This window comes from Centruroides vittatus, unplaced genomic scaffold (assembly GCF_030686945.1).
Source record: "Centruroides vittatus isolate TY-2023 unplaced genomic scaffold, ASM3068694v2 contig_717, whole genome shotgun sequence".
Lineage (NCBI taxonomy): Eukaryota > Metazoa > Arthropoda > Arachnida > Scorpiones > Buthidae > Centruroides > Centruroides vittatus.
The window spans coordinates 2103668-2175756 of record NW_027122456.1 but is presented as its reverse complement, the minus strand read 5'-3'; the positions used below and the strand labels follow the sequence as shown (position 1 = coordinate 2175756).

General features: G+C 29.7%; 1 protein-coding gene across 2 annotated transcripts; it reads right to left on the bottom strand.

Moving 5' to 3' along the window:
• Positions 1–49455: 49455 nt before the first annotated feature.
• LOC136980682 (neurogenin-3-like) lies at positions 49456–61470 on the bottom strand. Of its 2 annotated transcripts, none has more exons than XM_067276844.1 (2): positions 61022–61470; positions 49456–50832 (listed from the first exon to the last, which is right to left on the bottom strand). In XM_067276844.1, the coding sequence occupies exon 2, from the start codon at positions 50702–50704 to the stop codon at positions 50054–50056; it is 651 nt and encodes a 216-aa protein (XP_067132945.1). In that variant the 5' UTR covers positions 50705–50832; positions 61022–61470; the 3' UTR covers positions 49456–50053. The 2 variants fall into 2 exon arrangements, with proteins under 2 accessions (XP_067132945.1, XP_067132946.1); XM_067276845.1 differs by lacking the exon at positions 61022–61470 and adding an exon at positions 59704–60199.
• Between the last annotated feature and the right edge of the window lie 10619 nt (positions 61471–72089).

The window sequence follows — 72089 nt, the reverse complement described above, 5'->3', positions numbered from 1 at the left end:
AATATTTTTAAACTTATAATAAATAACCTTCAAAAAGATAATTTTGCCTGTTTGAATTTAAAAATTTATGGAAATTTTTCAAATTTGCGGTATTTTATAATCGAGTTTAATTCATTCAATTATATCTCCACACTGACATATTTGTATTTTATTTATTATTATTATTTTTTTAACTTTTTAAGCCTCTATCGTTTGATAAGAAAGTACAGTCGAACCTGCAATTACGGCCATCTTTTAACAACGACCACCTCTAAACAGCGGCCCTTATTTTTCAGGAACTCTTTTTGAACAAAAACGCGCACAAAATAACAATCTCCAAACATGTCTTATGTTCCCAGAATGGTCGTTGTTCGGAGGTTTTGACTAAATATTTGCGATAAAGAACAGAAAAAGAAATTTTAATTTTATTATTACAGACTACTTCGGTACACAATGTAGTCTATGTATTAAAATAAAGCAAGATCTATGTGTATTGTTGAACATATTAGGCTCAATATTAAACAAAAATCTTCTAAATAATCTCTGTTTATAAAGGGTTATTACACGTTCAAGCATAAACGAACTATTCATTCAATGTAAAATTCGACTGGTGCATTTTGTTTCTACGTATAAGGATGCTGTAGAAAAGTCTATTTTTGTCTTCCCCCTACCATTTTAAAATGACGGTCACTTAAAATATACGCCGTGTGATGCTTAGACATTTATAAACGAACAAACAGAAGATTGGAGGAATAAAATAATGAAAAGTATTCGTCCTTACTGCATCGGGGAGCATTAATTATTAAAAATTTTCAGTATCATTCAGTATCATTTACAAAATTATATTTCCTAATCTTAAATACTTATTTAATTTTTTTCCCCATAATTTTGAAGCCAAAAAAAGTTGTGGTTAAATCTTACGCGTCGCGTAGTCGCCTCGTCTGGCGTCCTCATTTGTTTAGTAAAACACGCGACGTCGCGTGATTTATAAACAAACGTGATTTAATAGAAAAGCTAACATAACTGGTAAAAATAATTAAATAATATATTTTTATTGATAAATCAAATAATATGTATATATTAACTACACATAAACGGTTTAATAAGTAAATAAAAAATGTAAATAACTGTATAAATTCTAGAAAACTTTGTTAAACAATATTATATTTCGATATATACATTAAAAGAGGGTTTCGTTTGTCTAACTTGAGTAAACGGCTGGAGCTAAAAATACGATTGAAGTATCAAATTAAAACTCTTATCGTGTAGATGCTGCCGCTGAAGAGAGATTTGAGAAAGGTGCAATAATTCAGGTGCGGTGGAGTAGCAAATGTACTGTACAGTACAATGTTAAATCTATGGGATAAACATGTTGGAGTTCCATCCCCTGTTAACTTTAATCCGAACAATCTTTTTGGGGATTTGCAGTTTTCTTATTCTTAATACTCGGATCAATAAATGTATTTACATTTTAGTTATTAAGACTATTGTTTTTATCACCCTATCCCAACTCAACCTTACCAATCCCTCACCCCCTCAAAAGACAGAGCAACGCTGGGTTATATTCAGCTAGTAAAAGCTAATTTGAAAGTATATAAATACAACATTATTTAAGTTTAAGGTTAAAATTTTCATTCTGTGATTTTAATCAGTCTATTTAAGCTCTTGCAGTAGGTCTATTAACATTAAAATTTTTGCAATTGTCTGCAAACTTTCTCTTTACTGATAAAATAGCCTATCAATCATTAATTGCACTTACACTAACAATAAAACATTGTTTTTAAAATGACTGATATAAAGGCCTACGAATTATCTCTAGAATCTCTAGATTTCGATCTTTCCATTAAGCGAGGATCATTTACCATTATAAAACAAGTTTAGAAATATAATTCATAGATAAGCGGCTTAGGTGAGAATTAACACTTGTATTTTACTCTTAAAAAAAGAATTTAATATGTTGTGTAAAAGAGTCATGCAAAATTATATAGTGAAACAGCGCTATTGTTTCTATAATAAAGGTTGTTAAGGATTGTGCTTTGTAATTTTCTTAATCATAACACTTTGTAATTTTAATATAATTATCTTCAACTATTTAATCATTTTTTAAAATCTTAAACATTACTAAAGCACAAAGAAAGAAATTCGACAAACTTCCTGAACAATTAAATTCGAATTAGAATCATTTTTTAATAAATTTTCTTGAATAAATTAATTATAAATTAATATTAAGAATTAACTGGATTACTATTTTAACGCAATTTTAACATTAAATTATCAATAACAATCCATTAAGTTCTCAAATCATTCGTCCTTGACCGAATTTGAAGTTCATGGGTGGCACGAAGATCAATGACAAATTCGAGATTAAATTACGATGCCGTTACTTTAAGTGTTTTCTCAATTACAAATTAACTCTATAATTACAATTAATATTTAAGCTTAATTAATTTTCAATCGAGTAAAATTATATAAAAAATAAAAAAATAAAAAAATCGTCCATAGAGAAAAGGCAATCTCTTTGAACACACCTCTCTTAAGGGAGACCTATCACTTGCCTATTGATTGTTTTCGTTTTAATTTGCATTTAATGAGACCCTTGGGATATAAGTTAACATGTTCCAATACAAAAATATTTTTCTCGTAACTAACGTGTATCATCTTTGAATAAGTTTGTTTAAATGTCGTGATGGCCGTACATAAATTTGAAAACAACCGTATATAAAGAGCGTGACTTAATTATTTTATGAATTATTAACTGGTATAATCAAAATGAAAATGATTAATTAATGAAAAAAATCAAAGAAGCTAATCAGAAAAATACATAAAATGGATGAAGTTTGTATTACAAAACATTACGATTCAAAAAAAAAAAAAAAACAAAGTATTAATTAACACTATTTAATATAAGTAACTACAAGTGTAACGAATTCCTATATATTTTTATATACTTCTAAATATTTCGAGAGTTTTATTATATTTTACAGCAAATTTAAATTAGACACAATTGATAGATGTGCAGATTTGTATACGAAACGAAACATGTATAAGATTAAGCAACTAAGTAAAAATAATCTGCTTCACATTCTCTAGTTCTTATGACATCTGCAATATTGACAAATTGTATCCATTATAGAGGAACTTTTCACTTTGACGAATCATCAGTAGTCAGCATAAACAATCTGAGAAACCACAGTAAAAGAAATAGAATTATGAGTCTAATTATCGTTATCTGGTTTAGATTTTCAACGTGTTTCAACTTAAACTGTATTCATTTACTTCCAAAAAACTTCATAAATAGCATTTTTTAGAAAAAAATACGTAAATAAAAATCTAAAGAAATAAATCAATAAACATTTCCGTATTTTTTCTCTACTTTAACTATTTAACTGTATATTAAAATCTATAATCATACAGAGAAATAAACTTTCTCGATTTATGTATCTATTTTATAATAAAGAGCTATTATAAGTATATAATTTAACATATTATAAATGGATGTTAATAAAAAATATTTAACGTCTATAAATCAATTTAAATGACTGAAGGCATTTTTTATTGATATGTTTAAAAAAAAGCATAAAATTTTCAGAACAAATCTGAAAAAATTAATCAATATGCAGACCTAAAAAATAGAAAAACGGTAAATTTATTACATATAATGTATAGAAGTCGCCATTATTATTAATGCAGGTTTTTTGTCTGAAATAGGATTTAATATAGGATATTTCATGCTCACCTTTGTCGGAGATCTTACAAAGATGATAAAATATTGTGTACTTAATAATTAAAAATTGTTTTTCTTATTCAAGAACTTGCTTAATTAGAAAATATAAACAATTTGCTTAAGGCGGGAGGTGTCTCCATCTCCAGTTAAAAAAGAAACAAGAAGAAAAAAACTGTGCCATTTCAGTTAACATTCTCTAATGTTTTTTTTTAATTTGCTATTTTATAATTTATAAGCAAAAATTATCATATAATTTAATATATAATTTGTAACTGTTGAAATAGCTATCTCATTTCAATTTATATAATTAGTTATTCGCATATAAATTCGTTATTAAGCTAAATTTTTAAATTTAGAGATGTATTTATATAATTTTACACGTACACATAAACTTAGATTATATTATAAACGGTTCAGTATAGCGTCTAAACTCCGACAGAATATATAATAGCCTATATTCTAATTCGCTGCAGTTAAAAAACGTCGTTCATGAATATGTTGAAAACGTTTTTAGAGAAACTTAAGCTGATCTCTATTAATATGCTAAATGTGAACACGTTGGTCATTTTAAATTTATTAACTTTAAATATTCAGAACGAGAATCTCGACGTTAAGCAGGGTAGAATCTTCGACGTTAACCAGAGTAGAAGGAGACTTGTAAACGATAAACGAAGCGTATCGAGATGCGAAAGGCACTATCAGAATCGAGGGGGGAATTTTTTGTTTTCCGGAATATAATAGAAGAACTGGCAAAGAAAATTCAGAGAATGAAAAGGCATTGCAGATTGAGGACGAGAAAACTTACTTAATTGGTACGAAGACCCCGGAGGCTTTGACTGGCGCCATTCCGGTGCCGAGTCAGGTCAACCCTTTAATACCAACCGGTGCAAGAGCTCTTTACGGCGCCTCTGCTACCGTAAGACAAAAAGAAAGTGCCCGACACAAAATCGTTCGTTCCCTACCGAGTATTTGAGAGAAAGACAAAAGATTGCACTCGTGTGCCCAAGCGAGAAAATTGTTTCTGTTGTTGGAGATCGCGTTAAACAGTTAGTGCCTATTGTTAGATGATCTGGCGCATTTTCTATAGTCTGTTGCGTAAAAGGACCATTCATTGTGTTTAGCGTAATTAGAAGGGTGTCGGACATTACCTACTGGATTCTTTTGTTGTGCTAATCTTTCGGTTTTGAATAGACGAAAGACGTTTGCCGGCATAGAAGCAAAACAAATGATAGAGTCATTATTTCTCTTATCTGGCCAAATATCAATCCAATTGGGCTTTTAACCAGAAGAGAACATAGTCCGTTACAAATGAAGATTACATTACCTATTTTGCAGTGGAACGAGTGTTACCACTTGGAATTAATTGAGATGCCGATTATAAGATAGGAAGTCGACATAGGAATGATTTACAATAAACTGCAATTTGAAGCTAGGTTTATAGAGCTTCGAAGTCGGCTTCTTTCATCTCGAATAAAGGTCGCCACATTGCTAGTATTTTGGTCACAGGAGATGATGTCAACGATAAGAAGAATAACAAGTTATTAAATTTGAAATCACTATAAGCCTAAGTGCTGTTGAAAATACTTAAGTTGAAGAATGTTAACATTTCTTTTGCTTCCATATCGTGTTGCTGATTGATATTTTAATGATAGGTCTATGTAAACGAAATTATGGGTTTTATTCCATGGCACATTTTTATTTAATTCTTGGGTGACATTGTTTGTGCTAATTAAAAGGCCGGAACGAGGTGTTACATCTACCAGGATGTTAACGATAAGTCTCGACCCTAAAGATGCGAACGAGCCTTAACGCATTGCTGATAGCTATCAAATATAACTCATGTTACAAATCACAATCAATCAACCTTTTTTCGTCTTAATTCTGTTTACTTATTCATTGCATTCGTACTATTCCCTCCCCAAAATAAAATATGTTCCTTTGCAGTTTAGAAGTCAAATAATGAAACTTTTTTTTATATTCGAGTTTATAACGTTCTATTAACATAAATTCGATTTATGAAGTTAGTTTCAAAGACCAAATTTCATAAACCACCTCTTAACATTAAAGATCATAATTTCGTTTTGTATAATATCATTTAATATGTATTATTACAAGTTCTGCTACGAATTTAAAATGGAATAGCGCATATCTTAGACGGGAACTCGTTTATAGAGAATACTAGTGCCGACATTTTAATAAATGTGTAAATGTATGCTCATTATTCTCCTTTCAACAACGGAATAACAACAGAGAGAAGATGAATAGCCAATCATTATCTCTGAAGAATGAAGGAAGTCTTATTTCTTAGAAAGAAAAATAATAAAACTTCCTACATACCACGAAGCAAGAAACTACCTAAAAGCTATTCGTAAACGAATTACAAAGTGGTGCTAAAATTTAAAATACGGCCACAAATTATATGCCAAAGGTAAAAATTAATCCATAAAAGTCTGTGATTTATTTATTAATAATTCAATTTTGATTCATTTTTTTGAAATTTAATTAATTAACTTCCAAACATGACTTTTATGACCTAATTACGAAGTTAAAAAATATCCATGGATCGGTAATACGGAAATGAATTTGCATACATCTCACGATTTATTAATCTCTGTTAATGCATTAATCATGAATTTGTTATCGGATTATTTTCTATAATAAAAATTTGTAATATTTTTGCTTCTGTAACCTATATTATTCTGTATAATGTCTGTAACTTTATTTAACTATAATGGAAACGACCTCAACTTTCCAAATGATCAAAATGTAAATAGTAAACAGGATTGTATACAATTTGTTTCGTAGATTTTACAGAATTTACCAACACTTTCAATGAATTCATTGCATTTTAGTAACGTAATTGTAAATTAAAATGAAAAGTATTTATTTTAAGACCTCATAAGCTTAGTTACAAGTGAACTAGCGTGCTATGAGATTAAAAATGTTGCATTTAATCCAGAATTTGTTTTGAGTATTCACATTTCAATGAGTTATTTTCAAAATGACCGATTTTCCTGTGATGAGTCACCGACCCAACTAAAATTTTGTAACAGAATTTTGAAATAAATTATTACTTCTATGAATCTAAATTATGGAATTTTCAGTTTAAGTAAATTTAATTAATTAATTAATTTACTATCTTTTAATGATATTTCACGTAAATATCGCTCTGATTAAGAAAAGTTTAATATATAGGGCCTAATCCAAAAGTTTTGTTATTCGATTATATTTTGATAAATTCTTAATATGGGCTACTTTGATGCTTTTAGAATGTAAAACTAATTAAATTTTATAGTAATTAATCTATATGTGTCAATATTTGAAAGGAACGCAAATTATTTGTTTTTATAGGCGTGAATTAGTGTATCCGAGTTGCTCATTTTAATTTAAAAAGCTATTTGTTTTTTTGGAAAAAATTTCAAAAAACAATTCTATTTATTTAATAAATGAAGATAATCGAAGATTTTCATGATTTTCTATATATATATAATTTTTTGTGTAAATGTTTCAAAAGCTGCATAAGAAACCGAAAGAAAGGAAGGGATGAAGCATAAAATTTGGAAAAATATAACAACAAAAGGATAAAAGTCGGATATTACACGCTTTTTTCACTTATAAATATAAGTGGCTTTCCACAAAACAGCTATAATTGAAAAAAAAGGATTCGCAGTTCGTCGATTCCTAAAATTATTGGAAGTCAACAATAGTTTTTTCAGAGATGACAAAACATCAATAGAATAGGTTAGCTACAAACAAGCAAAGGCTCATAAAAATCAAACAAGTTCATCAAGATTAAGCCATTTTTTATGGACAGCTACTTTAGTTAAAAAATTTTATTAAAGAGAAAGGTCCATCCCGGAAGGAGTCAGAGTCGACGCGTATATTAAGCGTAATTTCCGATAACGATTAAGCATTGTTTCCATATGTCCCGCACGTCGGTCACGGAACCTATTATCCATTGTTAAGCCTAGTTAGGGCCAAGGGAGTGGGTGCCGCCCAAGACAACATGTTTCTGTGGCAGCCCTGAGGCAGGGCACGTCCTACGATTGATATCCGAACTCGAGTCCAGCTCTGTAAATCATGATCCCAGTTATGTAATCCGTATTCGTGTCTTCGTACTGCTCCCAAAGAACCAAATGTGGTCTAATTGACTCTACTTACCAAACACTTAATCGGATGAGAGTCTTTGGAAATTACTTCCGTGCCTTTGCAATGATAAACGATTGCATTTAAATACGCCGGTAATGTAAGAAACAAAGGATTTAGATTGCCATCTAAATACATTTATGTTTCTCGTAGGTAAACGTTTTTTCCTTAGCAGCATTTGAAACGTATGTGTGTGCTTATACATCATGGGCTAAGAGATGAGCTTTGAATAATTAAAAATTTGCACGAGCTTTTCTTCACTCCTTTCGACCTCAGTTGACAAACTGGTTTTGTCTCCACATTTTGACAGCTAGTCCTAAAATGTTTTTTTTTTTTTTAAATTTTATCTTGGGTGTTCTGGAAATCATTACTAATTAAGCATTTTCAATATTTTAAGTACCAATATATAAAAAACTTTAAGAAACTTATCAGATAACACTGCTCATTTTAATTAACTTACAGGATAAGATAAGCTAATCTTAGGAATAAACATTCTCTATAGTTAGCGTACTTTAATAATTATTTTCTGTAGATCGTACAGCAGTACTGTATTTATAGGATCGACTAATTGCAATCTTTAATGAAATATTTTCGAATTTTTCCTCTAAATTTGAAAATCTATAAAAAAAATTGTATAAAGCAATTAATTAGAGAACAATATACTTAAATAAATAAGCCTATTATTTTGCTTTTAAAAGTTATATATTATTAGGACTACTTTTAAATTCCAATGAAAAAATGCCACCTGAATTTAAATGCAAGGTCCATAAATGAACTGTAAGTTTCTGGTTTAGGCTAAACGCTAATGTATCTTTTATAAGCTGAACAATATTAACTAGGAATTATTTCCATTTCATGGTTATTTAAATCAGATAGGTATATTCATTCGACCACAATGAAATTTCATTTATTAGATGGAATACATTAAAGAAAATAATTACTTAAAAGTATGGTCATTAAGTTCCTCTCTTCATCTATCAATTCTTTGCTGAAGGTTTAATAATTGCTTATACTTCTCTAATTATGGTATAGCATAGACTGATGATAAATTTCTTTCTTCAATCCATCCTCATAGAACACTCCAGATGTAATATTTTAATTAAATGGTCACATATCCTAAGTCTATATTTTACATAAAATTCTTCGGAATTCTACAGTTTACATTCATTTACGAAATGAAAAATTTCATTAATAATAATAATAGTAATTAGGCTTATTACTGTATAGCATTTTTCTCACATTCGTCGCAAAATTAATCGGTATAATAAATTATTTTTCCTTTCTTTTGGCATGTTTTATTGGTATTGATATTTAAAACAATTTAACACAGGCAACACAGGTAACATTCATAAGGATTCGATAAGAATGCAATGAATAAAAAACACGAAAATACTGAAAAGTAGACATTTTTCTTTGTGTTTCCATGTAGATAAACAAATGTTAGAAGAAAGAACTGAAAATAACTTTGAAGCAAACAGAAGAGAGTAGTATTACGCCAACGGGCCAATTACATATACACCCACATGGCACGCACCCAAGACAGTAAATATAGAGACGGTGGTTGGAGGAGACCCTGTGACGACCACCCCGAGAGGATCACGACCCTCGACGACATAATTCTCCGGTAGATCAGCATTTTAAACTTAACGGCTTGTCTGTAACCCTTTTCTTCCTCTCCTATATTGACAGTTTTCCTGGTTGGGAACTGCCATCCGTTGACTAACGACACAGTCGACTGCAGAGACGTGGACTGCGTCGTAATTGTCTCCCTCGATAAGGGGAATGGTCGCTTTTGATCGATTAGTAATTCCGAGATGCCACTTTCGCACTTTTTTCTTTGCCTTACCGCCTTCTTCCATTAAATTCTTACGTCCTGCCATTAAATGACGGCTTTTATCTTTCCTTATTTTCCATACTGTTCTTTGACGTAATTGACGGACAACTGTTTTATATTATGGTAATTAAATTATCATTCTCAAATCATGAAAGAGGAAATTTAATGATAGTAATTTTGGTATATGCGGTATACATATGTGATTTTTAGTAGTGGAGAGTATAAAAGTAAGCATTCATTTGACTCCAGAAAAAAAAAATGCAATTCGTAGCTTAAATTTTAAACCGTTTGTGATTTATTATCTCTTTTTTCATCTTAAAAATTTATATTAAATTGACAAATGATTTATTATGATTAACAAACACTTAACCATTAAATATGCAGTAACTAACATTTACTAACGTTTAACGTTTTTCGTCCTTTTGATTGACCTTCAGGAAATACATAAAATTAATTTTTTTTATGTATTTTAAATTAAGGATTTATTAAGAGTGCTTATCAAATGCGGATCTAATCCTCGATTTACTTCTATATCCATTCAAATAATCTTTGATAAATCAATATAAAATTCAAATTAATCAACATTGAAATACTCAAACATGCTAACTCTAAACTTATTTATAATTTTATTAATAAATATTTTAGAAATATTAAAATTTTATAAATACAAATTTTAATATTTTTAATTATTTCGTATATTTAAAAAGTTTTTAATTTTTTAAATCAAATGTAATTCGAACTTAATCAAACGATAAAACGTTATTTTCTTCAGAAGTAAAGTAATATTAAACCAAATATTAAATAAAATTTACACAAAATCCTTCTGTGAACAGGATTTTGGGTAAATTTTATTTAATTGTAGCATTAATCGAAGCAAAATTTTACTTAAAGTTGTTATTAATAGAAGCGCAGAGTAAGATTCTCTGATACAGAATTGAATAAGAGAATCTTATTCTGTGCTTGTATTTCGAAAATCCAATTGCGAAAATATTCTATTAACTCAATCGAGTTCACAAAAAGTAAACGAAAAAAGTTAAATTTCATGAACTTATACAGAAAAATCCATAAAAATTCCAAATAGAAGAATTAATAAACATAAATATCTTAAAAAGTTAAGTTCCGGCTTTTCTCGATATTTAATCCAAATTTATGTCTATCTTATTATAAAAGTAGGTTGAATTTTTCGAAAATATTAAAGACCTGTTATTTTAGCCTAAATATAATTAAAGATTTTGGCAATAATTCATATAATTTTCACATTTTTACTTTGTCAAATAATTAATTCCATTAAACGGAAAAGTGTTTTCACTTTCAATCATTTAAATTGGGTTATCTAAAAATTTATCTTATGATCATCATGAATAATTCTAATACGAAAACAGGTTATGCTGGATTATGAAAAAAGTAAAATATTTACGACTGCATATTCTCAAACGAGAAAATTTTTACATAAATTCCTTTTATGTTGACACAGAAATATACGAATAAGTGAAATTTATAAAATAGTTATATATATGTATAAAGTATGATTAATAGCCGTGGGTACTATATTAAGAAGAAGAATTCTATTTTAAAATCATTTTCTTGTAGCTCAAAGATTACAAAATTAATTTTACGATACTTTTTTAATCTCTTGAAAGAATTTAGATACTGTTTAGCAATGGAAAAATTCTGTCGTATTGCTAAATCTTTACATTGTTTTGCAAGTATCAATTGAAGTTACTACAGTAATTTGTAATTAGTTAGATCTAAAAATGCTCTTAAATTTATTTTACTCTATCTAAATTTCTTTTATTAGTATTATTAGAATATTTAATACATTGGTATTTTTTAAAAAACTCGTCTAAACAAGATACTTAAAGAAAACTATCGTCTCACGATGCCCGATAAGAATCCCGTTTGCAAATTCAAGCTATTCAATTGTAATTAAAAAACTAACTAAATACATAAAATTGTAATACTGTAAATAAACGGTTTTTAATGCATTTCTAATGATTGATCTGTAATTTCAATCGTAACCATTAATTTACAAAATTGGGGCTAGATCATTTTCAATTTGATTAACGAAACTCAAATTGGAAAATCCCAATTAAAAAAAAAAAAAAAATTAGAAAAACAAGAAATATTTTAATAAAGACAGCAAAAGACACTTATTGTGAACACAGGTGGTAAACTTTATATAAACTTCAGTTATTATTAAAGTGATTGATATAGAGTTTATGTTCCATTTCGTATCCTAATCACTCTAGAAATGATGTTTGATAATCATAGGTTCAAATACTTTCTGCAGGCAATCAATGCAAGATAATAGGTTAAAATTCTAGCTTCTTTAATATCCTTAAAAAAAGGCACTTTCCCAAACAGTTTGAAAGTTTCACAAAGGAGAAAAAAAAAATATGTACAAACTATAATTATAATAAAGCGAGCAGGTTGAGATAATTTTGTTTGGTACAATGATATATCAAATGATCGTAATGTGATAGCGCAGAAAAAAAGACGAAAAAAAAGGTTATTTTCTAATTAAGACTTTTAAAATATATGTATTTCCTAAAGATTTGTCTTAAATTCTATTTTCTTATTCGTTTGAAAATCATTTCATTTTAAAGTAATTCTTGTTTTTCTTGTCTCCGAAAAATATATCTGAGATGAATTTGATATTAGTCTACATACCTTAAACATCACAAAAACCAAATGTGGATAATAATCTAACAGACAAGTAAATTCAGTTTCGAAAGATATGTTTGTTATTTATAATGTTATCCTTACACGATGTTCTTCCATAACTTAGATAAAAGTCGGGACCGGTTTCTTATGTTGTTAATAAACAGATTCTACTCCAGTTTCATCCAGTAGGGTCTATTCTACTAGCTGATAAAATTCCCCTTTTCGATTTTATTAAAAAAACTATTAATAAACTACTAAATCTACATTTTTCGTTATTCCCATTTGATCTATTTACAATTTCTTAGTTAATTATTATAGAAAACGTATACATATTATTATATATTAAATATAAATTCAGCTATCAAAAGCTGAACTCTTTAAAAGCATTCCCATATGATTAATATCCAAAGTATGAAATATGAAAGTGGATTAATTATTCTAAATGTCTATTACCTTCGTAAACATAACAGACACTAATTACGATTCCTAAAGACTTAATAATGTAAATGATTGATATGTTAATCGTGTCTTAACTATATATTTAAGCATATATAATTTATTTATTTTGCTAATGGACTAATGGAGTAATTAAAATCACATTGTTGTAATGGAAGAGATGTAAAAAAAAGAAAATAATTAATGGCATCTTCATCTCAAAAACCTTTAGCAAAATTGTTCTCGGGGTATTAGACAGTCGCCCTTTGTTTGTCGTGTGGTTACAAACACGTGTCTGAAATACCCAAACCACATCCTAAAAATAGTAGACAAAGAAAAATTATGTTTATTTCCACACTGTGGAATCTAATTTTTACAAATTGAAGGCTCGGAAATGAAACGTTAGACGAGCACAAGCTAAGAAAATGTTACATTGATTGAGAATATGCAAAAGGGATTTTTATATTATATTTAAGCTTGTATAGCCTTAAATAAATCAATCAATTTTTTTTAGATATGAAAGAAGTGTGTTAAAAAGTTATAGATTAGACACGCAGTATACTATTTATGTACAAATGATATACCAAAGGTTGCCCCGAAGATTTTTTTTACAAGAAGAAAATTACGATTATCAGTAGCTCAGTATTACAATTTCTTTTTTCATAAACATATTCTTACTTATTTCAAAAGTTAGTTTCTTGTCCTTAATTTGTTTTAAAATATTCTTTGCCTACTTGGGCCTTTTTTAAATTAGGACTTATTATACTTGCAGTATGGAAGGAAGAAAACAATCTAGAAGTTTTTTCTTCCTACTATGCTACGAGTGTAACAAGTCCTAATGAAAAAAGGCAAATACTTTAAAATATTTTTGCTTGTTTAAGAATATGTTTTACATTAGAGGGGGGAAATGACTGATATATGAAGTGCGTTATTTAATTTTAACAAATGTTTTGATCTTATAATGAATTATACGTTGATTTATCTGTATTTTAAAGAAATATAATAATACACAATTTATAATTAGATCAAAAATTTTTAACAAATTTGAGTAAAGAAACTTTCCAACATTTCCTGATTTAAAATAATTTGAAAATAATTATAACTTAGAAAAACCCCGAAAAAAGTTGTTTTCTAAGAATTTATTTAGAAAAAAATGACTTTAACTCTTAGGAAAATTAATAAAATTTTTGTTTAAAACTTATTTTTTCGTAATAATAAAAAGAAAGTAGGACTATGTCCAAAATATGCAACGTAAAGAATATTTAATAGTCGTATGTTTTATTCTAATAAGATTATTAAAAAAATATAAATGAAAGCATTGTAGGTTATAACTATACAATTACAGATTAAGTTTCAGCTTTTGTAAGTAGATTATTAGAGCTTTTAACCTACTTAGATAAATTTTACTTTCATTATATTGATTTAAACTGAATAATAAGAAGAATACAGAAAACTAAAATTTGCATTTCAATCTTTTAAACTAATTTCGTCAATTGAAATTTGTTATTTAATTTCAAACTAAAGGTTTAGAAATTAAATAACAAATATTTCCGTTCTCATTTCATAAAAGTGATGAGTTTTTGATAATGAGCTTCAAATAATGAATTTCTATTATTCTTTCTAATAAAACTGATGTTAAAAAATCTTGTTTTCTTCAATAAAGAAACAATTGAGAAACACGAATGACTGACTGAACGGGGGCAAAATACCACAATACATTACGGGCTGCGGTGGTATGTAATCGTGTAATGTCATGAGTCATGAATGTCCTCCGTCTGGTGACAAGTGTCTATTGTTTGGGCTGTCACGTCTGACTGCATGATAAGCTCTGCATAAACCTTACATAAAACACCCATCACGTAATGTAATGTGCCTAAGGCTTCACCTCCAGCTTCACCTCATCACAACAACTCCCTTGTGTCCAGTCCGATGACCCGATGGAGATGCTATCGGACGTGGCATAAAGTGCAAACGTTCTACACAGTATTAAGCTTAACAGTCAAATATGCACGGATATCTCTTTCCTCTCATTAACTATCGTACGGTTAGTGAAGGAATGGTGTTTTGAGTAGATCATATGTGAATCTGTCTGAAGGAAAAAACTAGACACGTTTGTTACAGAAATTACCATAATGCGTTTGGACAAGTACTTCGAGCATAGCAGTAATATGTAATCTAAACATACTATATTTTCTTGTTTGACGAGGAATTAACATTTGGATCGTAAAAGTAGTTTGTTTCTTTATTTAAAACATGCAGACATTCTAAGAATTGCTTGAAACTTTATGCTACTGAACTTTGAAACATCAATAAAATAAGCTTCTTTTTGGGCTACCTATAGCCTACTATTATGTTTTTCCTCTAGAAAATTAATAATATAAAGCTAACTATAATAAATAAAAACGAAATTGTGAGTTGAAGTATTAAAATAGTCTGAAAAACACTTTGCTGAAAATAAATTATAGTAAACTGTGGTTTCATTCATTTTCATTTATTTTAGAAAAAAATTCTGATTTATTTCGAAGTAAATTATAGGTTTAGGTAAGATCATATTTTATTTGATTTTTTTAAAATATAATTTTATTTTATTTTATTGTAATTTATTACACTAATTCAATTTTTCAAATTTTTTAATTAAATTCTGTCGATGAAACATGAAAACGAAGATATCCATAATAAAAATTAAGCTTAAAAAATTAATTTATAGATGTATTCACACGTGTCATGCAGATAGACTTATTATCCACCTTCGCTCGTGCTTGCTTAAACCCTTCAGGTGCAATACAGTAGCCTGTGCCTACTTAACATTCAAGATGGCGGATGGCGTGACTAGAAATGCAAAGATAAAGCAGCATCATCAGCTAGAGACGACACACCTAAAGGTCCTATAAGACAATAGAGAGAAATTTATTAACAGCCTGAAATATCGGGGAAAATGGACTAGACGTGCCTGATTTCTGCCTCGGTTATCTTGCTTTGTTCTACCCAAACTTTTTGAAAGAATCTGATAATCACCTTTCTAACGTGCGATTCTGTGGCCTAAAAGAAGTTCAAGATGAAGTGGGTTGCATTGATACACGCTTAGTCTAGAAAAGACCTCTCTAATGCTGGCAGCTATTGTGTGCTCTTTATGGAAAACGAGGTCATTTTCCCACGAAAATTGTCTAAAAATATATTATTATATGTTCAACTATATGATATTATCTGTATTTAAACCAAAAATGAGCAGTATTAAAGAAATCAAAGAAATCTCTATTAAAGTCTGCACGCATACAAGTACAGTACATTATAAATTCTCAAAAATTTTACATTTAATTTATTAATATTTATTAAACACATAGGAAATATCTAGTTAGGAATAAAAACCAAGGGGAGAAAATCAAGGAAAGAAAGATTCATTGTCTGAATGCAGACCCTAATGAGAAACCGATTGTCGAAAAAAAAAAATAAACTATGCAGCCTATTAGCAAACACAAAGTTTTTGTAAATTGATCTTATCAGCTATTAAGCCTACGTTTGAGTTCTCACAAACTTTCAGAAGTGTTCTACATAACATATTCTATCTCCTTTTTTTGGTTTTTCTTTTATTTTAATGAATAATTTAAAGTTCAGAATAGTTTTAAATTAATGAGTGTCTTAAGATAAAAAAAAACACTCTATAGCCTATAATGAATGACGAAATTTAGTTTTTGCTGTATTTATATTTAACTACTTGAATATCTATGTTTATATACTTGAATAGTTGGGGCGAATTAGCTGTCGGATAGATACATTTTTTATGAAGATCAAGTAGGCTATATTGCCTAAACTTGAAGTAAAAATGTATAAAAATATATGTATTATATATAATCAGTAGTTATTTAATTTTTAGATATTTATCTGAACATTATTTTGAATTTGTTATGCATGACATAGTATATAATAAATCCAATACATTGCTAAGTACAGATAATGGTTACAGTGCATGTAGGTTTCAATTTTGTTATGTAAAACTTGTTACTCGTTTATGTTGCATATTGTTATGTACAACTTGAGTGAGGAAATAGAGCCCCGATACGAATTATTTATGACAAATTACAATAATCAAGCTGAAATTCATGTTAAATCCAGATCTTACGTAGCAAGAAGACTATTAGCCATTTCAAGACATTATAAAATTTCAAAATGGAGAGGAAAAAATTAATGAAATATGTAAAATATTTTAGTTTTATACATTTTAAACAAACGTAAATTCAAATGACATTAAAAATATTTGAATAACCCGTAGTGAAATTCACTTATTTACTTTATGACATTAAGTGAATTTGTCTGCTCATTATTAATTAAATTAACATTGAGTATAAATTTAAATATATTAAAATTACGTTAAAGTACACTACAATTATCATTACATCTATATAAAGCTTTCGTTGTATTATTTCACGGAATAAAAGTATGAATAATAATTAAGATTTATGTCTTTATAGAATTATTCATGATTGAGTAGTTAAATTTTAATAGTAACTTAATTTCCGGTAGATGTATTTGACAAAAATGATGTACTTAACTTAATGGTAAATTATTTTGTTAAAATTAAAATTGATTAATTTGAAATTAAACTAACGTCAAACTCATCCATCTTCGAGTGATGTTTCCTTTATTTATTTATGATTTGATGGTTATTATTTTTCAACTATTAGCCCATTATTAAAATATCCATTTGACTAATAATTTGATTGATTGATTTCTTAACAAAGGCACCAGCGCATATGCGCTACACGACTGGTCTCAATTACGCCATTAGAGGCGGATCTAATTCGCATTAGGGTCGACAGCATGGTGACAACAATTCGAGCTATACTAATCATAAATTGGATTAATGAATACAATGAAAATGCTTATTTGTCAAAAGATATAAAGCATCAGTAACCACAAACTTGACATTTTCGTTATAAATCTAAGAATTTTAAAGGATTTAAACATGTTTACATAAATACACATTAAATAATAAATTTAATAGTAACAATAAACAGTATATTCATAATAATGATAATAAAACATTTGATTATAAACGTATCAGTATTTTTATTTCATTCCAAAAACGATTCTACAAGCAGTTATTTTGCATTATCTGCGAAGATTCAGCAATGAATTATATCATTTAATATGTCCTCTGCATGTTCATCTCAAATTTCTTGATCACGTTGCACATTATAACTCTCACCAATGTACACAAGCTTCAAAAAACTTGTTAGTGGAGTTTTTGAAAAATATACTCATTATTTTTATTAAAATAAAAAAAAATTATCCTAAAATGTTCATATAAGTTTCCTTGAACTTGCTATTAATAAAGAAAATAATAGGAAAAAATATCAGATAAATTAGAAATAGTGTCACCTATAAATTATAATAATAATTTTTAAAAATGAAATAATGATTAAATTGATGAGTGTTACGTTATTATAGATTTATATGCGTAATTCATCAAAATTATAGATCATAAAAAAAGGTTACTTATGTTATTAATAGCTAAAATGTATGATTTAGCTATTAATAATAGACAAGTGTATATATAACAATAGGACAATAGGAATAATTTTAAAAATAAGAAAAATTTCCAGGAATTATGCTTTATACATGATCGTGAAACATGGCTTTCAATGATATGATGTAAGTGTCAATGACTGAACAACAGTGTTTATGACAGAGTGTAGACCTATTATTGATACGGTACTATTTTACGATCACGAACAGATTCGGGAACCTTTATTTATTATCGGAGATCGATGCCAAGACCAGTTTTGAAATCGATCAACCTTGGCAATGCGTGTGTCACGAACCAAAGACAAGATTAATTCGTTATTTATTCCGATTAAGAAATTTTTTTTCTTTACAATATTCAAATTATAAGTAAAAGATAAACAAATTATTTACATAATTTACTATTCAAATTACAAAATACACATTTCAATGAATGTAAATAAACAGTAGTAAGTTGATTTTTAAATTATATAATAATTAAATTTAACCACGTTTTCGAGAATTTTGCTCTATACTATATATATTATTGTAATTTCCTATGAAAAATACAAAACTTTTATAGAAATTCTTTAAAAATCTAAATTTATATGCAGCATTATTGAATTCAAAATGATTTTTCAAAATTTTCTAATCATTATGTCGCAAGGTTTCATTCTTGTAATATATAAAATAATGTATATACGTAATATATTGTAAAATAGATCTATACAATATCAAAATAAGTTAGTAAAAATGATTTCATTTCAGCTTTCAAGGATTATTTTTCAAGTTTCATTCGCACAAATTGATTAAAATTATTTGTAATATAAGCATTTTGTTTTACTTATTTCTATATATCATTAGAAAAAGTTTATATAACTAAGATTAACGGAATATTTTTTATATAAAACATAAATTAGCATAAATTTTAAATCGTTATCGACTCTTTTTTTAATACGGTTTTACATATTGCACGAGTTTATCGAGTAAAAGCGGTGTACAACTTGAAAACATTCCTATTATAAATTAAATTGTTTATATTAAATTAAATTTAATTAATTAATTTTACAAAAGTTAGAATATTATATTAGAAAATACACACACAACATAGGCTATATACGGTATATGTTTGCATTTGTTAGTTTGTTTTGGTTTTCACTTATAAATTATATTCAGTAATTTAGTCCTATGTTAAAATTACATGTCTGTGGTAATATTCTGAAGCTGTGGCTGATTCTTTAATATAACTTATTATTTAGGAAAGAATATTAAAAGTTGTAATCTCAATTTTTTGAGTTGGCAATTAGCTGTATGGTAATTCTTGTAAAACAGGAAGATATTTGATTCGAATTCCATCTTCCCGTCGTGATTTACAAACGCGGTTCGTATCGGCCAACATAAGGTAAACGTTTGAATCATCGGTTTGATTTAGTTTGATGAGGCAACGTAACACAAGCCAAAGGGACTGACTGCCTGGCGGGAAAACTTATGAGGAACTGACCGATATTTAGTGTTAGACACGTGAAGAAAACTAGAAAATTCCATGTGGCCAGCTTGTCAGGCGCAAATCTGAGATCAACTATCAGTGTTCTACGGCTTTATCCATTCCGCCACTGGTGGGCGCCAATCGAATCAAGCTATCCCCGCGCTGCCCAGACTCATTGGTAATTGATAGAATTGAAACTAGCTATATAGTCCATTAAGGTTTGATATTTCACTTGAAAAAATGCGATCTGCGACTCCTTTAGGATCACACGAACTCGATTATTATTACCAGGGTATTTGATATTTTTACATGACTTATGAAATTCAAACACTTATTTTTCCGTATCAGAAATTGTTTAGCGTAATGATAGTAAATTTCAGTAATTTTTGCAAGTTTTCTTACTCTCATAATATGTAATTTCAATGTATCAATATCTTATATAGCCTACATAGTTTTTACTTTGCTAATTACATCAAAATTGTTAATTATAAAGGCATATTAATAAAATAATGTTAATATATTCGTCAAATATTTTCATTAAAGATGTTTAACTTTTTGAATGAGAAACCTTTAATCCTAAAAAAATATAATTTTACATCTGAATTTTTGAATAACTTTTTATCTTTTATATAGGCTAAATTTTTCACTATAATTGCATTGACTTTTTATTAATTAATTTTCTTAAATATTTGCTTTAACAAAGTTACAATGCGGCATAAAAAGAGTTAAATTCCTGCATAAAATCTAGATAAGAAGACAGACAGGGCGTTTGATCGTGACTGAATATCAAAGATATTCGAGACTTGAAAAGCATTAATAACTTCATTAATGTAAGATGTATGCGCTTGTATTAAATGATTTGGGAAATGAAAAGTTATGATTATTTTAGACAATTGATGTAAGGCAAAATATGGGTAGACTGCAATTAAGAGGGAAATGAAATCATCTTAAACAATATGACAATTCTCTTTCAGTTATAACTCAACATATAGTCTCTATATCAAACATATAGACCTATAAAGCTTTTTCTAAATCTTCATATTAAACAAAAACATCATTATTTTTTAAACTGAAGTATATTTAACGATCTAGAGACGAAAAGAATATAAACACGTATATCACGACTGCATTATAATACACAGCTTATTTCATTTTAGATTGGTTGGTTTGGTTTGGTGGGATACAGCAAAGCAGCACATGAACGGTCTGCCAGAAACTTTCCCGAGAATTTCTGTGGGAAACTGGCCCTATTTAGGTGTTAGACATGTGACGAAACGAGGAAAACTTCCACGTGGCCAACCCGTTAGTGAGGCGCCAACTACCAGAGTTCAGTAGTTTATCCACTCGGCCACTGATGGACTTTAGAAAATACTTTTCTGTTTTATAATAACACTTTTAATCATGTAATATAAAAACTTTCATTACCACGTTTATATTATAATTAAATTATCTTAAATAATACGAGTGTTTAATTCAATATATTACATTTTCTTTCATAATTTAATCATTCGCCTTTTGAAGCGAATTGCAAATAGAAAATGAAATAAAACGAGAGTTTTCTCATCAAAACAAGCAATTTATTTATAGTGTACTTATATATAAGTTATTTAAGACACGATAGAGTGGAAAGTCTAACCAACGATAATTTTCATATCATTACTTTTAAACCCGTTTTATAGAACACTATTTACATATATAATGTTTTTAATCACTTAGAATTGATCCAGTGGATATTATTTTGTCTATAGAGACGATATGTTATTAACCTTAGGTAATTTCACCATTATTTAATACGGCACCACTATTTTGAAAATAAAATTTCATATGCACATAAACTCGCAGGTCTGCATAACATTTGAGTAGAATAAAAAAGCCCACGGCATCATACTGGCTTTTTTATGGGGGATACAGTTCAATAACATTCGCAGTTCATTTTTTTTTTGTGCATAGCATCTTTCTCCCTACACGCACAACTTTCTCTCATCTCAACTTCGATCTCTAAGAATTTCAAGTTGTTCAGTGCTTCTTATATTTTTTTATTCCCAAATCAATCCTGCAGGGCTTACTATTTATCACGATGTTATGTTAACAAATGTCAAGCATTCTTCTCCAAATTTAAATTTGTATGACAAAATGAAGGCGTTTAAAATGTATCATTGTCGAAAGGAAATGTCTAAAAGATTTTAAGATAAATTGTTCTTTTTTTTACGTTTTTCGCTTTCATTTGTAATATTTTATATGCACATAAATTTATTTTTTATTCTAAAATAATATATTAAATAGATTTAATGGATGGGCATATCTAGGTATTGATTAATTACATTTTGACAAATTTGAATAGCTGCATTTTGAAAAATATAGAGTGAACGTTAATTCTGAAGCTTATATATCATACTTTCACATACAGAGAACATAAATTTTGTATTTTATCTGAAAATCTTTACTCTTCACAGTCGCAAATTCATTAAGTACGAATAAAAGCGAGAGATTTATTCGTGTTTACGACTTTAAGCAATTCATTTACAGAACTGAAGTGGAATAGCCACTTAGAGGTTAAGGACTTCTATTATAAATCATAACCTCGGTAGATTTAATTATAAAATATATACTCTACCCTTGTTTCGTCTGTAAATCAACTCTCTCATAGATTTCTATTAAGCATTTTATGGGCCTAGGCGCGTATATTCTTATCAAAAACTACATTGAATCAGAATAATAACAACGAAATAAAGTCGCGACACTAATTTAAAAAGAAATTACGAATTATGAGAGAAGAGAAAACAGAAATGGAATCATTTCTCTTGAATGAAAAATGAACAATAATACGGTTAGGAAGTTTAAAGGAGAAAATTTTCATCCAAAGAGAGATTTTCCGATGTCACGTTTACCCTGCAGGAGACGTGTACCTCTGTCATTCAGCAAACGTCCAAGCAATGCAATAAATTACAACGCCGTCGGTATTGTAATTCTGCTGGGAAGGCGAATGAGTCTGTTACAGTGGATGTCAGGTTATCACAATCAGGCTGTGGTAGAAAAACCATTCGCGACTCGGTTATACTTATCCCCTATAGAAGAGCATTAACACCTCGGGCCGTAAAGTATCATTGACAGAAATGGTTCACGTTCACTGATCATCCTAAAAAAGAAAAAGACTAGTTCTTGCATTTCGCATGTTTTCGTTTCGACGCGTTACGCCGAGCGCGCTCGTTAAATGGTGGTCACGTTTGATGCCATAGGCCAATCTAGAAACACAAATCGCACTTTTGCAATCATGATTGACAAACAGATTTCAAATATGATAATCACTTATAATAGAATGTGTTTTGTTGCCGTCGGGCTTAACAAAATGACGAGAAATGGACCTTAACTTCTTTAAGTTTTTAGGCGAATCCAAACCACTTTTTGTCAAATTTAAGTCGAGGAAAATATTTTATTTTAAAAAAATTGCTGTTTCCAAGAATAAAAATAAGAAAACGATAATAAAAAAGAGTTAATCTTAAGGAAGAGAGTTATAAAAATAAGTAGAAGCTATAATCAAAACGATTATCACTTTTCGGATCCGTTGGTCAGGCATGATTGCTTAAGTAAAATACTATCGTGTTTTTGTTTTTAACTTTCGGTATTTTATACGCTCGATTGAACTTGTAGACAAACCTGTAACGTAAACATTACAAGCTTAAAACACGAATTACATTATAAAACCTTAATACTGATTTATTGATAAAATTTCTCTTTAAAAACACATAAAACTTAATAATATTACCAAAGTAGAAGGGCTATATCTGTTTTAAAATATATATATATATATACAGAGCCTCTATTTCTTCGATAGCATCGCCTTGGAGCATAAACAAAAGTATATCCTTTCATAAGTAATAAAAATATATTTTGAAAGTGTTCAGAAATCAAGTAAAGTAACGAGTAAAGCGTAGTGCATACAAATCATTGCGCATCAAAAGTTGTAGACGCTATTATGTTGAAATGTTCTTTAAGATTTGTGGTTGCGAAGTGAGGGTGGAGGGTGGAGCAGGCGTAACTCTGCCGGTCAGAAAGCGTTCTAGGGTGGAGCGTTATTGTCAAAAACGTCAACCTCACGCAGGTTAACCCCGTTACATATTCGCAGGGTGCTAAGAATGATTACCGAATCCATTATTGAAAAGAGTCTGCTATGCAGTAAGACCTTGAAACCTTTCAGGAAAACAAACTTCATTGAAAGAGATGTTTATCTTTTAAATAAAGTAATATGTAAATCATAGAATAATAAATCTAAGACTATGATAGACATAAAAATTACTACCGACTGAATCAAGTATCAAGAAAAATAAAATGGCTTAACAATGTTAGTAAAATTTTAATATTATGCCATAATTATAGAGCATATGTTGAATAATAACAAACATACAGATTTTAAAAGTGAAATATTCGTCTACAATTAGCTCCAATTTTATAGGATAATGGATATTTTAAACAAACAAAAATGTGCTCTATTCACTCGAATTGAGTAAACAAATTCGGATAATTTTTTTTAACAAAAAAAAGGTGTTAAATAGTAATTTCCCCCTTTTTATAAATATAAATAAGAAGAATATTAAAAAACATATTTGATATTTTGTATTTACCGTAGCATACTGTTAGTCATAAAAAACATTTTATGCATTATGTATTACTGTACTTATATAATATTGCAAATTGTGGTTAATAATATAGAGATTCCGCTATTTGAAATGAATAGAAACGTGTTTTGAAGTTAATTATGTAAATTATATAATTAATTAAACGCACTTACAACATAATATTTAAACAAGTCACTAAAGACTCTTCTATTTTTGTTACGGAAATAAAGAAATAGGTCAGTAGCACCTTTGCCTCGACCCTCGTTAACCCGCGACCTTTGACTGTAGGCTGCAGCAATTTGATTTTTTTTTATTTTTTACATTGTAAACATTATTTTAAATATTATCTAAAATTGAATATAATGATGGTAGGAGATTCTTCTCACAAGTTAGAATTTTGTAAGCGAGTTAATAAGCATCCCGGCCAGTAAATTGTTTGTTAGGGTAAAAATACAAAGAGGTAACCACCGGTTTGATATCTTCGAAGGCGCTTTTAATAAAGGATGTGGTCTCGGAACCGGGTTGTATCGAAAGGGTGCCAGATTAGAGCCAGAATGGTGACATCAACGCTTAGAGTCTAAGCAGGTTATCTCACAACGGGGAAAAGGAGCGTGGCAATGTCGGATTAACCTTCGACCTCTGGCCGCACCTACTATCCCTCCCGCTCTAAATAGAGAATGTAGGACCCGTCGGGTCGGGGTCGATGGTAAGAGAAGCCGTGGGAACAATAAATTCCCTTGTGTTGCCGACTTTACAATGGAAGAATAGAGTCGGAAGAAGTGGTCGCACGTGGCCGTTTTCTTTCCCAAAATAATAGCCACGTCGTGACTGCTGTAAAAAACAACCAGTTATTTACATTGTTTCCGCTGGGTTTACATAGCGAGGTTAATAAGCTGCTCGCAGACACTATTCGGATGATCATGAACACTATGTAACCCTCGGGAATAGTTTTAGGGTTTCGATTGAACCCTTTGGTATGCGGAAGAATAATTCTGCGGTTTTGAATCACCTAACTTATTTATAAAAATGACGATCAACGTTAATCTGGTTATCGTTTGCCTTATAGGCCTACTGCACAAAAATAGATTTACAGCTTGGGGTTCGGAATTTTTAACCCATTGTTTTTAAATTTTAATTATGTGTTTTTTAATAATCTTAAAATAAATAGAAAGTTTATTTATTTTTAAGAAATATTCATCCTTCTTTGTCTTTTAGCATACAAAACAATTACCTTGTTATTTCCAAAAAGAAGAATATTTTGAATATAAACAATGTATAAACTTTACTAAAAGAATACATAAAACGATTCTTAAAGATGGTAATTTAACATCATTACCCAAGACTTTAACTTATTTATACTTGAGACTTTTCATTGTTTATTTATATAAGTAGGGGCGCGGCCAAATTATTATTTAGTTCAAGAAATGCCATAAAAGTATGAATTGTAATATTCTGTGGTTACAGCAAATTTAACACACATTATTATACTCGTTTAACTTATTATACAGGTTTTTAAAAAAGATTTTGTGTTGCAGGAAAATTTGAATAACCGAATTATGTAAAATTTGTTACATTTGTTTGGTATTTTATTTGCAAATTTATTATACATAAAGTAGGTCTACTTAACTTAAATAATGCAGCCTAATTTTATTCTTATGCGGCAATATTTTTTACTTTTATTCATTTGTTTATAATGTTTAATTACGTATAGATTAAACAAGGTGAAAAATAAAAATACGTTAAAGTTTATGCTGTTACATGATTTTTTACAAAGTAAATCAGAATTCTTATGTGGTAAGAGTAAAGACAGGCTATTGTATGGTTGAAGCATGCGAATCAAACGGAGGTAAACTTTAGTGAATGATATTTGTACAGATTACAGATTAAAATATAGATGTTTACTCGAAATTCGGATAATAAAATAACCAATAAGTTAATGTTGTTAGTTTTTTTTAATCAAAGACACTAGTCACGTGGCAATTTTTTTTATCTCTGGGCTAAAATTTACATCTGTTTCAGTCCGTTAAGCATTAGATTTTCCAAGTGATTGATTCCAGAAAAAAAAATCATCCTCGATCCTTTTTAAGCTTATAATAAACATTTTTTCCCCCTTAAATAAATTGTAATCTTGTAATTAAAACTAGCATCTTTTAAAAAAATAAATATAAACTGAACGTAAAATAAATGTAACATAAATTGTATAAGTTTTATTAACATGATTACATAGTCTAGTTATTCAATAATAATAGGTTGTGTTTTAATAATGGGTTGAGATTTATTCAAATTACAAAACCGTTAATAAATTCCTGTGTGACTTTGATCGGAATAAGATAACTCATTTGTTTAGCTTATCGTGATTGGAATAAAACGAATTAACGTGTATTTTATTTTTATTTTTAGCCATTTTTTTTATCGTGATGTAATGTGCCAAAAGAATGATAAATTATAATTTGATTCGAAATTTTAATGATCTTTCAAATATAAAATTTTATATTTTTATTGTAAGTTTATTAAATTTTATATTCTATTTTAACATTACTATATTGTACTACATATTTAATAACGATTAAATATATTGCTAAAATAGAATATAAAATATCTAAATATTTTACAATTTATTTAAATAATTTATTATTATTATTTATAAAAAAAAGTAGTAATGAATTTCCAATAAATAACTTAGAAAAATGTTAATAGTAATTTAAAAAATTTAACAAAATACGATATTAAAATTATTTGTAATTTAAACAATAACAGGAAGAAGAAAAATTGATGCATAATTAATAAAAGAAAAGTATAAAATTAATTCAGAATAGTTTAAAATAGTTAAGAAGACATCTTAGGAAATTCAAGTGAATATTTCGAAGCAAGTTTATAAAAACAAAATGTTACTCTATCAGATTCTTATCAAAAATGATTTCTTTAACGTGGGCCTAATCCTTTTATTTTCTCCTCACTGTTATTTACATTACTTTCTCTTTTACTTGTACTTTTTCCTCGAATCATATGACTTTTATCAGCAGTTGATGTCGAGCATTATCCCAAGAAACCTATTATCTCCTAACCTTTCCTCGCGATTTTATCACTTTCCTAGCGAAAAACCAGATTCGCACCTTACTATTCATTTTTATATGTGAACACTAAATCCTACTTTAAAATTCTTTGAATAATGTTTGAACAGAGCTATTGTGTGAGCTTTTGTAGCATTGTAAATATGCAATTTTTCACGTTATAATCTCTTCAATTTTGATCTATTGGACTATACTTTAATATTTATCTTAAATCTCGTCCTTGTATTTCAAGAAAATAAGCATAAAATTTTTAAATTTATTCATCCGATAATTCGTATATTTTTTTTCCTATATTTTCATATAATTTAATAGGCAAATTATTGTTAAACTTTTTAAACGTAATTTAAATTTAAAAGTTATAGGCTTATATAAATTATTATAAACTTACATTTGAAGTCGCGTGAAATTAAATTTAATTAAGGACAAATATTCATGTAAATCTCTACGATAATAAAAAATTAAATAAATTTTGTTTTAAATATTTTAAAATTAATACAAAAATAGTAAAATAATCTTTCTTCCCCCCTAAAGTTTGGAAAAATTAAAGAAGTTTTAACATTTATAACTTTAAAATTTCATTAATTTAAAATAATGCAATTAAGATTAAAACACATTATTTTCCTGATTTTGATATTTATAATCTGTTAAGTAAATCCTAGTTTACACTTCCACAAGCATATGGAAAATCTGAAATAATATAAAAATAATAAAATTTTATTAGATTTTAATACATTTATAATGTTAACAGACAGAAATCTCAAGTAGTTTTAGTATTTGTAAGTATTTAATCCAATTAAAATCAGTTTTCGGTATTAAATTATTTAATAAAAGAGATAAACGATTAAAATTAAACGTCCGAATAACTAAAATTAAAATTTCTCTTTTAGAAAAATTTAAATAATATTTAAAGTTTTAATTGATTAAATAAATAATATTTCCCAAAGTAATGAGCATGCTTCACCTCATAAGTTTATGATCTTCCATGATACAATCCTAGTTTTTAATGTGTTTACATCTTGATATTAAAAAGAAAAAGTGATGAAATCTAACAGAACAAGTGTAACAAACGTGTTTTTCCAGATGAGAATTTTAATATCAATTTTAATATTTCTCAACGTTAAACTTAATCTTTTAATCTTGAAAAATAGTTTTAATAATATAAGTCCTCATTTGTTACAATTTAAATTAATTTAAAGGAAATTCATTTACAGTTTTTTTACGAATTTATAGAATTTTACAGTTTTTATTCGTTGAAAAGAATTTAACTTATAGTATATAATTGAATTTTTTTTTTTTTTAACTCGAATTAAAATTCGTCTTCCTTATACTTTCAAGCAAAGATAATGTCACATCTTGTCTGTTAACTCGTTGTCTTTTCGTGATAACTTTTAACGTGCTTAACTAAAATAACCTAGTAATCATTTTACATTTACTCTTATATAATTAAAATTGAGAAAAATTGGAAGGATTTTTATTACAATTTCCTACTTTTTTATGAATTGATAACAATTACAATCCTCAATTCTACTTAATTTTAGAATTTTATTATTTGTAGATACTAAATAAAACGTTAATTATTATTAATTTTTTAACAAAAAAAAAAGAACCCCAAATTATTTGATTTTAATGCTTTAAATTGATTTAAGTTTAAAAGTTAAAATTAGAAATTGTTTTTCTATTTAAGTTAATAAGAAACTGTTATGAAATCTCATAATTAATATAAACATTATTAAAATTCCATCAAAAAATTATTATAAATTTAATAAAATTTATAATGAATTTTAAGAAGACCTCCAGATTTTAAGGTTAGAAATTTTTACTTTTGATTTCTTATAATTTCTCCAACATTAATAAAATTATTAATCCTCCGTGGCGTATAGATTAATATATTATTTATATAATTTCCTTACTGTCAGTCTATTATATTTCGTCTTAAAAGTTATGAATAATACATCTATAATAATTACTAAATGACGTTGACAGGCTAAAGATATTGTGTATTGTAAGTCTTAATTAGCATTATTATTCAAACAAATAAAATTATATGTTTATACTTAAGAAATTTGAAACTGTGTATTAGTCAAGCGAGAGAAATTTATATTCCTCGAATTACTCTCTCGTCATAAATTAATATAATGATGTAGAATTTGTGTGTCCCTGTTGAAAATGTCCCTATAAGTAGGGGCAGTGGGTCAAGCTGTCACTAGGTGAGAATAGGTCGTGGGAAGGCTGCTTTTGGTCCTCCTGCTGAGTGATAACATACTTCCATTGTTATGTCCGATATAAAAGCTTGAATAATGGTATTTCGATCTTTGATTATCAACATTTAAAAGGTATTGTTCTTGTTCGAACAATTACGTAAATGATTTATTAGGAAAATTGTAAAGATAACATAATTTATTGACTAGTGGACCTATTTTAAAGCATAAGTAAAACTCGCGTAATTTAAATCGTGAAAGGAATTAGATTTTTATAAAGATACAAACAAATATTTTTTAGTGTACAACAAGAATAAAATTTTAAAATTATTTAATTCTAAAAAATATTGGAATTATGTGATGACAAACCTGTTTGGAGGAAGATTAGATCAAACTATGCCACCCTTTCCTGAAGATATGATACATCTGTCACCCTTTCCTGAAGTTGAAACTCCTAAACCAATCTTCTTAAAAGATAAAAATCCATTTAATTCATTTTAAATTCTCCTCTGCAGAAAAGAAAACATCAGAAATAAATTATAAATTAAAATTTAATGCACCTACTTATATTTACATGATCATACAGTATATATAAAGTGTATACATATATATTTATTTATTTGTAATTTTCTAACGATTGTATTCAGCGTCGAGTAAAACAATATATTACTTATTAGCCTTAGGTAATTCTAAACCTAAATATTCCATTCTAGAAACCCATATCTATAGGGCCAAAATCAAAAAAGTTAGAGTTTTAAAAAGTCCATTAAAATTATAGCGGTAATAAAAATGTTATTAAGTAAAATATATTCATATAATAATATTAGAAATTATTTATATAGTAATTATGTCATAAATAAACCAGAATATTATAATGTATACAAAATGATAATTTTAATATATATTAAAAAAAATTGTCTCGACATCATTTACTAAACGGTTAACAAATTAATCTATGAGGTTGATATTATAGTCGTATAGCAAGGGGGTGTACACCCATGCGAGGTCGTAGATCACAGTCATACGTTGACTATTATCACAGATTATTCAACTAACCGCAACCTACTATTAGGTCTTTGGATTGATGCGACATAGTGATGTTTAATACGCATTAATTCCACACCAGGGGACCAATGTCTGGGTGTAATTACGGATGTCCCATTACAGTCTTTCATTAAGGACGAAAACACTTTTGACCCGAGTAGGTACCCCCTTTCGCGTCCAATACTTCATCTGGGGCGAGGAGAACTGGCGCCACTTTCAGCCGGTTGCTTGGCAACATACGTGTCACTTGTCTCACGTAAGTACAACTACAAGACTGCATCACCACTCTAACCGCCAATTTCTCCCAGGCGTATGGCCGAACCTACGACCACTACATTGTTATACAAAAAGTCCAGTTCGTTACTTAAGTTTTACACTGCTTAATTAAATGTATTCGCTCTTCTTCTCTGTCTATTGATTAAGATAACTTCTACATTCGTTTTTTCCCCTCTCTCTCTTTCTTTATCCCTTGATTAATATCAGATTTATTGATTATTATTACCACGTCTCCTTCGTGTTTCGTTATGCATTAGGGTGAACGGAAATGAAGCGAAGGAGAGGAAAAAAATGGATGTCGTGAAACAGATAATAAAGTTTTTCGCTTATACTTTTTTTTTCTTTTTTGCTGTAACCACTTAGATAACACTGACGTGAAAAGTGATACCAAATGTTTTATTCTGTGTTCTCTTCTTTTCGTACATGTAAATGATATGGAGTTAACGATAGGTAGCATTTTTAGACTTACATTTGATTTTTTTTTATATATTAACATTTTTATGCTTTTTATTTATGTACCAAAATAAGATTTAACAAGCTAAACGACAAACCAAAATAGATATTTTTCGACAAAAAAAAGAATAGAGATATAAAAATTATATTGGCCAAATTGCAGTTAGGATAAATTATGATTAGTCTCAATAAAATGAATTTTATTTTATTTTTTTGAGAATGTCACATAGAGGAAGTAAAAGAAGGAAGCACGGGGAAAGGGGTATTTAGGGTGGTATTTGTTCTGTATGTGAGATACTATCTTTGCACCTATTTTTCTCGTTGTCGTGCATTTTTATATTGGCACCCATGTCTTGAAATGGGTTAATGGCATCTCGGCAGGTAGAGGAAATGTGGTTTGTAAACTTGTAGATTATCAATGAATCGCCGATCAATGCATTAACACAGATAGGCCTACTTTGTAATTGAAAAATTAGCTGCACAATTGACCCCAAATTATAATTGATTGTGCATAATGTTTATCCTTTTCGGTGCTGAACGTTATACTCCTACGTGTCTAGCCTATATTATACGTTGTGCATCGTATTAATATTTTCATATAAAATATGTTTTAATTACTAGTATTTAATTATAGATTTTTTACTATGAAAAAATTTTTATTTATCTCTACAAATTTCCCTAGAAGTTAAAAGTAACCTCTAGCTAAATCAGCAGTAGACACGTCGAACAGTTCTTTAAAAAAGCTATCCTCACGATTAGGCAAAAACTTGATCAATTTTCCACAGAAACAATCGTGAGAAATCACCTCGAATGCGTCCAAGTCCTCGTTCTATTAATTAGTTTTCACATTATCGAAAGATATATTCTATTGTTTACTCTTGGATAATTTGAGGATATTTTTTCAAAATAAATAACACGAAGGTGAAAAATTCTCTCGCCAATTGCTATATTCTTCGCATTTAGAAAACTTCAGCTATTAATTTGAATCTAAGAATTGATTCTTTTGATTTTTTTTCGTGGTGATTAGATAAGTTTTTCTATCTATTTTAACCATATAAATTCGAGTTTACTTCTAAACCGCTTACAAGTACTTTTTTAAATGAATGAATTTTAACAAAATGAAATTTATGTTTTTCTAAACTAAAAGCATTCACTTTCACTCCATTTTATCCATTTGGTAATCTTTGAACAGACTTGATATTCTCATCACAGTTTGCCATAGGGACACGCCAGCGTTAGATTGGAAATCAAATCAAATACTTTGGGCTATCTGAAACTGTATCCATCGAAAGAGGCAGATATTTCATTAAGACGATAAGTCATTTCATTAACAGGGTCATTGAAAAGCGCAGTTAGTAGTCGACAAGATATTCAATCTATGGCTGTATGATGAACGTCGCATACAAATCACGTTTTAGGCATTTTGATGGCTTATATTTAATTTTTATAAATATTTTGTAACAGAATTTTTATTTTACTTGTGTTTTGTCTTACAAATCGCGAATAAAAGAAATAATTTAATAAGCAAAGTTATTTTAAAACTTACTTTGCTTTTATACATCGTCTTCTTAATATTTAATTCTTAAATATTTTTACATTAGTTTCTGTACAAGACTACTCGCGTAAATACGGCATTTTAAATAAAACCTTTCAAGCTTTTATATAGAATCTAATTAAATTTTTTTTCTATTTCAGGTATATAATTTTCTATCTTAAAATTATATCTAAAGATAGGCCTGTAGCACCTAGAACAATAAAGCTTAAATATTTTCTTCAGTTCCCAAGGAAACGAATAACATATCAATACACCTTAACAGATTAATGTCACGTTTTCGAGTTTTTTTTCGTTCATTTTATGCATCTAATGGTGGCTACTGTAATAATATTAATAGAATACCGCTTTTTTTAGATATATACCTAATTATCAAGTCTCGACTTTTGAACATGAACGTTCTTTTCAACTATTCATTCGAGATTTCAAGCACATCTTTCTCGATAATAACGCTTGCCAACTACTTCAATTCCATTTTTATCAGGGAGAACATTTTTAAATAAATAAATTATAGAAGTGACACGAACATTAATTAATATTATCGTTAACATCAATATACCGATCGCTCTAAATAATGCGTATAACAAACAGTCATTTATCATGTGTTGTATGCTTGTCATTGTTTCTCTCTGATCTGTTTGTTCTGCATGGCGTTGTCATTTACCCAACCACAACAACCACTATCGCTTCCTGACTATTTTGCCACATCATCCATTCATCATTTATACGAAAACTACACAAAAGACCGCCGATGATTGTTATTTTCGGGTACCGAGACTTAATATTCATACCGAATATATTAGTCTCCCTACGACAAAACTTTAAATTTAACCAAACATTAATCATAGATATAGGTTAGATTACAAATTGTATTATAATGAGATTAATATAGGTCTCGAAGAGATTAATTCCCCATCTGCATCATTGGAAATTTTAACAATACTAACAGATTCTAGATCGTTTTTTCTTTAAATTTAATGCTTTATCCTTGTATTAAATATGTTTTTACATGATATAATCATGCTGAAATTTCATGAATTGAATGCAAATTTATGTTTATTAGAATTACGACAAGTCTTACAAGGATTTTTTTGACCTCTTTGCCTCTCCCATATTAGGCCTATTGACCAGTAGGCCTAAAATTAATGTCGAAGAGATGTCTTGCTTTATTCAGATATAGGACAGATTAAGACGTATAATTGCAAGCATAGAGTTTTAGTACTTGGCTTTTCTTTCAGCAACACTGCAAGTACTGTAATTAGCAAATAAACGAATCGATACTTTGATATTTATAAAATTGGTTTACGATGTCGAAAGTCTTACCTAAACACAAACAATTTTTAAATTTTATATTTAATTACAAACAATGTCAATAATAGAAATAATAGAAAATAATTTTCTTCTGTTTTATTTTTATTTTGCAATTCAGAAATTCTCAATTCAAATTACACATATAGAAATTATTCTCTCGCTCCTATTTTTATATTTAGAAAAGAAAAACCTTATTTTTTAAAAAGTTCATCGACAATTTCAAATTTTTTAATAACTGAAACTAATTTCTTTATAAATTAAAACAATTCCGACTTTGTAATTGCAGTGGTTTTAATCTGCCATGAGATCGTAATAGCGGCTCGCACCACTTTGTAAGTGTAATTCGCAAATTAGGAGTGGCTAGAGAGAGAAGTGCTATTTGCAAAGTTATTTTCGGCATATTTGTTTAGAGAGGTGTATATTTTTAGAAGTTTACGTAGATACAGATAGATCCCCTGGTGGCACCCCATAGGACAGAGCCGCGGTGACACAAGCGACGACAGGTCTGAGCCTGCGGGTAAAGGGTGGAGAGAATTCAATCACTCGCACACGGACACGCAACATACCCTCCCTCTGGTAGACAATTGTTTGGAATTCATTAATCGATTTCTCGTCTGTCATATATGTCCCGAAGGAACCGAACAAGCCTGGAGGAGTCGGCAAAGGGCAGAGAGAATGTCACTAGAGGCACCGCACCAGTCGCGTGTTTGCATGGCACACTCATTTAAGGCGCACTCTCGTTTTGTGGGATTGTCGCCGAATCATCCGAGTTGCCTACATCCACCGTGATTAATGGAGAGTTTCCCATCACGGGTTATCTTATCTACGCGGACAATCTATTAATCAGAGGGTCGAAAAAATTAACGCCGTTTTTTTCCTTACTATCGAAACTTCGGTACTTCTTGACTGCGACCAGCCAGATTTACTACGTTAAATAAATGGACATGGACAACCTAGTAATAACATATAATCACTTCGGAGAGCTATGTGGTTTTGACGGAACGGTTTATGGGGCCTCAATGGTCTGGATGGGCGATTGATTGAGAAGAAATGGTCGAAGGTGAGCGAAATAACCGCTATTTTCCACTCGGAATTTCTCATAAGATTGCGCCAATTATGCACTAAAATCTGAACAAATCGATAAAGTCTCTTCCTTCAATTACCAGGCAATTTAATAGAAATTGTTTCAAATAGGCAAATCTCATAAATTATATCACAGTGAATTACACTCTAGCAGTAAAAAAATTACTCTTATTTCATTTCATGTAAAATTAAGTCACACGGAAAAGCGATTAGATTTTTACAATTTTTAGACATTTTTCATAAAAAAAAATGGTTTACAATAAAATGTAAATATGTTTATCATCATTATAAATCTTTCAAATTTCTTATAAATAAAATGTATTCAATTTCTATTGAAATATTTTCGTACATTTTATATTTAATGAAGAACAACTGCGGCGACGTAAACAATAATTACTACGAAATCATGCGTGACGTTAAGACAACTTTCTCCAGATAATGACAAAAACATGATAATTAAAATTCATTAAAACACACTTATTTAATTTTTATGATACTGATTTATGATGCCAATAAAATTAAAGAATACGTTTAATTAAATAAAATGGAAATTAACCTGTGTGAAACGAAATAGCACGGTCCGAAATTAAATTAAATGCAAAAATTACAATAATTTATACAGTTTATAACTACTTTTAATAGGTTTATTGAAATAGGATTATTTGCAATTTTTTAAAATTCATTAAATTGAAATTTATTAAATTATTATTTTCTCTGGTAATTAAATACGAACTCGATCTGAACATTTTAATTCATTGCAACTAGCTATAATTAATGTAGAGTTCGTGTCAAAAAAGATTTTCACTTGTTTTAAATATAATCATTTTCAAATAATAATGAGTTTTGAAAAAAATACAAAATATTATAATTAACTAATTTATTATTTGTTAAAATTAATGTATGAAACGAATACATTATTAGAACATTAGAACGTGAGACGAATATCGTATTATATCATTAGAAGCAACACCGGAAAAGCAAATTTATTTTTATTAAATAATTAATTTTCTTAATTTTTATCAATTTATATAAATTTTACATACATTTAAAGATTAAAAAATTGATAAATTCGCTGTTTTTTAAATGATTTTAGGAGTGTTTCAAATCTTTTTTTACGTGCATTAATGATAGAATATGACTTTTAAATAAATATATTTCATTTAAAAACAAATTTTTAAGGCACATTTCAGTCGAATTTTATCAATAGATTACATTCTTTTAATAAGTGAATTTAGAATTCGTAATGTAGTTTTTACAGTGCAAATTAATTTCAGTTATAAAAAATGTTAAGGCTTTTATGTTAGGCATATCTACGAGTAACGTAAATTGAAGATCGTGTAATTCGAAATTCAAATTCTCCGATAAAACTATTATCATATACTACATCTTTGATATCTGATAAGGCAATGTCAATAACTCAATAATGATAGGAAATTGATAAAAAATGTTCTTTTCTAATCAAAAACTATAAATAGTATAATTAAAAATCAAATTTTGTTAAAAAATTATGACTCATTATTCAACGGTAAATTAAAATATCTACTATCATTCATTATGAGAATATTTATTCATATCATAAAAGGAAGAGGGGGGAAAACAGATGATCATCTTCCTCCACCGGTTTTATTAGAAAATTAAACACGATATTATGCTATCAAAAAGATATAAACTTTCATCACATATTATACATTCTGAGGACGAAGTCTCGATCCGTTCTTAATTTATTATTTCGTTTTTTTTTCAAGTGAATTTTATAGTTTTAAATCTGATGAAAAGCTCTTTTTGTTCAATTTAATTGGAAGTTCATTTAAAGCTTTGAATCTTCTTTCAGTTTTTCTATTAGGCTGAGGTTTTACACGAAAGCAATCCGGACGGACTGTAAAAGATACGATCGTCTTACTGGCGCCGCACTCGGATAAGGTTGTTGGAACAATCGAAATTTATCACTGACTATCTACGAGTAGGCTCGACATGTACTTTTATTTTTGGTGGGCGTGTTTGTATGTAAATGGCCACATATTAGTCCCTAATAGAACTGGTCAAGCTGTGACAGATAAAGAAAAATCAGGCTTAAAATGTACTAGCCGTACTCCGAAACTTGCAATTACGACTAGTCTTTTCTTCACCCCTGTAAATATTATCGGATCTATCGATAATAAATTCACTTGTTATTTTTTCTGTAGTAAATTAATGCATAATCACAACTGATTAAGAACATACTAGGTTAATATCTGGGAAAGGATTCCAGAACAGTATTCCATGCTAAAAAATAAATGAAGAATTTCAAATTTGTCTAGTGCAAGCAGCATGAACTATTTATTAAAAAAATATCGATATAATTGTGGGAAATTTTATAAGCTATTAAAATAATTAGATAAAAATCTTGAACCTTAATCTTAAATAAGATAAGAAAGAATATAGGGTGTAATCTCGCCTATGAAAGCTATACAAGTTTTACATATTTTCTACAAAAACTGTGATGACGTGTCTATAATTATATATCTGTACCGCATTTTTAAATATGAAGCCACAAATATAATTAATTATGAGAAATATCAAGAAAATAAATCTAGCTCAAAATTTGCATATTATTCTACAATATTATTCTTCTGTACTAAATATCACATTACATTATAAGCATTATTGAAAAATAAGATAAAACATGTTAAGTTTAGGTTAACGTTGAAATCTGTAAGAAAAAAAGGAGAGGCAACTCAAATTTAATTTAATTTTTTTAAATGCGGGAATTCCCTTTTACAAAACCGGAATTACTTTTTAATGGTTTACTTTCCATTATAAAATATGCAAATTTCGTTTCGATAAAGATGCTGTAACAAATGTTACTCATCTACAAACAACAGAAGGTAGGATAATTCGTGTAGTTCTTAATTTAATAAGTGTAATAACTTAATCTATATAACTGTTTCAGTTATGAATAAGAATATATTTACATTATCGTTATTTTTTATCCACATTAAAAAATCAAAATGCGCCTGTGAAAGGTTGACCCTTTACTAGTAACCGGATTTTCCATATTCAAAGGTTGAGCGTTGAGTCTAAACATGAATCAATTTAAAAGATACATTCTATCCGGATTTGAAATTAAACATAAATCTTTGCTCTTTTATCTTTCTTACCATTGATTTCGTACGCCCTGATGTATTGCTTCATAGATTATTTTCTGCATTTAGCATTCATTTTGTTATTCCATTTCCTTATGTTCTTATTCACTCGTACGAAAACTAATAACAGTTTATCTTCATCCTTAAATGGCTCTTTAAAAAGTCTTCTCTTTAATAATATCCTTTTTATTCGTAATTAATGTCCTATTTTATAATTACTTCATTCCTACCGACGTTAAGAGTCTTAATTATGATGATCATATTTTCACAACAGCTAAGCTAGATCTCGCAACTGACCTTTTAACTACATAGGTTATGAAAAAAATGTCCCACGATTAGATATGGTTTGATATAAAGGCGTATTAAAAACTCTTTCTTTTCCATTCTTTTTATTTCTTGTTGATTACGACATCGTATAAGATAACAGGGGTTCTGCTGTCGATGTCCTAATCGTCTCACTTATAAAAATGCGTTAAATGGGTGCTTAAGGCTAAGAAGCAACACGAAAATAGCTCTTTTTCTCGATAATGCCGTATAAATTATTTAAGTACAAAGCATTTTTATATGTAAATCTAAAGAGTTTAATGTCTTTATAAATCTATATAATAACTATTGAATTCTTAAAGAAAAACAAAGAAATGTTTAAGTTAATTCAATTTGTTTGGGAAACTCGTCCTTTTTATGACGATCTCATACCACTTTATAACGATTTTCTCTCATTTCTATAATATTTCCATTGGCAATTTATGCTTTGTTGTATTCTTTATTTTAAATTATCTTTTCAAATTTTATTTTAAAACAAATAAATGTCTGTCATCAAAGTTTTACATATAAGTTTATTAAGATTACAGACTTAAATTTTGTTTTCAAACTTAATTTTTCTCCTATAATTAATTCAATACCAAACGTTTTTATCGAAAATTCAGATATATTTTGTTGATAAATTGATGACATATTTCCTATTATTTTATAATATTAAACTAATAAATATTAATATCATTTATACTACACGCATTTTATACTTTTCCATTCTTTCTAACATACGATATTAAAGAAAACAAGAATGATATCTCTATATTTCCAGTATAAAAAAATAAATTTGCATGACTTCGTATTTTGTAAAAAATGCGGAAGAGTTTTACTAAATGTATGCAGGAAAAATGTTATAATTTAAAGCGGCGCGATATAAAATTACCAAGCATGCTTTCAGAATGAAAAATGTTTTTATGAAAACATTAATTAAACGTGCCATGACATTCCTTAAAACGACACCAGGAAAAGCGAACGACAATATAAATCATCAACGACAAACATCATCAAAAATTCTGTCCAAAAATGAATATAGGGATGATGCATCGGTAATAACCCGTTACAACACTTAATTTTAATCAAAGAGTTAATTTAACGAGTAATTACTATGGAAATATCGCATGATGACCAGTTAAAGGCGAATGACATTAGACTAGTTTCAGAACTTTTAATAGGCATATATAAAGAACCACAAATAAGTTCGTTCAAGAGACATCTTAATGGAGTTTTATCCCCACTGGTCCCCTCAAAATTTGTGAGTCGGTTGATTCTCCATCATCTTGTCCTCTATGAACAGAGTGGAAGGACATATCAAGCAACACGCGATGCAGCAACTGATAAATAGTTGATTATTAAACTGTGCAGTATCTATCTTGTAAGACCCGTTTCTCAATTACATAACCGTTTGGACTCCCTCTACTTCCACGACCCTTTAGTCACTGAACCAAGAGATTTTTTGAGCTTTTAAAAACTATCTATTTTCATGCAAATGAATTTCAAGATAGTCATCATTAGCATTAAGAGTAAAATGTCTAAGACTTTTGACCCAAAGGTGACTCATATTGTGTTATATGAAAAGAAATATAAGCATTATAAGCATAGTAACTCATCTAAAAGTGTTGAATGGCTTGATCTCATTAGTTGATTTTTTACATGGACATATTTAATAAGATCATGCCACGTTTTTGTTTTGATTTTTCACATAATGCATCGGTTGAGTAGACGTATAAAGTAATGATACAGTCTGTAGATGACATTAATAAGCGGCATTCAACTTTTTCATTATTAAACATGACATTTTTCTTGTATGTAACATTAGTTATCAGCTGAAGTGATCTGGATCTCATCCGTGGGTTGACGATACGATCATCAATGTTGAGGTATTATTAAGCGGTGTGAAAAGATTGAGGAAGTCATAATGTTATAGTCATTGAAGCCATGAGATAGTCTTATCTTTGTTGAATGAGCGACAGCCCAAAGAACATTAATCATTCTCCAACTTATGTTTTCTTTTCTATTGTATTTTTTGATAATATGTATGAATTGCTCAATTTGGAGCGAACATTGTACCTATCAATGGTCTTCAATTAAAAAGATAATATTCCAAACAGAAAGAGATAGTTTCGAATAAAAGAGTGTCGATATCATTATATGGCTGTAATCTATAGCTTACGATCTCGTATTAACCAATTTGAATGATAGTATAATTTATTTTTTAATTATTGATTTTTTATCAAGATAGCCATTTTTAGTTGTAATAATTAGTCTACTACACCTGTTTGTGACTTATCTATGAAATTAATCTAAAAATATTTATCCCTATAAAGTTAAAACACTGTGTTTATAGCAATAAAATACCGTGTGTAGGAGTAAAATACTGTAACTTATATGCGAATAATAACATAGCCTATCGATACAATTCAAATATTAAATGAATTAAAGTTATTTCTATTTTTAACACGAATTCTTTCTTCCGAGCCTTGTTTACAGGTCTTTTGATTCATGTAACTGAAAATATAGTTTTGAAACAATGTTAATTTCTCTGTGTTTACTTCAACGAATCATACGTGCAATTAAGATTTATTTATTTACTTTTATAGAGGAGAGGCTATTAAAAATAATACATTTTTGTAAAACTATCTAATTATTTAAGAAATTACCGGTTGTTTTTAATCTTGTTTTGAACCAAAACTCGTCTTGAACATGCTGCACCTTAAACTGCATAAGGGATATTTACATTTACTTTCAGGAACTACGTGTAATTTTCTACAATTAATAAAATATAAAAAATTAAGTTTTTCTTGTAAGGTAATTAGCGTTAAATTTTAAATTAGATTCACTTAATTAAAAGATATTTTTAAATTCGTATATTCTAATTTATAATTTCCTCATAAAGTTCGCTCGACAGAATAACTGATGCGACAAAAATTAAATCGAAAATTATAATGTTTAGCTTTGAATTAGTTTTTACTATATTTATAATGTGTTCAATGCATCATGCATTATCATTTATTACTTTGCTAAGATTTATTATTAAAAAAAACTATAATTACACTAAAGAAAAGAATAACAACGTTAGGTACTTCATATCAATTCAAAAAGGTTCCGCTGCCTTAAAGTTTTTTCATACTCCGAGCAGGCTAAAACAAAGAAGTATATTGTCTTTTCAAATGACTCACCTAACAGGTTATTCTCTATAAACTTACAAAGACATTAAATAAAGGACCTTTATAAAAATCACCCAAACCCCTGTAGTTTTTTCAATAACTACCACGCTGACAGCCTAACTTTACAATAGTTTCAATAAACGTCTCTTCTCCAATAGTATGTCCGAGATAGTACCAGGTAACGCCCAAGCTGAAAGGCTTTCATCTAAACTAAACCCCCGCTGCTATTGGATGTTGTTCGATTCCGACACAAAATGGCCATTCACTTTTGTTGGCTTTTAATGTAACACCTGCCAGGCCGGACGATGTCCCGGTTACAACGAGCAGATAGGATATCAAATATAAAGCTCCACGTTCACCTAATTTTCTTTTTGAAATGACATTTTCGATAGCTACGTTATGGATAATCCCTTGTATAATTCGCATGCCATTGCCTAAACTGCATAAAATATAGTCTCTAAAATGGGATGCGTTTACGGAATAAATCACTGATAAAAAAAACAAGATTTAATATTTTAAATAAACAATTTTTCTAAAAGTATCGAAAGGAATTATGTAATTCGCATTAGTTCGTAGCGTGGAAACATCATGTACTGGTAAAAACTGACCTTACACCATTAAGTTAAGAATTATGCTACATGATAGTGCACCCTGGCTATCAAATGTAATTTTCCCAAACTTAAAGGTAGTCATTATAAAATTGGCGAATTTATAAATTTAGCGCTTATCCAAGAAGAATAAAATAGGGATGACTACACTGTAGAAAAAATAGTATAAAAGTCGTACTAATGGAAAAAGAATTTTAACCCGGAGTTGTTTTTAAGTAATAAATTACAAGCGAACTTGTTTTACTAATTAAGTTTACTTCTGCAAAATAGCATTTCAACATTACCATTTTTTTTTATTGCATTGCAATGATTTGCAATCAACGAAACCTGCTTTACCAGTTAATGCAATTGAAATTATATCCTATTAACACAAACCATATTTACCAAACGTATAGTTTAGACCTCCTACAAATGCAAATGTAACAAACCATGTTGCTACTTTAATGTCTAAGACATTTAATAGGCAAATAGTTCTCTTCATTTTATAGATATGTGGAGTGTGAAAAGAGAAAAGGTGAAACACGAGCCGATAGTTTTTAATATAACTTAACTATCGTATTCTTTAACGTATCGGTGAAGTGCATCGGAATTCCTGCTGCGAAGTCAACGACTGCATATATCTATGGTTGCAGTCCTAGTTAAAGCACTAAGTCTTCTGTCGGGTGAACAAGCAGCGATTGTCGATCACGGAGACAGAATTTGGGTCGATAGCTGACAGCGCCCAAAGTAGTTTTTCATACGTTGCACAACAATATCTTGTTTTTTTTTCTTTGTTATCCGATAGAAGAAAAAAAAATCAGGGCCTATCACACTTGGGTGTCAGCTTATAAATTGGGTGTCCGTCTAGTTCCTGGTTATTGTTAAACGTGGCTAACCTAAGTTTAGCTTGTCTCAATATAGGCTATGTCACACCAGTGTAATATTCTTCCGCTATTTTTCATTTACTAGATCCGATATCGTAATATTTTTACCGAGTAAAAAATTTCCTCTTAATAATTATTATCTATAATCCGCTTTTGTCAATACTTAATGAAGGGGTTAATGCAGAAATTCCCGTCAAGTGAAGAGAAAATAACAATATTTACATGTTAAAGTGTCCCGATTAAACGTTCTCTAGCCTAAATACTGCATTAAATAGAAAAAAAATCTAGTTAATCGATACGTATTTTGACACGAACTATTGCAATGTTATATTCTCTAACACAATTAATGTTATTAATTCTATCCGAAAACAAAATTAATGCTTATTATTTATATTTTAATAATAACTTATTAATCAAGTTTGCAACAACAAAACATTTAGGTCTCTGTAACACTGACGTAACAATATATTTTGATTAACAATTATTAATTGTTATTATTACGTATCGCTAACAAGTAAAAACATTTACATAATTTTTCGAACTTGTTTTTTTTTTGTGATTCGACTAATTGAATTATATACATCCAGTTAAATATATAAGCCGACGACTGTACTAAAAATAGAGTACTAAATATAAATTTATAAACATAGTTTTTACTCGATAGGTGTTAGATTGATTATTAGATATCGATGCTAAAATAAGTCTTATAGTTGCGTGTTGGAAAAGATCTTTTCCAGGATAAGTCGTAATTTTAGTGAAATTAATTGTTAATATTTCTTTTATAAAGAAAAATCCTGAAGTTATTAGTAATTAAAGTTATTCAATTTAAATTAAATGCTCAATAAATCAATGGGATATTTGCGGATGTTTATCTTAAAATGGACCGAATCATCTTATCGAATATCGTGAGGGAGATGATTGATGGAAAATGCCATTTAATTGCACAAATTAACGAAAAAGTTTCGAAAATATTTTTGACATTGCTCGCATTAAGTAAAGCATCTTTTGACTTTAAAGAGATTATCGGAATTACCACGAAATCGCTCGATGGGTGGGCTAAATACGATAATTAGATAATTCCACACCAATTAATTGGCTATACACGATCGGCCGTGGAAAACGTGACCGAAAATCGCCTCACTCCATCTTCATATAATCTTTGGAAGAAATCTTGGAAATCCACAATTTTTCTTTTTCCCTTCTCGATATTTTTTCGATATCGAAAAGCATCGCTGAAAAACCTCACGAATAATGCCCTCGAGTGTTATAGATAATACAAGTGACGACAGAGGGCTATTAGTCATCATTATTGTTGAAAAATCGAAGATCTCTGCTCCAGTTAAGACGGAGAAGAGGATTTGTTCTGGCTGTTGTCACGTATCACGTGACAGGCACTCGGTAATGGGCCGCTCACGCACCAACGCCCAAGCGAACAATGCAGCAATTTCGGACAGTCCTCACTATTCAATGCTAGACAGAATAATCATGTTGTACTAATTACGTCTTTAAGCTTAAGTGCCGCAACGATTTGTTTCGGTCGTGATGCAATAATAACAACATTCGCTCTCTTAAATTCTAATTTGTATCAAATAAATGCTTTTTCGGATTTGTTATAAATGGTTTGAGAGTTTACAGGATGATTTATTAACAAAATTACCTTAAAATTAAATTCTTTCTCGGCTGGTTAATTAAAATTAAACATCTCCCGTTACGTTTTTTTTGGTTGGGTTTTTTTTTATAAGTTACTCGCTAAATGTGCACCTGCAACTGTTATTTTGCCTTCCGAATATTCTAAGTTCTTATGTAAGGCGTAAAAAAATTCCAAAATGCAAATTATACGGCGCAGATGATGAAATATTACAGTAATGCTAATTGAAATTATGCAAATGTCAATTAATGGACATTAAAATTCAACGAGCTTAATGCTTATTAATTAATCTTGGCATCATCTTTAGGGATGAGTAACATGTTAAGAAGAGGTTAATGTAATCTCCATCATCCATTTATGTACAGCCGGATCGGATATAATATCCAAACTCAATTTCCGCATTGTACGCGAATCTGTATTCCTGAAAACGAGTTCTTTCTGGCTACTTGGTACCATGTTTGTTTGGGGGTGTTGAAAGCATCTTATGTACACAGTTCTATGTGACCACCCGTAGTCTACATACCAACATTACGATCTCTTGACCTGCCACCGGAAAGAGAGGGAGGTTTAGGTTAACAGATAAAAGAATACCAAAGATGTTGAACCTCCCATCCACCTGTGTCTACACTAACGGTTGATATAGGGTGAGTTAAAGTCTTTATTTAGCGCATTTAATGTCGTCAGAACGTTTTACAGTTAGGATTAAAACCCTCTTATAAGTAACATACAAATATAATTTACGTCGTTTTTGTTGACAAACTGATAAAAATCTGGTAAAAACTCTCAGATTTAAGTGAAATAGCATTTAACGTGCAAGCATCTTCAATAAAATAACACCTGTTCGTGTATTAAGAACGGCAACGATGTAGACCAAGGATTCTTAATCTGTGAAAAGTGTATGCAGAGACAGCGTATAAGATTAATAGCAGAATATTATACGAAGAAGTTATAACTAAATTATAATATCACGTAACACTTCTTACAAGTCCAATAACTTTCTCTCCGAGTCAACATTTCGTAGAGAGAACCAACATACTGACAAATAAATAAAAGCAAGCGATAAATTATCACAATTTGGAAGAAAATTGTACATTGATAAATCTTTAGGGATGATCTCTCGTAATATATCTAGTCGTAGTTAGTTCGTGTTGAAGAGAAAAATTGCTGCGCAATTGCTGGAGGGAATCTTAGTTTTATTTACACCAATATTGAAACTCAGCATGGATCCAGTCCCACCGGGGGTTAACGCAGTTCCTCTTGAAATACTGCACCCTTTAGATATCTCTAAGAACTAATTAACGTCACTTTTACTATTTCCTCGGTAAGTTTAATTGCTTTCAATTTCCTTGACTTATTCATTCTGCTCTTCACTTTTTCCTCGCTGGAAGGATCTATTCTTTGTTCTATCTTTTCCAGGATCTACGAGATCGTATATCCTGTCTAACAGGCGAGAAACATAGCGCAGTGGATAGAACTTAACAAGGTGATGGCCGAGCAACACGCAGTTTTCTATCCTATTTGACAGAAACAGGCAAACATTTATTATTCCGAACGTTTTAAATTTATGATGACTTAGATAGAAGTTAACATTAATAATATTTTCCACCAGTATAACAGTTTCTTAGTATTGCATATACCCAAAATCGATTATCATTTTTAATTTTTATCGGAAGAAAACTGGTTATATTATTAAATTCAATTTTTCTTTTCGATTTTTTTTTCTTGTTCGTGTTTAACAAATAATTTTTGACGAGTATGGCTCCTCGGCGTCCACTCCAGATAGAGAATATGTCGTCAGAAATTTCACGGTCCATCCGTCAACGAGGATTGCTTGACAGAGTCATCTTAACACGTTACGACACAGCTAAGATATTCTGACAACTCATCTGTCACCTTGTCACTTGTCACCGCCATCTTGATAACATTTATGGCATTATGTCTTTTCCGCCGGAAAATATAACCAACAAATATAGAGATAACATTTAAATAAAAATGATTCAGCTACTCGTGAAGAATAATTGCGAATTGTTGTTTGAATAATTCCACAATTCACTAGTTTTTTCAATGTAGTGATTAAGTATGCCCTTAAAAATGAACGTAGTTATGCGTATTATAATAACTAAGGTGTCGATAAATTATCTTAACGACGAATTGTTTTAAAATGACCAATAAATAACTATTTTGTGTCTTCTCCGTTCGCACTTCTGGAACATAATTTTCACACGTTAACTGTTTTTTTTATGAGAAACAATCTTAGCGACAGTTCTTTACTAGATAATTAGCCCATTAATTAAAGTTTTTAAGTCGCTATAAAATTCAAATTTTATTAAATTTTTGGGACTCGCTGGTCTTTTAACGACTTTCCGAATCGATTAAAAGATTTAATGGAGGCTTCCTTTTAAAGATCTATTAAATTTATCGAAACACGATTTGAATATTTCAAAATACAACTTTAAAAATCCACAAATTATAGCTGTACTTTTTAAAGATTTCCTATTTAATAACACGTACGATGGACTCGTCCAAGTAGAAGTTTGGCACGACTCATACTGTAGACAAGGAAAGTAGTTCAGATCATCGCGTGTGGGCCACTATCAAGCGATCCACTCCACCCTTCCCTGATGGACGCGGGCGTCACCTTTGACCTCGACGTCTGTCTCGACGTCCGATCGAAGAGACGGGTTTGGTCGACTCACTCAACTGACGTTACGAAATCCAAGTCCTGAGGTAGGGTCACCGTCCCGACATAAAGGTGTCTTTTGCTGTCGCCTTTGGCACGCCCCAGGCTCAGGAGGTTCTCGGTATCTTTTCTATTAAGTTGGAAAGATGATTAGATTAGCGAATTGTGAGCCTTTGACATTTAAATGACGGAAGGTGTTTCCCTTTCCACCATTCTATTTAGGTCTGTTTTAAGTGCTCTTTTTGATTTCTAAATAAACCACGCTTCCAATATTCGGTGTTAAAATTAGGTTAATTGAGTGTCGAGCAATAAAAACGCTCTAGAAAATGAATCGATTCAACTTTTCGTAAGGAGAAAAAAAAATTATCTTAGCTGTCGACGTTATGCAACATGTTTTTGAGAAAATCTAGTTTTACAATGAATTTACGGAAATATTTTTTCCTACTGTTAACATCTTAAAATATTTCAGTCTTTTTTATGCTGTTAGATGTTAAAAATTTATTACATTTTAATGTAAACTTTATTATAATATAAAATTAAGGTCATTCACCAGTCTCATTTTATTAACAAACTTAATATTTTTTTGATATTTTCCAAACACAGCAGCGGAAAACGGAAATACGCGTAACAACTCCCAACTCCACATGACGTTATTTTAACACAAGAACCGTATTTAATTAAACTGTTCATTAGAATACCGTATAATTATGTCTATAAGTTATAAATGATTAAATAGGTTTATTTACACACAAGGCCTACGTCTAAGTAATGCTTTAAAGACATTAATCACCATAAAATATTTATTAATTTATAACCATTATATAATTAGTAAAAAAATAAATAAATAAATTATCCATCACATTTTATAAATTTTTAGAATATTTTTTCATAGATAATTTGTATAAAAATTGTTTAATTGCAGTAATTAGTTTTGGAGTTAAAACATTTTTTACGCATAATTAAACGAATATATTTAATTATAGCGAAAAAAATAATCATAAACATATCCAGTTGAATAAAGAATAAAATAAAATATAGCGATAGATGTTCATAATGTATTTACTCATTACTGTAAATAGCATGCAAAGATTTAATGAGGTGTTGCTAGCTTAAAGAAATCCCCGACTTAGATAAGAGTTTAATATATGTTAAGTAAATGCAGACGAAGCGAGACATGGTGCATTTTCATGATTGTCACTCAACATATTCCTACCTTCGTTAAACGCGTGTTTGCTCGAGTGAAGTGACGCCGTCGGAATGTAAATTCGTTCACAGGATAGCCAAAGGATGACTTTTAAATACCCCAATTTTTTTCTTAACTAGTTTATTAAAAACGGTTTGGTTTAATGGATACCTTTATCTTATCTAAAATTGCGATAATAGATTTTTCGTACAATTACGCTTTATAAGTGCATTTAGATCAAATTATTTTTATTCTGCAGTCTTATTAATGGATTATTAGCTTCTATCTTTGGGGGGAAAAAAGTTTATGTATATATTTTTTTCCAGTTTATAAAGAATTTAATGTAGAGTACTTTACAAATAAAAGTTCATGTAATTTGTAAGATGAAGTGATAGGTAAATATAATTGAAAAGAAAAAAAAATGAAAATTATTCATTTGTAAAGAATTAATAGTCATTGTTTTTTACACTCTAAGTTTATTTTCTTTAAAGTGTTAAATAAAGACAAACGTTTTGAAAAAGCTGTATATTTTGATTCTCTTTCAGAAAAGACAATACAAATGACAGAAATTACGCAACAAATAATGTAATATAACAAAAAAAAAGATACAATATGAAAAAAAAATTAACTGGCACTAAGGAATTTTTATATATAAATTTTTATATAAAATATTTTATTTTCCTATGTATAAAACACTCCTGAAACACGTTGGTTCTAGTGAGCTCGAAGCATTAACTTCCCATCTAGGGAGAATCACCGATGACATTTAATAAGGACGGAACTGTATAGCTAAAAGGCTTAAGCCCTATTTTTTTGAGCAGTTTGTCAACTTATTCTTTCTTAAAAATTCTAATATTCTCATTGCATGAGGTAAATATCACTGTACACATTTCAACATTTTGAGTATTTTCTGTCTTTGTCTTCGAATTTAAGTAGCAGCCAGATACGCGCAGAGGTATCCTCCATGCGCATAACTTCAGCTCAAAGAGCATCGTCTACTTTAGTTATGTCTAAAACGATTATTTCTAATTTGAATCAGACAATTCCGGGTAGAGAGAGTCTTTAGTTGTTTTGTTTTATTTCCATCGTTAAACTTTTGGAAACATTAAACAGTCTGTTCGTCGCTGAGTTGCATACTTTCTCCGTCAGATTCTAGAATAAGATCGAAACCGTCAGGTATCAAACTGCAGGAATCGTCGCCCAGTTCTAAACTGGATTCTAGAGATTCTAAGGATTGACAAGAATCTGCTTCCGATCCTCCTTCCGGAATTTCTTCGTCGTCGTCCGCTTGCCTTAAGATTTGCGTGAGAGCCGCGATATAATTAACGGCCAGCCTCAAAGTAGTGATTTTCGTCAATTTTCCATTATCGGCTCCCAATTTACATGGAAATTGCGGAACTACGTTCCTCAGATTTTCGAAGGCTCGATTGATCTCTTGCATCCTGGTTCTTTCTCGGGCGTTGGCCGTTTTTCTTCGATACTTGCTCAGAGGAGGCGGTTTCTGTTTTGGTTTCGGTTCCCTCTTCGTCGATCCTCTTCTCCTTTCGGTCGTTTCGAATTTCACTTGTAAGGAACGGGGCCTCAAGTTATATTCGGGGCCACTCAGTGTCTTAGCAGAAGAATTGTCATTGGGCTCTTCCTTAACCGATTCCAGTACGCGTTTGGGAGCTGGTGGAGAAAAATCCGTTGTCGATTCCGAAGTCGATTCAGAATCAATACCTAAAAATTTGTCAAGAGACACCGTGTCAATTTCCATTTTTCTCTTCTCGATATTCCTATATCAATTTCTTGAAAGCCAATTTCTCTGGAGGATGATAAAAACTCGAAGTTGCAATTCCGTTCTTATATATTCACAAAAGTTCTTGATAATTAACGTTGAAAATTCTATCGAAAAATAAAAATAAATCAAACATTAATTTAAAAATGTTGTGTAAATATCCAATAAATTATAATATATAAATATAAACAGCTTAGCAAAAATAAAAAGACAAACTTTTTAACCCGGATATGTAATTATCATTCAATAAATAGAATTCAGTCCTTATCTTAAAGGCAGAATTTTGACTACACTTAAAATAGAAAAATATAAAAATAATTTAATTATTCATATTAATTCCCTCGACAGTTTTATAAATTTAGAAATACAAATATGTGTATTAAAACCTTATTTTTATAATCACCTTTCCAAACGCAATTTAGGTTATTGCACCGACATTTTCTCGAAAAAAATCAATTTAAAGTAATTTCACTCTCACTACTCTAAATACTTTCTCGTTTACTTGAAAGATAATGTAATAAACGATATAAAATATTAGAAAAATTGATAATTATGGACAAACCAGTTTCAAAACATTTTCCGCAAAATAAAAAAAAAACCAATAATAAATTTGTACAACTTTATAGAATGGGTTTATTGACGCTTTTTCTAATATGTTTGTAAAAAGATAAACAGTATTTTACTAAAAGTTCCTTTAGAATTAAATATCCTTGTAATAATAACGGGAATTTTTTCAAGAAACACGTTTATTAAGAAATGCGAGGATGTACTGTACAGTATACTACGATTCATCCTATAGTACCGTGCTAATATAAGAAAAAATAAATATATAAAGAGAGAAAGTGTGTACGAGTTGATACACATATGTATGTATGTGTGGGAGATCTGAAAAATGAAAGACCAGGGCTAGTTCATCCCGACAGATGCGGGTAGCGCCGAGAGGTGAATGACATCACTTACCAATGTAGAGGTGAGGGCGATTGGATAAAAAATTACTGACCCTTTAACTTCTTATTTAATTAATGAAGTCAACCCTACCTGTTCCCTTCTTTCCCCCTTCTTAACATGCACCTGTTCGACGAGTTAAAAAAAAAAATTTCGGAGTCACCTAAAGCTAGAAAGAAAGAAAGAGAAAACTGGTACATATGGGTGCAGCACACTAATAACTAAAATCAACTCGAGAAAGCAATCCCGTACAATCATTAAAAAAAAAAGAGAGAGAGAAAGTGGATGTGAGCAGAGAATATATAAAAAATGATTGAAAGAACTCATCAAAAAGCTTTTGGGAGTGGTTAATATAGCAAAATTAAAGTAAAAAAATGACTTGAATTGATGCCAGAGGAATAAATTATTAGTTTACTTTGATTGCATTGGAAATCTTCGTCTTAAGAAAAGAGAAAGTAAGAAAATTTAAATTTTTTGTAAAGAGACGAGCAGGTTTAACGTAAAGGTCGAATATAAGTATGTATACACACATATATATGTTTGAAGGATATGGTGAACATTGTGCTATTCATATGACACAGTTGCACAATAGTTGTTTTGGTTTCTGCAGTTAGAGACTCGTTAGTATGAATATCAAAAACAGAATTTCTGGAACAGGAAGATATCCATCAAGATATTTCCTTCGTGCGTTTGTTGCGGATTCTTTCACGTACTCAGAGGACAGAGTTGACATTGTTTGTTTGCAAAACAAGGCATAATTTCAAGAATCGCAGCTCCACAGCGGGAGATTAAACAGTGTTTCTTGCTTTATCGCTTGATGTTTCACGTATGATCGAGCATTTCTATAGTACAATTAAACTTGTTTATTTGGAAAGTTGCCTTTCTTTTTAGAAACTTAAATTTACTGCACCTTTGTCGACAACATTCAAATTATTGGGTCGAGACCAAAATGTTACGAACTTTGATCTAACTTAAATAAAGTAAATCTCGTCTGGTTTGTTGGCAATCTTCACGATTGAATGGAGGTGAATGGGCGGAGAGACGGAGATATCTGTACTCTATTATCAACCAGCACGTACTTACCGGGTTAAGAAATGGTTCGAGATAAATCTAATTTCTTAGATAATGACTTTGACTTCAATTACTTTTACAAGCTATGATTAGATAAATAAGGAGGGCAAAGGCTTCAGGATGTTCAGTTTTCTAAATGTTCCGTACTGGCTACGAAACACGCTACGTTAACAGCACACAGAGCAAAAATAATGGATATAACTTATATTAATTGATAGATAATTTAACTTTAACAGTTTGACCTTACAATTCGTTAAGGTCGAATGATCATCAATTAATATTTTTTGAGTTATAGCTGACAAAAAAAAGAAACGCCATTGAAAATTAATGATTCTTTCTCTTTGATTCATAGATTGCTTAGTATCGTCTACGATGTAATTTTTACGCGTAGACCGGGCTGGAAAATGATAAATTTTAAATAGCAAAATAACCTCTTCACGAAATATTAAAACGAGTTTCATAATTCAAATTTTTGATGAAAAATAAATGACTCTGCCTGCAGTAATTTATGTGATAATTGTAGAATTACTTACCGGAATCGTGTTGCTACCAGTCTCATCTTTAATTCTTTCATAATATATTTAAATTTTTGCCGAATTGTATTTTAAATATTACAAATTACAGCATCGGCCGGCAAAAGAAAAAAAATTAGTAATTTAAAAAAGGAATTTTTACATTATGTAAATAGTAGCCTGTCCTTTTTTTTACATTTTAATGATTTGTTATTACAAAATGTATATGTTTTTAATGTAAACTGCGTTATGTTTATCAAATAATATATAAATTATCGCTTAACCAAATAATACCTTTGGAGAGGGAATAAAAAATAACTTTAGAAAAGCCATAAAGAATTTCATTTCCTGTTGTAAAACGAGGCGCTCTGTGCAAACTTCCGCTTTCTTATACAAGTTTCAATTGATAGAATAACTGGCCAGTTTCGAAAGAGCTATGTATGTGTGTGCACTTTATCACACGCTTCATCTATCAGACTTATATAATATATTGCTATCTACCTCCCAGCTTAGAAATACCTCCTGACAGATTTACCGTCATCGCTTGTCTCGGGTCACGTGACACGACACTACCCAAACTTCGAAGACACTCGTTTTATCTTTACCGACCGAAACCAGTTCTACTTTTATCATAGGGCTGCTGCAGTTCATCCTTTTCCTCCAAGAAAGAATTAAGAAAAAAAAAACATAAATAAAAAAAGGAAAGATTTAAAAAAAACTCCCAAGCTTACCGTCTCGTAATGTTACCTTTTCGAAGAATGTCGTAAAGTCAAATTCGAATAAAAGATATTCATAGCTTGCTATAAAAACTTAACTTATTGTTTACTCGAATAATAATGTAAATTATAGCTTTTATACGAGTCTAAATAATTTATTCCAAGACTATACTCGATTATATGCGAGTTTAATATAAATTACAGAGTTAATGGTTATATAGAAGGCAATTTCCAATAAAGATCAGTCCTTTTCAATACCCGAATCTATGTACATAATAAGATATATTAATCATAAATGAAAAAATGTTAAATAATAATTTAAAAATATTACTAGTAGGAAGTTGTTACTAAATCGAAAACACGATTTTGCCTGTTTACTTTTGATTTACATATATTAAATTTGCATGTCTTTTGCATAATAAATTTAATTAAACGTAAAACAAACCTTTGCCGATTTGTTTGAAAATAGCACCATACATAATTCATCATTATATAATTAAATATAAAATGTTTAGTTCCTATATAATAGTAATTATGAATTGCGTAAATGCGAATTAAGTTTCCATCCTGTTTATATATCTTGACCTAGAATGTTTTATATGTTAGTTGTGAGATGTTTCTGTAAATAATTAAGCATTTATTACTCATTTCTTAAGAAATTACAGAATTTATTTGTTTGAGGTTATTCCTTGGAAAGATTTATTGAGAAAAAACAAATTTACACAGTGGAAACTCTCGGAAAACAGCTTTAAAAACAATATTTGTTCATAAAATTCTTGGTGACGAGAATAATACGAACGTAAAATAAAAATTAGGCTGTTAAATTTTTTCTACGGCGGATATCGAGTCGAGTTTTAAATATTTACGTTCGCTAAACCAGGAAACTTCTAGATATACATATGCATATACGCGACTTTTTTTTGTTCTAGTACTCGACAATTAATTAATATTTAAGATGATTTTCGAAATTACTTTTGACGTTTAACAATGATTCAAATTTGCATTTATGATTCACGGTCGTGCTTAAAATATTTTTCAAGTCTTCTATTCATTCAAACGTCATTATAATGATAAAGAAAGTGAGGTTCTTACTGAGCTCGAATAATAGATGAAAGAACAGAAAACAAAACAAAAATAAATAAATAAAAAAAATTGCCAGTCTTACAGAGGATAAAAAGGTTTTAATTCGCGGAAAGTATTAAAATATTCAAGCTTAGATCATTTTTCATTCTTTGAGGAAAGTCCGTGCCGTAGCCTTTTTAAGCAATCATTTATATACACAGATAAAGAGGGAAATGAAGGAACGAAAGAGAAACTTTTTAAAGAACTTTCGTTGAGTATTTTTCATTCCCTCTGGCACCCAACCAGGAAGTTTCGCTGTCCTGTCAAACACCTCTATGTGTGCACCCTAGGCAGTGATTTATCGAGAAAAGTCTGGTCTCGATGACCTACTTAGTCATCTTAGGTGCCGATTGGCTGTTGCTAAACGACATGTTCTAATAATTATTATTATACATCGTTTTCTACATTTAAATATTTTCGTTTTTTCTAAAATTTCTTATAAATTTTATTGAAAAATTATAAGAAAGTTTATCTTCGTTTTCTTTAACGCATTTTTTTTCTTTTGTTTTTATGTATTCAACTTTCCTTTTTGGGAATATAGATTGGTATCTTTATTCTCATGACATTTCTGGGACACGTAAATGGGGAATTCAATATATCGACTACGCTAGTTGTGCTCAATTGCCTGAAGTTTTATTATTATTATTTTTTATTTTTTAATTATCGTAAAAAATAAATATGTCATTAGTCATTCATAAACCGATCACGTTAACTTTTACTATTCGTTTGCTGGAATGAATGAAACTGCGATGAGTTTAATTGATACACTATTAAACCGCTTTTTTTATTTCAAAAATGATTATTATTTTATATTTATGACTTGATATCGTGACTTTGTTTTGTTTTTTAAAATTCTAAAATAAAAGTCTACTAGTAACATAAATATTTCGAGTTTTGTTTACAAATATAATAGGAACTCGTATAAACTTACAATAACGGTCGTCTTATTGTTGCCTATTGATAAAGTTTGTTTTGAATTGGCTTTGTGCCTATCAGCAGCATGACTAGAAACATTGATGGAAAGTTTATTTTGGAAACAAACTAGAAGTTTTATATATAGTTTGCATAAGTTTTTTTGCCGTTCCTATCTGATGATATATTAACTTTAACACGTTGATCAGAAATATCAAGTTTTCTCCGTGTTCGAAAAACTTCAAAATCAAACTAGTTTGTACGAAAGTTTTTAAATTTAAAGTTCTTGTAGAGAGCTATTAAATTGCTCATTAAGTTCTTAAAGAAAATTATGACTTTGTATTAAATTCGACAAGAAGAAAAAGCTGCGAGCAAAAAAGCGGAAAAGGTTGGCTTCACTGCATAATTCTCCAGTCATGCAAAAAAGCCGAAAAACAAGTTTATAAAAATTTATTACATTTATTCTTGCTATAAGACTATAATTTAAGAAACTTTCCGATGTAACCAAAAAAAGTTTAAGCATTAATCATAATTTAATTCTTGCCACTGGGAGTTATTTTATTTATAAAATGTCTCTAAATATTTATAACAAATCTCCAATTACTAAATACTGAAGCTAAGTAGTAAATTTCATACAAAAGAACAAATTAAAATTAATTAAAAAATTAAATACATTAAATAAAAATAATATAAAAATTTCTGTACATATTTAACTAAGCAATGACTTTCTTGTAGATTTTTCATTATCTAAAACTGAGCTTCGAATCTCTAAAATATACTGGTTTTAAAGAAAAATGATAAATAAAGAGAGATTAACATTATAAAATTCAGTTTTTCTGAATATTATAAAACTTAATTGTTGCAAATAATGTTTTTAATCTGTATTTTTAAGATTATTAATCGTAAGACAAACCATTTCCTCTGGTTGTTCAGCAATTACTTTACGTTCGGCCGCTTTATAGCTAACCTGTGTTTTAAGTTCTACCTACCTAAGTGCTTTGGACATAAATCTGTGAAGTGCAGAGAGCTCTACCATTAAGTGAAAATAAATGACGTCTCCCGCTATATAGTTCTGTATACTTTTCAGACTTATGAACGTTATACAGAGATATAATCTAAACACGGTTGTTTGGGTTTCTTCTCCGACTTCTGCTGGTACAATTGTACAATTTGTTTCCGTTTTAGTGATCCTATCGATGAATTTAACGTCTTTATCTAGCGAAAATAACCCGAGGCTAGTTCCCTTCTCCGTCTGAAAGCAGAGCAGAGACACTACTGTTAACAACCGCTATCATTGCGTTAAGTAATAGTCTGGCCGCAATTAAGTGAGAAGAGTCATTGCGATCTCAATCTAGCTTTTGATATGCGATGCCGCCAGCGGATGTCACAGATTCCCTTCAGAAAAATGGACTCCAAATTGAGGGAAATGTTAAAAGATGTACCCCCGAGCTCTGGGAGGTATCGAAAGTCGTGAGAGGGGTGCTGTTATCAGCACCAAAAATATAGAATACTTGGGCGGGTTGGAGGACTGATGAGTTTTGATGGATGACGAAAAAAAATCGTGCAAGCACTGTAATTAAGTCTTGTTTCAGTCTCGAAAATTCTTAAAAAGCTCAATTATATTAGAAAGTTGTGTGACTCGATTGTACTTTCCTTTCCGATTCAAACTTGGCCGAAAACTTCTATTTTCTCTTACTAAAGAAAAGCGTATCTTATCGAATTTTGACACGTGCATAAAATCTGTCATCAAAGAGATTCTTTGAAGAAGAATTGACAAATGGGATCTGTCTGTCATTTCTTTCCGGTGCGTCACGGGAGCTAACCAACAGTCGTCGACCACGTGACGTGTCTATATTAATGACGTAAAGTTGCGGAAGAAGGAAGCTAAATCGTCTGAGTCTATGTATAGAAAGTGGGTTCTTCTTGAATTCAGCTGTCGGTGAAGGTAAGACACGGTCCTAAAATATCCCATTTGCCGTTTCGTCGAAGAAAAAACAAAAAAAAATTTGACAAAACAATTTTGTTTCTAGATCCCTTACAAATTGTCTCGTTAACTTTTAAACAAAAGAAGTTGTCCTACCAAGACGGCTTAAATTTAACTCGTTTGACAGTATTTAAAATTTATTTTATTTAATATCTTTCTATATATAGACACAAATTCTTCATCTAGATATACGGAGGAATAAATTTTAAATCTATAAATTGTTAAAAATCACGCATGCCACTATGTTGTAAGTTGTCAAATTAATCAAGCCAGTTAGCTAGACTTGCTAGTCTCGTAATAGCTGCTAGATATCAATTGATATGATAACGGACAGAAATGGATAGAGAATCCACTTCTGTTTGAAAATCTCAGTCAGTAGAAGATCCTAAGGTAAACAACTTAAGATTCTCCCGACAGGAAAATTTGTAGTTTTAATCCATTAATGAATAATGCAACAAGCAGAAAGCCCAAAGGAAATCAAAGCGAAGACTCATGCAATAAACTCGACTGTTGACTTACAAAAGGTTTAACGTTATCATTCAAACAGAGAGTTTTGAAAGCTCTAGATAATGTTACTTGTTTATACTTAAGGCTATTTACGTCTTCTGTAAATACGATTGTTGTAGATTTTAAGTAAAAAAAGAATGAAGACTATTTCAGTGATGGTTCTATATTTTCTACGTGGAACCGGGGTCTTCCACACTTTTAACTTCTCTTAAAATATGCGAAAATTTGTCAGAACTCGTCAAAAATAAAAATAAAAACAAGTTCAACGCGTATCTAAATATCTACATTTATTAATAAATAGAGCTTTATGAATGACATAAGTTTCACTAAAATAAATTCTTTAGGCCTGCATCCAAAATTATTTTTGCACTTTAACGTATACAGTAGATCTATTGCTTCATCTTGGCACTCATGAATCTTAAAAGAACTCTGTTTAGGACCACAGTATACTAAATACAGTAAGCAAATACGTTATTCATTAAACCCGAAACTAAAATAAATAAATAGCACGTCACTAGTAATTCTATTAAAAAATGGCTCACAAAAAACTTAGTTCTTACGCGTTTTCGCTAAAAAGATTTGTCGTTAAATACTTAAAACATGTCTGCTACTTAATTGTATTCACGAAAAAAGTCCACACTTTCTGCTTTGTAAAGAAATATATTTAAATTATTAACACGTTCTATAATAAATAACTCTTAATTTAAGAAAGGGAAATTGTAATAGGGCTTAGTCTGCATGTAATGATTAATATAAGTTATTCACCTTAATTTTATTATGTAAAACATACTACGTTTTAGAACAATACCTCACGATACAGAGAATTTTCCTAAGGGTTTAACTTAATCTAGGATTTTTATAGATAGTCACGAACTGAAACTGCAACGAATCACGTTCTAATTATTCGGCGCTCCAAAGAGAAGACAATTAAAACCAATCTCGAAGTTTATCATCAAAGTAAACGGTCGGGCAGCATTTATTTTCACACCTACGAATAGCGTTGAAAATACTCCACCCATCATAAAAGCCTGGACAAGGAGATTTACAATGAGTGAGAATCCACATGGATTCAAACCAGCCAAACCCTATCCATCGATACAGGGTTATCTCGTAGACAGTGCCATCTGGAGTTCATCGATGGAACTTTGATACCGACTAAATTATACACTCTTATCAACTAGGAAGAATACATGTTAAATCAAACCTCACCTGGATATTATTTAGGATATAAACGACATTCTGACTTAACTGGATGATATAACTGTTCGAAGTGATAATTAACAATACATTTACTATTACTACATCTGAATAATATTAACATATAAGCCTAGTTTTCCTTGGAGCGAGGCGGTAAAAGAGAAATGATCGATTGTTAGTTTACAGGAAAGGATTGGATTTCTGAAAAAAGGACTTCTCTTTCTTCATTACCGTAACTTTAAATAGTTTCACCCTGTGTAAACAGGACGTCGTGACATCACTTCCGTTCTATATGTTGCTTCCTACTCCTCTCACTTCCGGATGGTAAACCATCCCGGGATTCTTCTAGGAAAAATGGTTAGATAATCCAGGCGAGGAATACATTGCCATCGTGACATTTGACATAATTTACTTGACAAAGTAATCTAATATAGACTTAAGAACTAGTCTAGATATAGAACGGTTAGAATAGCTCTTAAATTATAACTTAAAAAATAGAAAAATATAACGATTTGCAGGAAAAGCAAGAGTTTCGATCTATGGATAACTTAAAATTTTCAATTAAGCTGTTTACATATATAGAAAGATAATGTTTGAATGTATTTACGTTCAAGCATCTCGATTATGTCAAGTACGCTACAATAATTAAATTATTGCGAATGAATTTAATCTATTATGTTAGAAATAAGTTCGAAATAATATGCATATATACTTATATAAATAGCAATGAGATGTAGAGAATAAGCAAGAAGAAATATTACGAAAATATCGGTCAAAATATAAACATTTTCTTCTCAAATTCTTCCATAAATCTCGATAAAATTCATAAATTATCTATCTTGTTTTTCTAAAGATTTAAATTTCAACATCGAGTTACAAAACTAAAAACGTTTAAAATGTTTTTTTGTGGCTATTTTATGACCAGATAAAAATCTATACTCGAGCAATCGTTTCCTAAAATAGGCCCTATCGCCCGATAACCGCGCAAAAATACATTTGTACCCCATTTTCATTAAGTAAATATAAAATAATTAGACTGTTATTGATAAATGTTATTCAAATAATTGAGATTTAATTACACGCGTCAATAATCTATAACCGAAATTTAATGTAGTGGTGAAGATAAAAACAGTTTTAAATCGTTTACTCGATCAGGAGATGATATAAAATCGGAAATTTCCGAAAATTTAAGAATATAAACAAGACATAATAAGGGATATAAATTTGAATATCCACTTAAATAATTGCTTTAAAGTCGTAAAGAAAGAAGAAAATAATTTTCGCTCGGGTCCGATACTGCTAGGGCCCAAGGCACGGAAACGTCACTCACCAACAAACGTTATTCCTTATTGTCGCCGTCCAAGATCCTAAATGTTATATCCATAGAGACACAAGTCGCGACCAGGTCATCCATTGACGAATGTCCACGGACAGTTTCGTATCCGAAGATATATATACCTCACGGCATAGTCCCGACCGACTGAATGCACAGCCTGACTACTTAATCCTTGTACCGACGACCGGCTGTTTTTAACGACGAACTACGCGGGCACCATCCAACCGTTGGTGCCTACGTCACTAGAGGGTGGGGACTCGGCATTACCTGCCTGCTACCTGTTGCACCGGCACACACTTGTTGGTGCTGGCTTCTCCTTTCCAGGAAGGCCTCCGACCATCTACGTACATGTTTCGGGTGCCCGGTTCCGACACTTACCAACGTTATTACGTAATTAAGGTACTTACACGCGCAGGCATTCTGCTGAAAATGCACCTCTAACAGTTTATTTACATTCGAAAAATTCAAATACCAAGAAAGACGCGTTCTGACAATTACAAACACCGTCCGCGGGTAATAAACTGATTTAATGTTAGAGAAAGTGGAACTCCAATGATAGATAATGGCGCTGGAATCGTTTAATGAGCCACAAAATGAACTGCGAAAATTATTTTGACAACTCGGCTATTTATTTTTTTATTTTCTGTCGTTAGAAAATAATGTGGCTTATACGATACAAACAGTTCCAAAAATATTCTGTTTATTTTTTCGCTTCTTAGCAAAACTTTAAGCTGTTGAAATATTGAAGAATAAACAAAAACCTCTTTTCGACTCCTACTTTTAAGGTATTTTACATTCTCTTTAATTGGATTACATGGTTGATTAATTAGTTGGAAGGGATAAATCGGGAGAACTTGCATTTCCGTGAAAAATTTTTGTCAATGACAACGTCAGAAGCCGCGACTGTCCTAAAAAGGACCTCTTCCTGACTCCTATTTTGACTTCCTCATTACGTCATGGCTCGATTCAAAAACCGACTGCCAACTCCCTCTAGTAACAGAAAAGGAAAACTTTCGAATAAAAAATATTTTGCTGCCGGACATTAAAATCTCATATTCTATTTACACAATATACATACTGTATTAATAAAATTTGCTTATAGATTTGCTTGCAGATAAAAATGCCGAAATGTTAATTTCACCACTTTATTTTTTTTTTATTAATTTCAACTCTGATTAATATCAGCTTCGATTTTAAATTTAATATATTAAACAAATTTTATTTCGATATTTTTAACACTGAATTATTCATGTTTCCCGATTTAAAGAATTAACTGGAATAACGTAACTCTTGAAGGAAGCGCGATAGAGTTTGACAGGAGTGGGAGTATGACAAGTGCAACTCCTATTGCAAATTACTTAACAATATATTCTTATAGAGCCTTTTTAAATATAAACATGATTCACGACATTAGACTTTCGTTTGTTTCTGTTAAAGTACCATATAAATCGCAAAGAATTTCAAGATACAAGGACACAGATCGAAGGGGGAAAAAAGGATGGAAATAAGTCTAAAATATTTTGCCATTTATTTTATTTTTTACCTTTTCAAAGTGGCAGTTTTCGAAGTCATTAATTAATTAATATTTATTTACAGGCGTATATAATGGATAACAGCAAATAGTATAATAAATAAATCAAGTTTAAATCTAATCTCTGTACGGATTAACGAACAGATTTTAATTGATAATCTTCTGTACGGATAGTAATCCAATAAAATTTATTTAAAGGCTTCGATCTCGATTCGATCGAAGCTGTTATCTTTACTATAGCATCCTACAGCTTACTGATGCGGGACATCCTGCATTCTCTACACGTAAATTCCTGGCTTTCTAATTAACAAATTTAATTAAGAGAATGATCTGCAAGGAAGAGATTAAATTACGACACCTTCAAGGTCACGTAGATTCATTTCTTATAAAAAAGAAAAAAAAAAATTTTTTTTCGTCAGTAAATTTTCACTAGTCAGTTGTCAAATATAACTAATGGCCCTCTATTAATAGGATTTGGAAGTTTGGTGTCAATTGAAATGAATATAAAGAGACACAATCAAAGTTTGACAATAATCTACGAGAGGAATTATTTTTATGAGTTCTATTTTACTTAAAGGTCAACCGATCTTCAGAAAATTAGTTCTGGCAATTGTTAAAATTCGTTTTGATAATAGTCCATTTGAAACATTAGTAATAAATCTATTTAAGTGTTTTTAGCGTGAACCTTATCTTGCATAATAGTATATCACTGTCTTTGGCACAAGGAAAAACCTTTGACCCCGAGAAGAGGTCGCAGTTTTTACAGTAGATCTTTACCAGGAAAGCATCTTGTACCAACGTGTTGTGTGATCGGTATTAAAATTTAAAGATCCAGTTTATGTGCCGAATTAAAAGATAAAAAATCGCATGATCGCTCCGGGAAAAGAAGAAAAAAAAAGTCTAATTGTCCTCAATCCTAGGGACGACATCTGGATTGTGTCTATTCGCCATATTTGCATCTCTTTTGTGATGTCGTGATTCTAGTTGGGTGAATATCGCTATAGAGTTTTTCCTTTTGCCCGTATTTCTTTTTTTCTTTCCCCCCCTAGAACTATCAATTATTCAAGTCACCTAAAAACTCGTTTTATTTTTAATATGTCCCTAGCCTATATAGGCCTTAGGTTATTATTGTTATCATTATTATAGTTTCACTCTCATTTAAGTTTAATTTTTAGATAATATATTGTACAGAATAGATTATAGTTAATAAATTAGGAAAAAATATTATCAATATAAAAATATTTTACTACGTTTCACTGATTGAAAGAATTATTTTAGTAAGACAATAAAATAAAAATATAGCTTAATTTGAAGACATTATTTGTATGTTTTTAATTAATTCTAAATCAAGTAAAGTGTTTTATACCGAAAATTCGAAGCGAGAATAACCTTTAATAGTAGATTTAACTAGAAAATTATGGCATTAATCACTACCTCAACTTATACCATGTGTTAGAAAATAGTAAAATTTTTATTGTTTATTTCTTTCTCGCACGTTTTGCAGAATTTCTTATTGAAGCAGACTTATAATTGAACCAATTTACGTTCGTTTCGAATGTAAGAAAGCATCTTCACGCGTCGTTCACGTAGGCACGATACGAGAATCACGATTTAAAGTCGATTCACGCGTGATGGTCGAACACGAGAGCCAAGTTTAAGGGATATTTATGACATCGTTTAACATTTATTTTCGGCCGTGATTTTTGGTAGGAACCTCCCATTCGTCTATTATATAGAGGTCTGCGTCACGTTCGTCTCAGTTTTGATACGAAAATATATAGCGGGGGTCATAGGTTACAGCCGCATTACCGGTCAAAATCTCTCGTTTAGGAATTAAAGAAGTGTAAAATGCATAATTCCGGCTTCTTCGATGTAAAAACTACGCCGTTAGGGATTTACAACTAGTTAATAGTTATCAAATTTTTTTATGATAGCGTTTACATCGTCCTATCGATTCGTAAAATAATCGCATTTATAGACGGTAGAGATCGCCATGAATCACGACAAGGTCACTTCAAGTTCGAAGTGTGACTGGAATTTCTCTTCATATATCGGAAGAAGGCAACGGGCCGAGTCACGAGGTGAAAGTTCAACGAAATTTGTTGGGATTTATACAAGTCGAAATCGTTGCTTCGTGTCTTCTTTAATACTAACTCGTCACGATACGTGTGAAATTTACGATCGAATCGTCCTCCTAAGTCATCTTTTATAGATCTTATACTGTCACTCCCACACACTCAGAGTGTTTTAGTGCACTGGTTACAATTTCTTTATGCATATATTAAGGATAAAACGATTTTAATAATCTAGAAATTCACTATTAAATGCCATATTTTCTTTCATACCTTACAAAATGAATGAAAAAATTCACAAAATACAAATTAATTAAACATTTATATTGAGTTTACACATTAGAAAATTAAAAAAGTCTATACGTACAATAAAAAAATACTTTATATGAGTTTTTAGGGCTAGATAATATTAGAAATTTAAATTTTGTAAACTTTAACTGATAAATTACGAGTAACATTAAATACAGTATTTTAACAATATCTGTATTAACTTAGTCATAGTGGCGCCATCTAGTGAAAAATACAAGAGTGATATGTATTAAACGAATTTTTATTTACTAATATATATAGTATAATTTTATACAGTATTTATATATCTAATTTAGAAATTTACGACTTTTTAAGATTACTTGAAGTATTAAAAATAGAATTTCTTAAAATTTTTAATACTAAAACAATAGTGACATCACGCATTCATCTCTCAGCGAAGACAGAAATAAACTAATTAACGAGATAGTTAATCACAGACTTATTTGCCGTACGAAAAGAATCATAATCCACTAAAGAACAGATCGAGTTACTAGTTTAGTATTTTGTATTGAAGACAGCCTTCACGAAACTCGACTGACGTCACTGGGTGACGGGGCGTCAACGGGATTGGACTAGATCACGATCGGGAGGCTGTCCTTCTCTGAGTGACCTCCGACCCTCACGTTCGGAGCACGACCCGGCAGGACGGTGTTACGCCCAGGATGTAATTGTTCCTTGTCGATCTGGGGTGAAGAGGGTGCCATTCGCCCCCGCACAGGTCCTCCCGTGGTCCCCGTTTTTCTCAACTCCCTACCCTGTCTGATTCGTAAAAAAACAGCAAGAAAGAAAATTTGACTAAATTTGCATTTTCTTAAATATACTTGTTGTTTTTTACCTCTTCCAAAAGGAAAAACAATCAAACTGATTCGTTTTCCAGTTAGATTTTGTGAAATTTCAGAGATTCAGTGCGATGATACACTCATAAAATGATCTTTCAACGTAAAAAATATTATATTTAAAGTTATGCAATTTAAAAATTAATTTATTAAAGACATTTTTTACTTTGATTTATTATAAATGAGAGGATAATTATTAAATATAATGGGCCATTTCGCTTATGAAACGCAATAAATTTCTTCAAACACACGGTTCAAAAATTTTCATTAGGATCAATTGAAGATTAAAATATTAAATTAGAATTTTATAAACGATTAGAGAGTAGTCAATTGTTATATATTAAATCTATTTTTCTTTATCAAAATCATCATTGTTAGCGGAAAAAAGGCTGGAAGGATGGTTACGATATTAATGATCGGTTTGGTCTATCATTTCAGAAAGGGGCGGCACTTCTAAACAAGGAATCTATAAAGAAGTGACCAGGATCGAGGATGAATCATCACCAATAGAAACGAGCCACTTTTCCTTAAAGGTGGTTCGCAAAAATTGACTTCCGGGAAATACAGACCAAAGGTTGATGTACCACACCCGTCTGCGGTTTGTTAAGGATGGTCTGGGGCGCCACAAGGCTTTCTTGTGGGACTATGAGATGATCGAGGGACTCACGTAACATCGTCCTTATTACGATTCAAGATCGGCTCGGATACAATTGCATCATTAAAAAAATCCTTGAGAAACGCGAATGGATCTTTTTTTTTTCTTAATTTGAGCTAGTTTGAGATCGCTATTGTTAGTGTGAACGTCACGATTTGACTTTTTTGCAACTTTATTTATGATTAATATCATTTTATTATAGAGTTTGCTATGTGACAAAAATGCATAAAATGCTTCTCAAGGACTGATTTAAGTACATTTTGAACATATTTTAAAATTAGGACCCGGATATTTAATGATAAAATTGGGGAGGGAATATGAAAGAGCAACAATCATATGCAAAAAGAATGAAATCATTCATTACGATAATAGAGGTAACGAATATACAGTTTAAATAAAAATATAGATTATTCGCCCGCTTCTTCACGCAAAACGTGCGAAATGTTCGGAGAATTTCAATCTGTATAGAATAAAGAATCATTGTTAGGCTTTTTAAATAAAAAATATATATAAAATTTCTTCATATTTTAGGCATTATGAAATATTTAATTACAAATGAATCAAAATTAATAGTATTAACAATAACTGAAGTAACAAAAGTATTCATTTATATAGCGTAGGGAATAATTAAAAACAGTAGCTAGCATATTCTTCATAATAAATGATTGATTAAGGTATTAAGAGCGATGAAAATATTTTATTAAATTAAATAAAAGCCATCAACAAAAATTTATTTATTTATTTTATGAATAAAAAAGTAATTAAAATTCAGCATCTGTTTAATATTTATCAATTATTTTCATTAATGTTAGCAAACTAAATATACTTTTTTTTTGTATAGTTTATATTAACTTTTTAATTAATTAAGTTAGCCTTTATTATTATTTTTTTATCACGGAATTTTCGAAGAATTAACTAAACGATATTTAAGCACAGACTTTACAATTTTGTACCAATTAAATAGGAGTTTTTTCCTCAGTATAATGTTACATTGTTTTATCATGTTCCATTTGAAATTTATATCTAAACTAACACACTTATCTCTAATATGACTCAGTACAATATTTATAAAGGATAAATAGGCTAGTTTTTTCCTTATCTACATTTTAAAATCTTTCAGTAATTAAATAATCTGTTAGGAAGTATCTTCAGCAGACTAATTATTGATTTAAATTAAAATTTTTAATAATATTATGACTGTTTATTATCTACCAAGGCTTTAATGTATTATTTTTCGGGTGATTTAAATGATTTTTATCAATATTCTCATAACATCTCGCGTAAGATTTTATTTTTAAAATTAATATTATGGTTTACACAATAAGAAAATAAATTCTTATAGAGATATTTATTACTAAATCCATAAAAGGATTATATAAAGAGCAAACCCTTGAATTTTAAATTAATGCAAATTGGATGTAAAAATACGAGGAACTAAACACACAACAGCTCCTACACGTGTTTCTATATACGATAATAACGAATGAAAAAATAAAATTTATGCAAACTTATGCATTTTAAATAAAATTAGAAACATAAATTCGTATTTAAAGACGGATTATTGACAGTTTACGTAGGAAGTATTTCTTAAAAATAAGATTAAATATATGTATTCAAGTCTTTGATAAAAACTACAGCAATCCATTATGAGAATTTTAATAAGAATTACTACATTATACTCAGAATTTTAAATTAATTGAAAAATTCTTTAAATTATTTGAATAAAACATTCAAAATAATTAAAGATATTTAAAATAAACAAAATATAATATATATATATTAATGTTTGTATAGCACCACTGGAAAAAATAAATATGGTTTAAAATGAAGTCAATTATACTTTGAATTATCTATAAAATAGCATTAGAAATTATATTTTATGTATAATTAAAGTGTAATAAGTATAAAAGAATGGATGTGTAAATCAGATTATTACATACAGTATATATTTCATTCTAGTTTTTTGAAATTCTTGTTTATTTATGATTTTTTCTATCAAAAATTTAATTCTATCAAGAAATTTTAAGGCAAAACCTTAATTATTGTATAGTTCGAAACACATTTTTTTTTTTTTAAAAATCACAAATAGGACTATGACACCATCAATTATAATGTTATTTCTAAATTGTCGATTTGTAGAAAATTTTCAGTTCAATTCTTTTTTGTTCGCTCATTTTAAGTATGTCAAGAAAATATTTTTGAATTTACAAATATAAGGCATTGTTTATAAAATTTAAAAACAAGAAAAACTTAAAAAACATTAAAAAAAAAAAAATTGGACATTTTAGTGTAACTTATGAAGACTTAATATATGTCTCGTATAAATTAATTTGAATCATATTTAATCAGTTTTATATAATTTAATAAGATTAATCAAATTTTAATTAATTATATTGAAATAATTAAGTTTGTAATGTAATTAAAAAAGAAAATTTTACCTGTAATTTCGTGCAACAATGTGCATAATTTCGTAATTACATGATTATGAAGGAAAATTACCGAAATGTTAGATGTTAAGCATTCTAACATCGGACTATAATCCAATTTACATTCCAGTTTAAATTAATATAAGGAAAGATGGTAACATTAGATTATTTTAGAGCAAGTGCTAAAGATCAAGTACAATAAAAGATGGGATTTCTCGCATCTAGGATTCTCCCACACTATCTCTTGGCCGAAAACGGGTAGATATTTTTGAAAATCATGAAACGCCTAGAGGATAATACACAGAAATAACTTCTCGTAAAGGGTCGTGATAATGGGTCAAGCGTCAAACTTAAGTTTGAAAGTTTAATTACAAGATTGTTGAATGACCGATATTCTCCATTCACTAGTTTACTTCTAATTTGAACTAGTTTTGTTCCGTGATTCGGAACGGTTTTCTATTATAATTAAATCGTGATTATGAATGACTAGTTTTATTTGTTTGTTAGAATAATAAACTTGACTGTAATTACAGCTGTAAAAATTTATAAATAAGCACGAAATTGTATATATGTGTGAAAATAATTAATCTTCATTTTTAAGCTTTCGTTTTAATTTTAAACATTTTAAAGGAAATTGTAAATATTTGTTAAGAATTAAATATTTTTTTTTTATCAGGGTACGTGGATAAATTACATCAGTATAATTACTTTTATCGATATTTTTGACATTTGAAATCAAGTAATTTTGGAAAAATTAAAAATCACACCGACTCCACAAATTAGTAGAGAGATAATAAACCTGTAACTTTTTTCCTCATAAATTTATAAATTCAACAGCTTTAGATGTAAATGAGACAAGCCCAGTTTAATTTACAGCTCCCGCATCTTTTTATAAAAAGAAAAAAAATATTAAGATCGTTATCTTCATCTTGATGAAAAGGTTTTCTAACTCATATTTAAATTTCAAAGCAGAAAGATTAATGGAATTTGTTTATTCTTACTGCAAAATCAGCATAGATGTAATTGTTACTTCTCGGCCTTTGATAATTCTCCATCCAAATCATACAACGGCCACCTCCATTAAATTTAGCTAGGCCTAACAAAGAGACAGGCAAAGTGGGTGATTTATCCATTACGTCCTCCTTATCTGCCAACTATCTTGATGACAAGCATCGTACGGAACTATTAAGTGTGTTGATGGTGCGTTTAAGGCCAACCCACCGACGATTTTACAGACCAACAGTGTAAAAAATATCTCCTCTGGTCCATTTAAATCACTTTGTAAACCGTTTAAAATTGGATCTACTAAAGAGACGAGACAGTTATGAGGAAAGAGATTATTCTTACTCATCTGTATGGTTTGTTGACTTGGCATTTTATCGGGCTTATATCTAGACTTTACATTAACCTGTCATTAATAAAGTAACATCCCCACACGAAATAATTTCATGATAAATTCTGCAAATATAGTAAGCAATAATCGCTAAAATTATTTTTCCTATTGCTTTTAACGAAAATTTGAATAATTAAATGCCAATTGATTTAATTTAATTGTTGACACGTGTCAGATAATTAAATATAATTTTCTATGTTATTAAATTACAAATAATATTTTAAATGCGACAGTGCAATAGAAAGTTAAGAATTAATAGCGATTTTTCACGAAAACAGTAATGTTCATTCTTGCATGTGAATATTTTAAATTCGAAGCGACTCTAACACGTGTTTAATATGAATGAATGCAAAGAAATTATTAGAGATAAAGCATTTAATGAGCACTCAGTCAAATTAAATCTAGCGTTTTATACGAGAAAAATGAAAATTGGACAATAAAAAACAGGATATAACAAAGTGGATTTTAAAGTACGAATTAGAAAATTCTTTAAAAAACTAGTTGCCAACCTTGACAGGAAGATTTCCTAAAAGAGGAAAATTGTAATGCACATTTCACTTTAGAAAAGTTAAGTGTCGACCTTGTATTTTTTACATCATTAAAAGTCTGTTATTTTGGCTGTGTTACGCCTTTCTTTCTTCACTTAATACAATTTAATATTTCGAAGTATACCGGAAAACAAGCCGCACGATGGAAATATTTCAGTAGAGAATTTACAGAACGGTAATGGTCCTAACACACACACACAAAAAAATTGAGAGCTCGTATCCTAAGATTCATCGCTGCTAAATTTCTGTGCCAGTAGAGAATCTGCAATGTGTAGGTGGAGGAAAGATTCGAAGTGATAATGACGGATCCAGTTGAATAGCCACTGGTTCCATCTTCAGCTCACGTTTCCTAGCAAATTGCCGCTAAAAAAGCATTCATCTTCATAAGAACCAAATGACCGCCTCGGTAATAACGCACTTCTGCTCCGACCTCTCTAGACCTCGGCCAACTTTTAGAAATTCTCGAATACTGTTAGACTAATTTTAGGTTTGGCATCCTCTGTGCGCATTATCGTCTTCATGACACGAGTTGTTCGTTCCGATTTTAGGATCTCCATTATGTTTTCTAGTAAAATGAGAAAGGATTGGTCGAAAGAAACTTATAGCCATTTCTTACACAGACAGATATAGAATATAAAATGAAACTTGGGCATGTTCGTAATTAATCATAAATTGGTATAAGGAAATAGTATAATCGACTGCGGTTTCTTCACCCTTAATTTTGCTTGACTCATACGCTATCAGTCATGCTATTTACATTAATACAGTATAAACATTTAAAATAAATTTAATTTTTACTTTTTATAATGAATATTAGTTACAATTTAATGAATAAAAATCTATTTTCTGTATGTACGGAAATTAAATTTAAAAAATACGATCATTTTTTTACCGAATTCATCAAAATTGTATATAGCGTTGTCAATTTTGTATACAAAATTGTATACAGCGTACAATGTTATATCGTTGTCCACATATTTTGATAACGATAATACAAAATTAATGAAAATTTTAACGTATGCAGAATTAAATTTCCTTAAGCTGTTAGATTTTGGAGAGTTTACAGAGTTTGGAAAGTTTATAAACTAAAACTTGATTTATAAAAACTGTTTATAAACATAAGCTTTTAAAGAAAATAAATAAATACAAATAAAATAAGTAAATTTTAGACGTTTTTATGAGAAGATATTTCAGGTTCAACAATATTAAAAAGCATAGGTCAATAGATAATATCCTACTAATCTATTATTATATCTTAAACTTATTTCTATCGTATTTTAACCGCAAAAAAT

Coding starts and splice junctions, on each gene's coding strand:
- LOC136980682 (XM_067276844.1), bottom strand. CDS start 50,704: ATGGAAATTGACACGGTGTCTCTTGACAAATTTTTAGGTATTGATTCT.